Source organism: Rosa rugosa, chromosome 6 (genome assembly GCF_958449725.1).
Source record: "Rosa rugosa chromosome 6, drRosRugo1.1, whole genome shotgun sequence".
Taxonomy (NCBI): Eukaryota; Viridiplantae; Streptophyta; class Magnoliopsida; order Rosales; family Rosaceae; genus Rosa; species Rosa rugosa.
This window is the reverse complement of record NC_084825.1, coordinates 1,278,987-1,339,934: the sequence shown is the minus strand read 5'-3', so window position 1 is coordinate 1,339,934 and position 60,948 is coordinate 1,278,987. Positions and strand designations below refer to the sequence as shown.

The 60,948-nt window shown below is 37.4% G+C and overlaps 10 protein-coding genes across 16 annotated transcripts; 5 read left to right on the top strand and 5 right to left on the bottom strand.

The window, feature by feature from the left end:
* The first annotated feature begins 474 nt into the window (after positions 1-474).
* On the top strand, positions 475-4,031 carry LOC133716070 (zinc finger A20 and AN1 domain-containing stress-associated protein 8-like). Its single transcript, XM_062142807.1, has 2 exons — positions 475-529; positions 3,393-4,031. Exon 2 carries the CDS (start codon positions 3,408-3,410, stop codon positions 3,912-3,914), a length of 507 nt encoding a protein of 168 aa, XP_061998791.1. The 5' UTR covers positions 475-529; positions 3,393-3,407; the 3' UTR covers positions 3,915-4,031.
* A 3,509-nt stretch (positions 4,032-7,540) lies between these two features.
* LOC133718143 (large ribosomal subunit protein eL31) lies at positions 7,541-19,417 on the top strand. Of its 2 annotated transcripts, XM_062144959.1 has the most exons (3): positions 7,541-7,544; positions 18,468-18,564; positions 19,044-19,417. In XM_062144959.1, exons 2-3 carry the CDS (start codon positions 18,479-18,481, stop codon positions 19,321-19,323), a joined length of 366 nt encoding a protein of 121 aa, XP_062000943.1. In that variant the 5' UTR covers positions 7,541-7,544; positions 18,468-18,478; the 3' UTR covers positions 19,324-19,417. The 2 variants fall into 2 exon arrangements, with proteins under 2 accessions (XP_062000943.1, XP_062000942.1); XM_062144958.1 differs by lacking the exon at positions 7,541-7,544 and having other exon boundaries at positions 18,400-18,564.
* LOC133715778 (zinc finger A20 and AN1 domain-containing stress-associated protein 5) lies at positions 9,705-10,793 on the top strand. Its single transcript, XM_062142420.1, has one exon. It carries the CDS (start codon positions 9,955-9,957, stop codon positions 10,486-10,488), a length of 534 nt encoding a protein of 177 aa, XP_061998404.1. The 5' UTR covers positions 9,705-9,954; the 3' UTR covers positions 10,489-10,793.
* LOC133718373 (sm-like protein LSM7) lies at positions 13,872-17,396 on the bottom strand. Of its 2 annotated transcripts, none has more exons than XM_062145206.1 (6): positions 17,266-17,396; positions 16,973-17,015; positions 16,819-16,900; positions 16,369-16,440; positions 16,100-16,152; positions 13,872-14,135 (listed from the first exon to the last, which is right to left on the bottom strand). In XM_062145206.1, exons 2-6 carry the CDS (start codon positions 16,973-16,975, stop codon positions 14,046-14,048), a joined length of 300 nt encoding a protein of 99 aa, XP_062001190.1. In that variant the 5' UTR covers positions 16,976-17,015; positions 17,266-17,396; the 3' UTR covers positions 13,872-14,045. The 2 variants fall into 2 exon arrangements, with proteins under 2 accessions (XP_062001190.1, XP_062001191.1); XM_062145207.1 differs by having other exon boundaries at positions 16,973-17,008; positions 17,267-17,374.
* Positions 19,418-20,480: 1,063 nt separating the features above from the next.
* Positions 20,481-25,555, top strand: LOC133713465 (protein gamma response 1). 2 transcript variants are annotated; one of them, XM_062139505.1, is made up of 5 exons: positions 20,481-20,634; positions 20,719-20,783; positions 20,986-22,093; positions 22,396-23,032; positions 24,716-25,555. In XM_062139505.1, exons 3-5 carry the CDS (start codon positions 20,995-20,997, stop codon positions 24,882-24,884), a joined length of 1,905 nt encoding a protein of 634 aa, XP_061995489.1. In that variant the 5' UTR covers positions 20,481-20,634; positions 20,719-20,783; positions 20,986-20,994; the 3' UTR covers positions 24,885-25,555. The 2 variants fall into 2 exon arrangements, with proteins under 2 accessions (XP_061995489.1, XP_061995488.1); XM_062139504.1 differs by having other exon boundaries at positions 20,710-20,783; positions 24,716-25,554.
* A 1,634-nt stretch (positions 25,556-27,189) lies between these two features.
* On the bottom strand, positions 27,190-28,716 carry LOC133714811 (DNA damage-repair/toleration protein DRT100). The gene has a single exon (XM_062141064.1). The coding sequence runs from the start codon at positions 28,591-28,593 to the stop codon at positions 27,493-27,495; it is 1,101 nt and encodes a 366-aa protein (XP_061997048.1). The 5' UTR covers positions 28,594-28,716; the 3' UTR covers positions 27,190-27,492.
* Positions 28,717-35,932: 7,216 nt separating this feature from the next.
* On the bottom strand, positions 35,933-39,078 carry LOC133714812 (uncharacterized). Its single transcript, XM_062141066.1, has 7 exons — positions 38,862-39,078; positions 38,659-38,759; positions 37,798-37,866; positions 37,634-37,692; positions 37,183-37,243; positions 37,044-37,097; positions 35,933-36,253 (listed from the first exon to the last, which is right to left on the bottom strand). Exons 1-7 carry the CDS (start codon positions 39,022-39,024, stop codon positions 35,975-35,977), a joined length of 786 nt encoding a protein of 261 aa, XP_061997050.1. The 5' UTR covers positions 39,025-39,078; the 3' UTR covers positions 35,933-35,974.
* Positions 39,079-40,856: 1,778 nt separating this feature from the next.
* LOC133714849 (SURP and G-patch domain-containing protein 1-like protein) lies at positions 40,857-45,892 on the top strand. Of its 2 annotated transcripts, none has more exons than XM_062141109.1 (9): positions 40,857-41,017; positions 42,011-42,446; positions 43,274-43,400; positions 43,626-43,732; positions 44,415-44,555; positions 44,883-45,017; positions 45,144-45,326; positions 45,405-45,583; positions 45,686-45,892. In XM_062141109.1, exons 2-9 carry the CDS (start codon positions 42,053-42,055, stop codon positions 45,710-45,712), a joined length of 1,293 nt encoding a protein of 430 aa, XP_061997093.1. In that variant the 5' UTR covers positions 40,857-41,017; positions 42,011-42,052; the 3' UTR covers positions 45,713-45,892. The 2 variants fall into 2 exon arrangements, with proteins under 2 accessions (XP_061997093.1, XP_061997095.1); XM_062141111.1 differs by having other exon boundaries at positions 40,871-41,017; positions 42,028-42,446.
* Positions 45,893-47,993: 2,101 nt separating this feature from the next.
* On the bottom strand, positions 47,994-50,130 carry LOC133714490 (uncharacterized). Its single transcript, XM_062140609.1, has 5 exons — positions 50,107-50,130; positions 49,084-49,464; positions 48,882-48,947; positions 48,582-48,701; positions 47,994-48,220 (listed from the first exon to the last, which is right to left on the bottom strand). Exons 1-5 carry the CDS (start codon positions 50,128-50,130, stop codon positions 48,122-48,124), a joined length of 690 nt encoding a protein of 229 aa, XP_061996593.1. The 3' UTR covers positions 47,994-48,121.
* Positions 50,131-50,133: 3 nt separating this feature from the next.
* On the bottom strand, positions 50,134-53,229 carry LOC133718323 (transcription factor bHLH130-like). 3 transcript variants are annotated; one of them, XM_062145143.1, is made up of 8 exons: positions 53,074-53,229; positions 52,776-52,873; positions 51,926-52,697; positions 51,047-51,399; positions 50,775-50,942; positions 50,615-50,680; positions 50,452-50,520; positions 50,134-50,369 (listed from the first exon to the last, which is right to left on the bottom strand). In XM_062145143.1, the coding sequence occupies exons 3-8, from the start codon at positions 52,503-52,505 to the stop codon at positions 50,313-50,315; spliced, it is 1,293 nt and encodes a 430-aa protein (XP_062001127.1). In that variant the 5' UTR covers positions 52,506-52,697; positions 52,776-52,873; positions 53,074-53,229; the 3' UTR covers positions 50,134-50,312. The 3 variants fall into 3 exon arrangements, with proteins under 3 accessions (XP_062001127.1, XP_062001128.1, XP_062001129.1); XM_062145144.1 differs by having other exon boundaries at positions 52,776-52,921; positions 53,074-53,180; XM_062145145.1 differs by having other exon boundaries at positions 52,776-52,917; positions 53,074-53,158.
* Between the last annotated feature and the right edge of the window lie 7,719 nt (positions 53,230-60,948).

Genomic DNA, 60,948 nt, shown 5'->3' with positions numbered 1-60,948 from the left:
AAAGATACGCTTTAGCGAACCCCGTGCTTTCTCAAGATTTCCCAGTGATTGCTCTGCTCAACCTACAACGTTAAGTATCGATTTTGGTGACCGAAGAGATCACACCCAAAGTCCTTATCCGTAAGGCAAAAGTCCTTTTCCGAAAGGCTAGAGAAGAACCCTGTGACGAGGTTGGTGCTCTCCTCGTCCACAGCGCTTGAAGAAGAAGTCAGGTCAAGGGACTACCCCAACGACTGCACCCCGCGGTGCTGGCACGCCTGCGCAATCACTCGCTCAAAAGAGACAGTTCGCAAGCCAACTGGTTTTGGAGCCAAACAACAACTTTTGGCTTCGACTTCTCCTCCTCTCTCTGACACCTTTTCTCATTTCCTGTTCGCTTAGGGTTCGTATCTCTCTCTCATTCTCTTCTGATTGGGGGTTTGATTTGCATAATTATATATTTAATTTATTTTTTCTTTGTTTATTCTTTTGAAGGGGATTGAATTTCAGCTTCTCTACTCTAAAGAGGTTGGGTCTTCTCTGCGAGCAGGTGAGTCCATAGATTGGCAGCTGTAGCTATTCATTTTCTGGGTTCTGCATCTTTTCATGACACTTGTTTGATAAGAATAAAAGTTGATGGAGTTTAGGATGTTAGTGATATAGATTTTTTTTTTCTTTTTTATTTGATACAGATTTGGAGAATGTTTTATAAAGCTTATAACTTGATGAGTTGGTTAAATTTCTTTTGAATTTAGTATATTGTTTGTTTCATTAGCCATGATGATGATTAGCCAGAGTCGATGATCTTATGTATTTATTATGTGGTAGTTTGCTGATGAGAATGTATCTGTACGCAATTGTATCGTTTGACAATTGCTTAGGTATTGAAGTATATGATAAGTTCCCTATACAGTTTCTTATCATGCACAAGACTCCAACTGTTAACTTTGTTTCTCACATCTATACCCAACACGTATTACATATGATTCAGTATCCATGGATTTTCACTTAAAGTGATTTAATCATTATGTGCATATGATCCTTAAATTCCTAGATAGTTGCAAGAAATTGTCTTCTTCTCGCTGCTTTCAACCATAGAAAGGTTGTCCGTAAAGTTTTATTTTCATCGAGACATGTTAAGTACGTAAAGTGTAATCACCGCTCATTTGCATGTGTAATATTATAGGTTGTTGTGGATATGATCTCCTAATAACTCAATTTCATTGAGATGTTTTGCTGTTTGATTTATTGGTTTGTCCTATCACTTATGAGGCAATGTACCATTTAAAGTGTAGATGAGTTCTTGGGGAAACAATTTCTTGTTGAATAAGACCTGAAAATTTGTATTCAAGTGAATTAAGGTGTTTTGTGATTGTTGGTCTCTAAAACCAAACCTGAATAGCTAAATCCGGTGTTTGGTAATATTATGTTTTTAGTTCTCCTATTTAGACTAGGTGAAAAAGCATTTGGGAGAAATGAGACATGAAACAAAAACTCAAAACCTTTTTATTTTTCCTGATTTTCTTTCATGTGTTCTTCCTCCCTTTTGCCTAATTGCCTTCCTCAATCATTGTCCTCCATCATTTCTCCCACCTTATCCCTCTTTTCTCACAGACTCGCTCCCTATATTTCTATCTCCTTTGCATAAAGAAAAACTAAAAATATAAATCCTACCAAAAGGTCACAAGGCTAGTAAGCGAAGTAAATCCCTATGCTGAGATGACTTGAGTTAAGCTGAATTGAGTCAACAGTTACGATCATATCAGGATGGCAGATGATTGAAGTATAAGTTAGAGTCATCTTCGTTAAACTTGGTACTCTGAGTTGATGATTGCATTCTATTATTCACTTTTGTTTTCTTCTGATGTTTAATTCTCCTTTATAAGGTAGGTATTATAAATTCCATGGTAGAAGGAGAATTTTTTGTTACTTGGCGTATGCTCCAATCACTTAATTGGTGCATGTATACTTTGATTAATAGAGTTATCTTCTCCAATGTTGAGCTAAATGTATGTGCTTGAATCTTCATCATTGTTGTACTGATCGTATTTCTATTATAAAATAATCGCTAATAGGGTATATTTATTTCATTTTATACTGATCATCAACTTTACTGTTTAGCAATGCTTGTTTCATGCGATTTTCCATGAACATGCATAAGCTGCTACACATATCTTGATCGAGGTGCACAACATAGGCAAATGGAGCTAATCTCTACTATTTTATGCAATTAATGTCCACAAATGGAAGGACTGCAAATTTCTCTTTGTTGTTATATGAAATCATCCCTATTTAAATTTGCTTAATGAGGCTGCAGATTTACTTTAAGCTAAACCTCAACTTTCACAAATTATATCTTCTTTAATTTGCTATAGGATTGTACTACTTCTCATTTATTTTTTTACTTCTGTTTGATGAGATATTAGTGTATTTGATATAACTATTATATGCCTATATAAGAGTTTCACTATTTTATTCCATTTCAATTTGCTTAACGTATCCTTCAGCATGTTTTACGTATTATGATGTTTGTTCTGATTTCGAGTGATTTGAGCTACATTTTGGGTTATAGATATATGGTACTCACATCCGTAGATAGTCATAGGAAATGATGTTTCCTAGCTGAGTTCCCTTTTATAAAAAGGTTTTCCATAGAACATGAAATTGCTTGATTGCCATAATGGTTTTAGAGTTATTTGGGACAGCTTAAGTAGGAAAAAGTCTGTGCACTTGCAGTATCTATGTATGTGTATCGAATAATAGGGTGTTGTGGCATATTTTCTTTATTTCTCTCATTCTTTTGTTGCATGTCATGAAAAAAATATGCTAGAACTACAGAGTTCCTTTACTGTCAATGTTGGCATTTATTACCAATGAAGAAAGCAAAGGGTGAACAAGAAATATTCTGTCTATCTTGTGAGCATAGCAATAAGAAAAGCAGTAAAGCCATTTTTCTTTTCATAGTTCTTTGGTTGGGAAAAGGATCATTTCCAAGTCTTTTGTCATTGTTGTTGTCTGTGATTTCATTTTCTACAAAATCGAGTAAACCAACTCAACCCATTTGCTAAAGTTTGAGTTTAGTTTTCTCTTTAGATAAGGCAGTACTTCTCATACATTATTTGTATATTTTCTCCATCTCCTTAATGAAAAAGAAAAACCAAATGGGGGTGTAAAAGCACACAACATAGGCTGAATTGAGTTGAGGGAGCTGAATATAGGTAACTGTTGGTTGATGTTCACCTGGCAGTGTCATAGTTGTAGTTTATAGGTTAGAAAGTCATTTTCTCCTTAGATATCAAGCTATCTCTTGCTCTTTTCTAAAAATTTAACTAACGGTACTATGCGTTAGACTGCTTTAGTTTTAGTTATATTTGTTTCTACCTTTTTGGAAAACTTAGAGGATTTTGGTGCAGGAATATTTCAAGAGGATGGAGCACAGCAAGACAAGATGCCAAGCACTTCCAGAAGCTCCCAAACTTTGTATCAATAACTGTGGATTCTTTGGAAGTGCAACAAGCATGAACTTGTGTTCCAAATGCCACAAGGACTTGGTATTGAAGCAAGAACAAGTCAAAGTCCCTGCAGTATCCATTGAAAGTGATGTGAATGCCAATCCCAATAACTGGGGAAATGAGCTTGCTGTGACTTTAGATGTACAAGCTGGTTCAACATATTTGCCTCTTATCTCAGTTGAGGCATCCAGTACTCTGCCTCCAAACAATGAGGATAAGGTGAAAGCGACTCCAACCCGGTGCAACACTTGCAGGAAACGTGTTGGTCTCACTGGGTTCAATTGCCGCTGTGGACATATCTTCTGTGCAGTTCATCGCTACTCTGATAAACACGACTGTCCATATGACTATCGAGCTGTTGTGCAGGATGCTATAGCAAAAGCCAACCCTGTTGTCAAGGCTGAAAAGCTGGATAAAATATGAACAAGCAGCCTTGGAAGAAGAAGCATTCCTCTTTGATGTATTATTATTGCATACATGCTCTCATTTTCATCTATGTGTCCTCTGCATCTATTAAGTTATCGTTGTTATTTTGTGTTATAGATGATTGGAAGCTGGTTTGGGCATGTTTCATATATAATGACAAGAACAATGTGTGTTATAATCCCTGCTTATAACGAGAGCTGTGAAGCTCTCAGCTTGGCTGTGCTAGGGATAGTTTGTTTGCTTGTTAAGTTTAATGGTTATGTTTTGATTTAAGCACCTTGACTCCCGTATGGTTTGGTTTGCTTCTGATACGAAGCCAGCTCTATTAGCTATTGCGTGACTTGCATCCCAGATCGATTTACTTAACTTATCTGTAACTTTAGTCAAGTTGTCGTACGACACAAAACTGGTCGTAAGGTATAGAGCATTTTGTTCAACCGCTTCCCAGGCCATTCATGTTCAGCTTCTCTGCCATTGCAAATAGGAGTTCAGAGCTTCAAAGATGTTAGATTATGTTCTTCTCAACAAGTTGAAGTTGCATTGCAAATAGTACATAAAACCTTAATTAATTTGTATAATCAAAGGAGTACATATAATACAAGATGAGGGTCCCACATAGACTAAAGGCTCACTAGGTCAGGTAATGGGTGGGCATGGTCATTCGTGACCGATGCTTCTGCCCCCACTTGCCATCTAATCCAACAAAAGTGCGGCTGCCACGCAAGTACACCGTGTAACTTCCAATCTCAGCCGTCCATCTCACTGTGTTTGACTTTCTCGTAACAAGTCATTATCCCTTGGACACGATCAAATGGTGGGACCAACCCCCCACCCCATTTGCTACTGCTTACATAAACAACAACAACAACAGCAGCGGCGACACATTACTATTAAACACCGCGGGCCGTGAAAGGACTTTGAATTTTCATAATTTGGACCTCATTTTCTATGAAAATTAAAAGAAAAGTAAATGGTTCCCCTTAGGACCCATATCTAATCTGAGAATTCTGGTGTTATGACTCTCTACCCATCCGTGGTTATGTCTCTCTCAATCATGTTTCATCATTCTCTTAACAACTGATTAATACTACCATAATCGAAGTTTTGAGAAACTTCAAGTAGGAACATAATGCATTGTCTATTTCACAGGACCGCATGCCAAATAGAGTTTATCCAAACATAAAGAAAATATGTACATAGAATATGAATCTTTTACTGTAAATATAAAATATCATGTTTACATTTACATCAAATTTATGAAGAAAAATAATTCCAACATTGATGGAACACTAATGTGGGTAAGGTGATAGCTAGCTACGGTCGAGGAGCGCCGAGCGTCAAATGACCCATTTGATCTTAGTTTATATGTTAATGATATTGTTTGGCTCCAATTTTGTTGCAGCTGGTCAACAGTCTCTTTTCTGCGCGGGCGTGCCAGCACCGTTCGGGTGCGGTCGTCGGGGGTGTCCCTTGACCTGACTTCTATCAAGCGATTGTAGACGAGGAGAGCACCAACCTCGTCGTGGGATTCTTTATGCCTCGTGGTGAGGACTTTTGCTGAGCTTCTTGAAAATCACAATCGATACTCGATGTTGTAGATCAAGCAGAGCGAGAACCACTGGGAAGTAGAGAGAACTTGCTAAAGCGTGACTTTAGCTTGGCTGGTTTGCGAGGGCGTTACCCTTGCTTGGCTGGTTCCGTAACCGTTGTGGTCGTGGTACTACAATCGGCTCCCGAGGAGACTAGGACCGAAGTACGTTGACAGAGGGTTTGGTGGCACTGAAAGTCGGCTTCTGAGAAGACTAGGACTAGGAGTGTGATCACCGGTAAGAGAAAGAGAAGGAGAGGAGTTGCTCTTAGAGAGGTTGCTCTAGAGAGAACTTAGATTATCTTAGAGATGTTGTTGAATTGTGTTGTCGTTCTTATTGTTACTTGTTGTAGCCTCTATATATAGGCTACCAAGCAACACTATTTGGCCTTAAACAACTCATAATGGGTTAGGTTTTAGCACTTAAACATTAATGGAATGTTAGGTTTAAGCACTTAAAACACTAATGGAATGTTAGGTTTAAGCACTTAAACACTAATGGAATGTTAGGTTTAAGCACTTAAACACTAATGGAATGTTAGGTTTAAGCACTTACTGCTCCAATTTTGCTGCAGCTATATCTCCACCAAGAACTCAAAATGGGCTTTCGACTTCTTCATATCAAATGATCCAAAATGAGTGTAGATCATTGTGGCAAATTTTCAGAGCTTTTGTTCCATGTGGTTGGGCCGGAAATGCTGCTGGACCTCTTACAGGTCCAGTTTTCCAGTTTTGCTACTGCAGAAAATTGGATTGATTGTTTGAAGGCCTTCCACTCAAAACTAGCTCTGGCACTCTTCATAAGAAATGATTCTTGGGCTGTCTAGAATGGATCTGCAGAGTTTCAGCTCATTTCGAGTTCATTTGGTCAGTCTGCCACCCCTCCTTCCTTGTTTAGCTCGGTTTCTCCTAGCCGAAGTAGAAAAATGTGCTAAAGTGGACTTTTCATTTCCATGCTTCCATCATTTCCTTTTCTTGCAGCTCGCATAATCTTCCATAGTAGGCTTTATTTAGCCTCTAAATAATATATTTCGAACTTGTCGACAATATATAGCTTGAGCCACTGACTTTGGCTCAATTTCTCCAAGACACGCATTGTCAGGCCAAAATGCTTATTTTTGGTCCAAACAGATATCCTATATTTTTTGCTTAACATGCTTGTAAAGTTCTTATTGACCTCTCTAACTCTTTCTATTCCTTTCATTTTTCATGATTTTTTTATCTAGTTTTTGAGTAAAACCTCCATGTGAGATTTAAGTCACTCTTATAAGGAAATTAAGATTTTTCTCCTTTTTCTTTCTTTCTTTATTGAGTATAAATTTTTCACTTAAATGTAAACTCTACGTAAAAGTTGAAACTATATTTTTAACCCTTCTTATTACATGTTCTAATCGTGGATTCAAAGAGCTTTCTCTCTCAACGAGAAACCCTACCCCAAACTAGGTTTTTTCCAGATTTCCATCTCGTTGCTCGTCCGGCGGCTCCCGCCCATGGCAAGCCTCTGGCTTCGTCGTTGTGTGGAGAGTGCGGCCGGACGGGACTGTCTTGAGACTATGGCTCTGGTGGTCTGCGAAGTCGCTGCCGCTTCTGCAGGTTTGTTGAGGCAGCGGGGTCTGATTTAGAGCCTCCGATGCGTGGCGGTGGGATGTACAGCGGTGGAGCTTGGAGGTTGTTGGTCGTGGCAGCGTGGTCATTACGGTGTGATGCAGGCGGCGTGGTCGTGGTGTTGATGATCGTGGCGGCGTTGGTGCAGGCGACGTGGGCGTGGGCATTGATGGTCGTGGCGGTGTTGATGATCGTGGCGGCATGGTGCAGGCGACGTGGGCATGGCGGCGTGATGGTCGTGGCGGTGGCCTAGACCGAAGGCAGGGAAGCCTGCTGTATGGGTTGCAAGAACGTGGAGGAGGGGAAGATTTGGGCCGGGTGCTGATCCACCTGCTGGGCTTGAGTTGTGGCTTTTAGTTGGGCTGCCTTTTGGGCTATTCTATTTAGTTAGTTTCTTGCTTTCTAATTAATTTCCTATTGTTTTAGGGCAACTATGAGTTTTTACCTTAGGCTTGCTTATTTACTATGTTATTTCATAGTGTATAGGCTTGCTTTAATAAGTGAGCATGGGTACCGTCAAATGATCGGACCTAATCTATGTATCGCTGTGGTTTACCACAAACTCTTTATCTACCCAGGGATGGTAGAGGGAGGATATGTAATGGTCATTTCTGACCTGAGTATTAATATATCGACATGATATTCTTCAAAAAAAAAAAATTTGTTCTAATCGTGGGTAATTTGTCATGTCTTACGAGTATAACTTTTCATGTACAGAACATATATTATTTAAAACATTCTATTTTTTTAATGTACTTGACAAAGATGGACACTTGCTACAAATATAAGAGAAAATGTGTAGCCCCTAAATTTAGAAGTCAATGCATGCGTAAACGTAAACGTGGGAGAATAGGTGAAAAAGAAAATGATTAGTGTTGCGTCTCAATTGGCGCGTATAGAAACCGGAGGAAGCCGACGCGTGCGACTCACACGTGTACGCCGGACCAGAACGGAAAGCGACTTCCAACGAAAGCGAAAGCGAAAGCGGTCAGATGGGGCGGCTTACATATCTTATATATTGCTGGACCGGGACGGGACGGGACGCGAGAAATTGCCCTTGTCTGTCTCATTTCCCATTTTGCCCTTCCACTTGCCTCTTCCTCTTTCCTTCTAGGATCGCGTACATTTCTCCTCTCTTACCCATGCAATGCAACACGCGCCAACAAAATCAATAAAATAAACTAATATCAGCATCTTGATTCTTAGTGGATGACACCCATGACAGAATAATATCCTTCTCTTTTTATTTTTCCTAATTTGAGATTAATTTCATGATGATCGTAAAAAAGAAAGATTAATTACATCATGTTTCTAGAATTCTAGTTTTAGATGTTTTCAAAAGTTGAAGAAGAAAAAAGGTTAAAGAAATAATTTTTTTTTTTTTCTTTCTTAGTTCTTTTCTTTTTTCTGGTTGGATCAAGAATCTTATAACTTGTACTTTAGGATATAAGTGACAATTAATGGGCAAAAGATATCATGCGAAATTGGCAAGGCATCCAAGAGGCCGCTTTTATTTGAATTTAGGGTAATTCAATTAAAGGAAAAAAAAAAGTGACAAATTGCTTTTAAAGTTTTTCTTTGCCGGTGAGTTATGATCTATTGATAAGTTATAAATTCAATATTGTAAAGGTATGGGTTCGATTCTCACTGACATATGTAAGGGTAAAATGGTTAAAAAAAAATTGCTTTTAAAGCATTCTTTTTGTGTGATAACTTTAGGGTAAATCATAAATCATTAGCATAAATTGTATGGCAGCTTTATGGCAATCGTAACAATGACTATTAGTTTGTTTCTTAATTAGGAATCAAGTGATTATTAGTAATGTTATGTTTAAAGTTTATTAATTTAAGAAATGACATTTGTCTTTTACATCAAATGTAATGAAATATATTAATAAGAGAAAATAGAGATTATAATATGCATTGTAGACATTTGATTAATTATTCTTTTTCAAATTTGAATTAGCCAACTTTATCATCCTACTATATTGTTCAACTAATAATTCAGGACGTGTTATTGGTTATTTAGAAAAATAATATTATAAAAATCACAGTCGGTACAAATTTCACCGACGTTAAGAATGAAAGGAGGGGGGATATTAGATGTATTTGGCCTCCGTAGTCCATACATTACAATCCAAAGAGGGGCACACTGCACATATGGCTGACTAATCAAAGCAAATCTACAAACCGACCATCAAATCGCCAAAATATCTGGCCTAATTTACCCTGATTAAATGTAATAATGTGGGTCCAATCACGCCAATGAGAGCTTCTGCCCAATCGGAGCTGCACGACGGTCGACGGGTATATAAAACCAGCGGCACCACTCGTAGTTTTACTTTTATACCAAACCGCAACCAATGGAATCAATCCGTCTTCTGCATGTGGTAAAAACAAGGGGGTCCCGCGAACCTTAAAATAAAAGCAACCTTTTTCTCAATAATGACGGATTACCACGTCAGAACCAATCTAGAACAAGCAACCAACCAAAACACCAAAGAACAATAAGAATAAGAAAGCAGGAGGAAGGTCATTTCGGTAAAACAACACGCACAAAAAATGGTTTATACGCGTTTCTATGAGGCCCATAATTTTCCATCTCGCCATTACCGACCCTTTCAGAGACCCCTTCATATCCCCCATTTCTGTTGTCCTCCCTCGCCCACCCAGACCCAAACCTTCTCTCGTCCTCTCTTTCTCTCTCTAAATTATTCAACCACAGAGTTTTCTTCTTCTCCACAAAACCTCAACCTCCTCCGGTTTCTCTCTCTCCCTATCGGGAAATTAAGATTAATTCGAGAGAAAAGAGATCGAGCTCATCGGAATCCATATCTGAAACAAATGGCTCAGAGGACGGAGAAGGAAGAGACGGAGTTCAAGGTCCCCGACACCCTAACGCACTGCGTCAACAACTGCGGCGTCACAGGCAATCCCGCCACCAACAACATGTGCCAGAAGTGCTTCAACGCCACCACCGCCGCGTCCACGGCCGCCACCACCGCCGCGTCCACGGCCGCCACCACCGCAACAACATCCTCAACAACGACCGCCGTTTTCAAGTTTTCCGGCGAGAAAGTCCCGAGATCCAGCTCCTTTCGCTTCGACGGTCCCTCCGAAACCATCCGTAAAGCGGCCACGTCGGTGGAGAGCACGAGATCGGAGGAGTCGTCCATGAGGCGCGTGGTCAACCGGTGCTCCGGATGCCGGAGAAAGGTCGGGTTGACCGGGTTCCGGTGCCGGTGCGGGGAGCTGTTCTGCTCAGAGCACCGGTACTCGGATCGGCACGTGTGTAGCTACGACTACAAGGCCGCGGGTCGAGAGGCTATAGCCAGAGAAAACCCCGTGGTCAAAGCGGCCAAGATCGTCAGGGTTTGATTTCATATTTAGAAATTTGTAGAAGTGAAAACATGCACTAAATTTCTAAAATTCCTCAAAAAAAAAAAAAAAAAAATAGAGGAATTCGTGCTCGGTTGTTCGCGGTGTCTCTTCCCCGGAGATCACCGGACGACCGTTTAGAGCAGGAGAGAAAGAGATGGCTTTGGCTTCGATATTGAAAGAAAATCAAAATCTCTCATGATTATTATTACTTTTTTTTTTTTTTAATTTTAATTTTTTGTGTGTTGTTCTTTTGTTTGGAAATGATAAATTATTGTGATTTACGATGATGATATTCGACTTCAGCTTTTTCTCGTTTCGTTTCCCTTCGCTATGAATTTTTTTTTACTTTTTTCTTCGTGGAAATGTGTGGCAGTTGAATGTAAACTCCAGGAAGGGACAGGGTGTTTTCCGTCATTTAGCGATTTGCAACTGGTAAATCGGTTGGACTTTCGGTCCCACGGAATGGGACGTGCCAGGGTTTTTCAATTATTTTGTTTCTCGCGATATGAGGAGACGATAAATTGATTTCTCGGATACGTTAAGTTAGAGCTGCTGGGGGAGGCCGAATAGGAATGTGACACGTGGTTCACGGCATAAAAACAAAAGACTGGAAAAGCTGTAAAAGTGGTGAGAGGTGAGAGGTGAAGGGAACATTTGCGTGAATGATTATGATAGTTAGTTGCTCTTTTCATTATAAAAGGATAGCGGGGCGGGGGATCGGACGGTCGAAATTAAAGTGTTGGTGGGTGCGAGAATAGATGACGTGGATCAGTGCGCCAATGCTTGGGGTGGGGGACCACATTGTGGTAGGTCTCCTGGTTGGTGACCTTTGAGACCTACGAAAAGCTGTCAGAAAGAGAACATATGTAGTACAGTTTACATACTGTTTCCTCGATTACGGACTTCATTCTCTAGAATTTCAATACTTCAGAGTACTATAAAACACTTCACGTATAAATGATAAAAGGAGTTTTCGGTCATAAAATTTGTAATTTACAAGATTTCACTTTTCTAATGTGGGACAAACACGCCACTATCTTATTGCCTTCATACGTGTAATGAATTATTAAACCATATACGTGTTTAAATTATTGAGTGATATGAAACACACGTGTGAGACATTCGTACACTTAACGAAATTTAATAATTTATTATGTAAATATTGAAAATACTCACCCCTATCTCTAGTTGACATTTTATTTCTTATAAATACGCAGATAAGACGGGGAAATCAAGGATTGTCCTACCTATAGCAAATATTAGTTAATTTTACATGAAACTAGGTTTGGTTTAAAGTTTAGGCTTAGGGAACCTGTTTAATCAATGATCATTCATAGTACTTGTTCTTTGTTATCAAATAGGAATAATAATGGAACCTGTTTCTAGTTGTCCTGATCATATATCGAGTTGATGAGTTGAAGTTGCCGACTTCTAACTAGTCTTGTAATTAACCTCTTTTGCTTTTCAATAACGAACATCAGCTACAATGCAAAACCTTGTCATTTCCCTCTTCAAACAATTAGGGTCGCTTATCTGCGTACTTATGTGTATGGCAGTTTCCTCCTTTTCTTTTGATGACGATCTAGTCCAAAATTGTGCATCTTTAGGACTTTAAGAGTCTATTTGGCTAAAAACAAATACATCTCACCTTCTCTCAAACGTTACTTTCACATATGGAAAAATTCTTCCATTCAAAACAAGCATGCTGACTAAACAAAGCTGCATGTTAAACAACGATAAGTGTGGCTTGTGATCCACCATTGTATTGATATTGTCCCAACGTAACTACCCGTTAGGTGTTCGGTTTTTAACACAAAAGGCATCGGTGCAATTAGGTGTGATCAACTCACGTATAAGTTATATTATATTTTTTCACTTTTCTAATGTGGAATATTTTCTCTCCAACACGCTCCCTCACGTGCAATCTAATTCTAGGTATGCACGTGGAATCAATTAACAAGTCTTATATCGGCAACTTGGTCAATATAACAATTCAATCGGAATTTTTCGATGGCAATATAATGAACTCAAATTCGGGCTCATGACAATTGGAGACGCAATTAGAGAAGGACTCGCCCTGATATCATGTTAAACAGCAACAAACGTGGCCCGTGACCCACCATTGTTACTTTTCTAATGTAGGATCCTCGATACAATGGGTGGGCCACGGGCCACGCTTATCGTTGTTTAACAAAAGCCGCTATCTAGTTAATCAAATGAATGAAACTCCAGTCGCCTATGCACGGAGTTGTGGTAGGAGGATCATCAATTAAATGTGGTACAATGGAGCAGCCCTTATCTTGCACATTTTGCTCTTCTTACTAGTAGTTCTATTATTTAAAATGATAGACCTCCGAATTTCTCCGAAAACTTTAACTTTTGATTTATGTGAGGCAACTTTATATATTTCTAGTACAATTCGTGTAGTACTTCAATGGATGTTGTGTACAAAACAAAGTATCGCGTATTTTACTGCGTGATAAACTAAAAAAAAAAAAAACATAAAATGTGAGTTAGAATTAAAATAATCTAAATGTTATGAACTACAAAGTACAAATTACAAACACGGTAATTTGCATAACAATGATAAAAGAACCACTAGATTTGAGAAAGTGAAATCTATGCTCATTCGAGAAAGTGGACATATTTGTATATTGTATTTAATTAGGAGACAACACATCAAAATAGCAATCAACAAAAGTGGGCACCATACAGCTATACACCAGATTTTCAATTGTGCAAAATGGCTGTCAAAGCTATTTGTTCCACAATTTATTGTCATCGATAATACCTTCACACCATAATCAAGAACCATTTAGTGGCTAGCTTTTTGTTGGACAATTACACTGCAACCTAAAACCCCAATTACACTGCAACCTAAACCCCAAAAAAGTGAACAACCATTTTGGTATTTAATCATGAACAATATTCAAGTGCACATTAGTACTATCGACCCCATTCAAGTTTCTTCTTTCTTAAAGTGGAGTGCGAGCAAAATGAGCACATATATTATAAACATCTAAAGTTAATCAGCTTTTCTCTCTTCAAATGAAAAAATACAAGAAAAAACTTTATTGGACCCAAATGATTAATTTTGATTCATTGCATGAGAATCTTTTTAGACCATCAATTTTGCAATTAGTCAGCAACCGCACTGAATTCATGAGTTTACGATGGCTTTATGCCAAATTGCCGAGACATTTATAGGGCAAAGCTACACAAGATGCAAATTTATTGCCCTTTTTTGCGCACAAACGGTTCACACTAGAAGGTTTTCGAAAGGCAAAGGAACCATAACTACGGTTGTATCAAACTCAAAGTCCATTTTACAGAGTGCGCAACTATGGACAGAGGCAGCTGCTCGAACCCCTAGATGACAATGGCCCATAACATGAAAACTATTTTCATAGAATCTAAAGTTAAAAAAAAGTAATAAACATCTTAATGTTTTACATTCGTCAGTATCAAATGAGCATGACAAATTTAAGGCCTAGGAAATCACAAACACCACTATCATGGTTTCTTAAAAACAGTGCAAAGCAAGTTACTCCATTTTAGGCCCCATCTGGCTGGCTAAAGGGGTTAGCAATCTCATCTGTACCATCTGTTGGTGACACGAGCATCACAGCAGTTCCCCTACAAACCTGCACAAAATATCTCGAAAAATTAAATAAATAAGACATGCAGCATCATCTTTCCTTTCTTTCATATCATACTTGCTTTCTCATTCAAAGACCAGTATTTGATGCCAATTACTATTTCCTTACAAATATGCATGATAGTCTAGATTTACAAAAAAGTAGCAAGGCTTTCTAACAAAGTTTGCCAGTCATAGTGAAAACACTAAACCTGCATGATGGAAAATGAATGAGCACCAACGAGGCAACGAATTTCAGGAATTTGGATAGTGCCCAAGAACTTAATTTAACTTAAAAATTAATGAGGGAACTAAAGAGGTTTCTGGTTTTTACAGGAAATGCACAAGGAGGATTACATAATATCAGATATAGTCTGGAGACCTTACTTTGAATAAAAACTGTCCTTCCATGTTGGAAGAGTATTGAAGATTAAGTGCTCTACAGCCAAAGCTGCAGAGAAACTTCTACCAGCTGATTACAAGATGGAGTTGTATAAAAATTCCACTCACTAAACTAAAAGAGGAAGGACTGTGGAGGAGTGCACTTATGAAGTTTCAAGTCACTCTAATTTGGTATTAGGGATGAAAAGGGTGCATTTAGTTGACCTACCAGCTTCTTGATAATATACCCATACACTATGGTGCTTAAAGAAGGTGGTTTCTGGAATGAACCACAGTGCAGTATGAATGAATTCAGCTGTAATTTTCAGTGTTCAGCAAAAATTTGGGGCAAGACATAATACTAATTAAACATGTAGCCAACATGCTGCTAGTATTCGACCAGGTGAGAGAGTGAGATGCTAGAGAGAGGGACACTGTTCCTATGATTGTTCATGATGGAGTGTAAACAGCAGAAGTTGAAACAAAATAAATGTTAGGAAAGCCATATTTGATGAAATGTTATGATGAAGACTGACATTAACATTATTTAGTATTAGAGGAGTCTTGATGAATGTATGATCAAGATTGTCAAATCATCACTTATTCAGAAACAGGAGCTTTGGTCGTATATGATGACAGTCTACAGTTGACTGGACTCGTGTTCTTTGTGGTGGGAAGGTTTGTTCTGTTTCTCTTGATGAGGATACAGCTCTGAATGTTGTTCCAAAAGAGGAGGTTGAATGAGATTCCAGTCACTTAACAGGTGTTTAATTAAACTCACCATGGATTGAAGATGATTATGAGCATCATGGTGCCTATGGATGCATGTTACAATTTGTTGAAAAGGACAGACTTGTATGAAGATGTAGCAAGAATTATCTCAAAGAAGTCACCAAGACACTAAGGATTGCAAGGTGAGTGGAGTTTTCACCCAAGCGAAGTTCAAAATTATGAACAAGAGATGGAGGATTAGGTTCAATTGGTTAAGTAGACTATAAACTACCTGGCAGACCTTCAACAACTTCTGAGAGACTCTAAAGACCAGGTTAGTGATGGTTACTGAGGATTAGCCCACATCTATGGAGAATCCACCTACCAAAAGTCTAGACTCTAAGATCATCTACTATGACAATTTTAAGTATGGATAACTAGATAAGTTAGAAAGTTGTCTATCAGTTGCCACAGCAAAATTTAATATACAAGTTTAGGGTCTGAGACTAGATGCCTCAAACTCCATGCATTTATTTAAAGGACTGATGCAAATAAAAGCCTAGAGAAATGGGAAAGCAACAAACTTAATTCAAGAGTTGGACAAGATCCCCAACTAGAAGTGGAATTTGCTTAAAGAAGCTGATGCAAATAAAAGCCTAGAGAAATGGGAAAGGGACAAACTTAATTCAAGAGTTTGAAAAGATTCCCATCTAGAAGTGGAATTTGCTTGAAGGAGCTGAACCTCTGCAGTCAAATTCTGTTTTAGTTGTATTCAGGGACATTTGGACTCATTTTGATTCCCTAGGTCAGTCAGTTTGTAGGATTTATTTCAATAGCTATCAAATATAGTCCGACTAAAGATGAGCTACGAATACATACAATTAGGCCAAGGCGCCTGGTTTGGTCAGTAGTCTTCAGTGGATCATCAGAATCTGCAACAACAACAACAAAAAAAAAAAATTCACAAATCAATTTATCATCCACAGCCATAGAAAAGTTGCAAACATTATCATCAAAAAACCAGAAAAGACAAACTCCAGAGTCATCTAAGATCGAGGAATGAACTGGTATGGAACCCTGCCTTCTGGTGCTGTAAATTGATAATTCCTGCACAAGGATAGTTAACTCAAGAATAGTATGAAACATACCTCTTAGAAATTCAACTGCTTCATCCAGAACAAGGTTTAACAACTGATCATATCCTTTTAGAGTCCCTGTCACTGTAACCAAATCCACCAAATTGATGGCACAAAATTAGATTCCGCACATACAGTGACCATTATAAAGTTAAGGCACGAATCGTCATTCAATATTCTCCTAAAGAGAGTAAGATGCAAAGCAATGGAGCTAGATTGATATTATATTTGAAGCAAAAGAAGTAGGAACAGCTATTGTTAGCGTCTTTTCAGTACCGCTATACAACCTAAGATACAGTCTTTACTCTACAACCTCCAAAACAGTGTCTGCATCTAGACATTGCATGATTGAGGTCTTAGAATCCATTCTTTCTTGTGAACCAAACTCACAATCCATATTACACAACCCAATACAGTCGAAATTCAACAGATAAAATTACGAGATAAATAAGTTTAACTAACCTTGTCTACCACCAGTGAGCTTGACTTGGACACCTTTGTCCACAAACTTGGCCAAGTCCAACACTGTTTCTTTCCTCCCTGACTGAAATACAACAACAAAATTAGAATCACAAACCCCAAAATAAAATCTTTTTCTTCTGGGTATCAAACTTACCATCTTTCTTGGGTCTTTTCAGTTCCTCTTCAACCCCAAAACCCTAAAAACGCGAAATTTCGAAAAGAAAAAAAAAAAAGAGTTAGACGATTGAATGAGAGATAGAACAGTATTCAAGGAGAATGCTCAGACAAATTTGTATTCAATTGAATGAAAAAATCAACATTATGATGAGTGGGTCAAGTTTGAGCTTACGGACTTGGATCCAAATTTTAGGGTTTGAAAGATTGCGTATGGAATTGGAACCGGCATATATCAAATAGCAGAGAAGAGAAGAGAAGAGAAATGGGTACCTGATCGTCGTCTAGGAGCGGGAGCTTGAAGGTTTTGAGAGTTAGAGACTTCTGCCTCCACTCTATTAAGTTAAAAATAAAAGTGATGGAAGCGGGTTATTAGGGTCGGTTCATGCGCAGCCCCCGGTTGAAGTAGAGTTACAATAATGGACCCGCTCTAATGAACTATTCTATCGGTTAAAACATTACACAATATTGATGCGTTCGCGAAACCGAAAACTAAAAGAAATAGAGTCAAAAACATAATTGAAACAAGAAAAACCGAACTAAAGTGAAATAGTTCGTTTTCGATTTCGGTTTCGGTCTGTTGAAAAGAGAATGGAACCGAATTTAATTGAAGTATCAAAACAATGTCATTTTGACTTTGCCATAAACACTACTACTTTCTGGACATTTTTAGTTTCCTCCTTACCTAGCGCCTCATTGCTTCTCTGGCCTCTCTTTCTTGATTTCTTCTCTGAGTTTTTGATATCAGAATGATTCATTAGGTCACAAGTTAATACTTCACAACCCCCTCAACATCATTTCTACAAATTTTCAACCAAATTGAAAATCATTAACACATTTATAATCATGATTTATCAATTATGAACATGAATGGTTCATATTTGACAGATTTGGTTCGTCGATTGATTTGATCTAGTTTAGTACCTTAACAGTTAACACTTTGGAAGAAAATTTTCAAAAATGGTCCACTCATGCATAATTATACATCTAACGGTTGATTTAATAAAATGTAATCGAAAATTATATCTCACAACTGTTAATTAGAAAGTCTTCATTTTAAAGCTCTTCATTTTTTTTTAGAGATAATTTTAAAGCTCTTCATTATTAAAACCTCTTTGTTATCTAAGTATGTATAAGTAAAATTTCTCAAATAAAACGAAAAAGCAAAATTAATGGAAAGACAAAAGTGACATTAACACGTTTATACAATTGTAAGGGCATTTATGTAGTTCGGCATAAGAGGTAGGGCATTTCAGAAGTAGGCCATCAGTATTTTTTTTTTTTTTTTTTTTTTTAAAACCCCACCCCATTCCCACCCTTGAAGGGGCTCGAACTCCTGACCTCTTATTATATGAGGCCAAAGCCTTACCACCCCACCAAACACACACACCCAAGTAGGCCATCAGTATATGATGACCTAGGGCTTGTTTTAGCAGCCGACGGAGAAAAGTTGATTTGCAGGCAGCTAAACTAAACTAAACTAACAATGGTGGACAAGGCCGGAAAAGGAAGAAAGGAGGAGGTCGTTACCAGGGAGTACTCCATCAATCTCCACAAGCGCTTGCATGGATGGTAAACCCGCATATTTGTTCATCTATATTCTTTTTATTGATTCATTTGGGTCTCAAATTAAATTGCTTTTTCCCTGTGTGGTTTGCATATTGATTTGCACAAATCTAACATTTGTTCTTGTTCTGTGAATGGGAAGTGAACTAAACCCAAGATTGATGTTTCAAATGCATTTTTGTGGTTTTGTACATATGTAGAGGTTCCTTGATGTATTGAGCTGGTTATGCTTCAAAATTTATTGCTACACAATGTGTTGGATTATGGTTTTGTGAATTTTACCTAGTATTGATTATGAATTTGAAGAGCATCTATGAGGATGTAAAGAATGAAAGATCAAGTTGATTTCAGAACCTGTAATAGTTTGCTACTTCAGTTAAAGATGTGTTGGAGACTTCATATCTGCAGTATTTTCTTTCGGCATCGAAATTGTTTATCCTGCATCTCGGTTTAACTTGTATCCCAATTCTCATGCAGTCATGCAGCACCTTTAAAAAGAAGGCCCCAAACGCCATAAAGGAAATCAGGAAGTTTGCTCAAAAGGCCATGGCTACTACTGATGTCAGAGTGGATGTTAAACTCAACAAGCACATTTGGAGCCGTGGGATTCGAAGTGTGCCAAGAAGGGTTCGCGTCCGAATTGCACGAAAGAGAAACGATGAAGAAGATGCCAAGGAAGAGTTCTACTCCCTGGTTACTGTTACAGAGGTTCCGCCAGAGGGATTGAAGGGTTTGGGTACCAAGGTGGTTGACGAAGAAGACTGAACTAGTTTAAATAAATCCCTTTGTTCTAGTTAGGTACTTACCGTTTTGGCTGTAGTTCTATTTACTTAATGATATTTAGTCCAATTTTTGACTATATTGGGAATTCTTTAGCGGAGTGTAGAACTGTTTTTTTTGGAAGAGGGGATCAATTAAGCTGCCCCAAGTTAGCCCAATGGGCATTAAAAAAGAAAACACCTAACCAGTTTGATAGACAGACCCATATAGACAAAAACTAAAAAGGAAAATTAATTTTCTCCTGGGCTCCAAAAGAGCCAGTATCAGAAAATTAATCCTTAAAACAATAAAAGCTAAAACATAGGCCCGATGAGAAGCCCAGCCCACTACCGAAACCCTAGTTGCTGCCGCCCAGTTTGCGCCGCGAGCCACACACAATAGCCGAGGTGCCGCCGGACACAGAACACCCATAAATTTCGTCACACACAGTAGCCGAGTATTGTAGAACTGTTATTTTAATTAAGAACCGTTATCTCTCTGTTCCTACTTATTTCTCATCTTTTCCTCCTCTGATTGCTCTTCCCTGCCTCTGTTTATAATAGGAGAGTAGAAAGGGAATCAGAATTAGAATATCATGCCATAATGGCAGTGTAGATGAAAGTGATCAAATCAGGCGCTTCATTTCAAATTTCTCAAGGATGGATTGATGTTTCGTACCGTAAATCCGAGTCATTCTTACCTTTTTGAAAAGGGGGAATTACTCGGTCTGTATAGGAAGAATTGTGGAAAAAGTATCACCTTTCAGGGAATAGAAGTCGTTCATAGATTCTGAAACTAGATTCGTAATATCTCGAGTTCACACTGGTAATTTACCGGAAAAATCTATGGAACTTATATAGATGCTTGAAAATTCAAAAATAACTTTAGTTAGCACTTTTGATTGAGGTTTCGAGTTATGCAATAACGAGCAACATAACCGCTCATTTGCATGAGATTTTTTTAGAGGCGTACAATATACGTAGAAAGTCGCTCTGATGTTCTCGTTTGAGGTTAAAGAAGGATTTTAAAAAAAATAAATTATAGTAATGTTCAAACTAGCAACAAAAATGGATAGTAATTTTCAGAAAAATTTATCAAAAGAAACTTAAAGCGCCACAGAAAAAAAAAAAAAAAAAAAAGGAGGAATCGTGCCCGCGAAGTTTTTCGAAGTAAAATATAACGTCCCGCCATTAGAGAGTAGAGAGCTGCTGGTCTAGTAATAAAGAAAGAAACTCGCTTCCAGATATGCCCCTCCAACCCTAGAAGAACCCAACCCACACTGACCCAGATCTTCTACCCTCTTCCATTTCTACTCAGGTAATTAACTTCTTCTCTGTTCTCTCTTCCATTTTCCATTCTGCGATTTTCAATTTTGATTTTTGCTGCAATTAGGGGCTTCAGAGAAGACCGGAATCGGAATCGGAATCGGACTATTAGACTTCCGGCGTGCTACCTTTTGAATTCAGGTATGTACTATTTGTTCTCACATTCATCCAAAACAAATCTGGATCCGTGAAATTGTTGATTATGCTATTCATTTGATTCTTGAGCTGTAATTGTAGTTGCTTTGGTTGATTGAGTCGTGTGATTTTGGCTCATTGTGCTGAATTTCATTGATGGAATTGCAAATGTTGCTTTTTGTTTTATGCTTTCAATTTGTTATGTCAGAATTTGGGGATGGAGGAGACTACCAGACAAATTTGTTTCCCTACTGATACTCAATCTCCTGATATCAAGCTTGCTACTCTCCTGCTTGCTACCATTCAGGAAGCTAAAGACCGGATTCAGGAAACCAAACACCGGGTTTACCAGATCGAATATGTCTTCCTTACTCAGCTATACCCCTTATTACAATCCAAGTCCGAAACTCTCCAGAAATTTCAAGATGAGTGGAAATCAAAGGAAGCTAATCTCTTGCTTCAAATTGAAACACTTCGAGCTGAAAACGAACTAATCGTTGAAGAGAACCGCTCACTCAAGCTTGACAGGGAAGAGCTGTTCAGAGAAAAGGAAGACATGATAAACCAACTGCGAGATGAAGTGACAGGCCTACAACTAAGGAGTGATGAGCTGGAACAAATGCTTGACCACAAGTGTAAGGAAGCCGATGAGGGAATGGAATTGCGGAGTAGGTTGCTCGAAGAGGTTGAATTGAAAGACAGTGTCATTGTGAGTAAGGGAAAACAGCTGAAAGAGAGTGAAGAAAGTAGAAATGTGCTTTCTGCGAAAGTGAGTGATCTTGAAAAAAGAGCTGATGAGCTCAAACAAAATCTGTTCAAGAAGATTGAGTTACAAGCTTCTGAGATCGTGAACAATGAAAAGCTTTTGAAGTATCGGGAAGAAGAGAAAAAACTAATGTTGACCAAATTGAAAAATGTGGAAGAAAATGTTAGCCAGCTCCAGAAGGAGCTCCTAACAAAGAATGAAGAAGTGGAAGATTGTGCAAGAGAGAAAAAACTTCTTCTGAGAAAAATGACTGGTTTAGAGGAGAAAGTTAATGAGCTACAAGGGGATCTCAGAGGCAGGGCCGGTGAAGGGGCCAAAAGAAGGGGTTCGACTGAAAATTTACACCAACAGGTTGAATCAATAACCGCAGATTTACTGACCGAGAGGAAGAAGTACGGGGAACTTACTGCTGCTTACAAAAGTCTAAAATCTCAGCACACATATCTCCGCAGCAAATATGGTCTTACCAAGGAGAATATGCTCCCCCATAATAAACTGGAAGATGAAAGTGATTTATTGAGAAATGATCAGAATCCATCAACATTCCATGGTATGTTGTTGTTGCCTTGTCCTTCTTTCCTTATTCCTTTTTGTTTCCCATGATTCCCATACTGAACTACTAAATATAGTTTTCCAGATGATTATGGGTTGGCTTGCTGTTGTCTTTTACTTTTGGATTGAAGTGTGATTCTTAGCTTTTTATATTTCCTGAACTTTTGGTGGTCTCTTAATAGTAACAGGCTGATAGTAGGAATGCATTAACTTAGCCTATGGTTGATTTCTCTGTTGTGAACTTGTGATCTTATTTGTTCATTCCTTCATTTAATCCATTATCTGTTTCCAAAATTGTAGATCTTGAAGATAAAAATCAACATGCTTCTCCAGCTGCTTGTAACATAAAGAAAATGAAGAATGAAATCAGTTTTAACAATAACTTGAATGAGGGCAAAGTACAAAAACCAATTCAAGCAACAAGTCCTTTCTCTTCTACTTCTGTTTCACCCAAATGTCCTTTCACTGTAAAATCTGCTCCAGTAGCTGGTAGAAAGCGGTCTGCATCGTCCTGGATAGACACGAGATCCCGCCAAGGCCAAAATGGGACTGACCCACACGATGATTTTCTTGACACCCCGATTGAGAACGTAAGAGCAAACTTGAATAGATCAACAAAGGAAAAAGTTACTGATCTTCCAGTTCCAGTTCAAAATGACTCAAATTTAGGTAGCTCTGATGATGAAACACAGGATGTGACTGCTGATCATCCTAGGCTACCAAAGCAGCATATGCCAGTTACAGTGGCTGGCAAAAATGGTTTCAAGTATGTGGAACCTGTAAGAAAGAGGGCTGAGCGGGAAAATTTGAAAGGAGTTGAATGCAAACAGTGCAAAAAGTTTTATGATGCTGTTCTTCCAGATGATGGTGGCAAGGACAATGATAATAATAAGCATGATTTCCGCTGTGAGCATCATGAAGGTGTTTCTCGACACAGGTATAGGTATCTTCCCCCTTCAACTCCCGAAGGATTTTGGAATATTGGATTTGAATCTGAAATGTGATATTGGATAATTTGTTATTTATTCATTCTTTGGTAGAGCTATGACTTGTATTGATTTCATATTCCAATTTCACGGTCTTGAAAGACTTGATTAGGTATTATCACCAAAAGTAAGAAAATGAGCCATATCACCAAAGCACAATTCATGTAATTGTCAATTAACTAGACCTTTGTTAAGTGTAGAGAGAATAGTTTCATAGTTTTATATCTTTGCATACATTATTAGAAATTCAAGATCTGAATTTGGGATATAAACTGGACTGTTGAATATTATAGACGGAGAACAGAAGATTACAGATAAGTGTTTGATATGAATGGTTGTCTTTAAAAGAATGTTTTTAGTTGAGTATGCATTTTAGCATGTGTTCCAACAACTTCCTTTAATTGTTGAATTAGATGTTTGGTAAAATAAAAATATACCATTGGAATTGATAAGGGTTCATTTTGTTGCAAAATTTCTTAATATTGTGTTCCTGCACCTCTTCACGCTAGTAGGAGTAATTCATGTGATGGATTTTACTTCTATTGAGGTTACACTGTTTGGTGAAGAGCCCATATAGACATAGCTAGCTATATTAGATACCTGGTCTAACCATTGCGGAGCTGGTGCTCAATACTCCTCATATTGGATCGCTTTTTTTGGATATTCCTACACGTTAGTAAATAGTCCCTCTTTTGGGTAATTGGGATTTCTTATGTGTGGTCTATTGCTATTAAGATGACTTACCGTTGGTGGTTCCAATACTATTACGCTTTTGGGGTAGAGAAACCCAGTAAGTATATAGAGCTTCATTTGATACTTAGCCTAACCTATGTGAGACTAGTGCCCAACAAATTTTAGGTGGCATACAGCACAGGGGTGTAGGGTGGGATGAATTCTTGCACTCCTTGTGTTCTTACTCTCCAATATCTTCATTTTTAAGATTCTGTAGCACAGGGGTGTAGGTTGGGATGAATTTAGGTAGAGATCATTGGTTTGGTTCCCCCTGCAAGGAAAAGGAAGGATAGATGCATTATTTTTTGTATTCATGCTTTATGTTATGCTTGTAAATGAATTCTTGCACCTCCTTGTTTTCTTACTCTTCAATATCTTCACTTTTAAGATTCTATTGCATAATTTCTTTGCTTTGGTCAATACTAGTAATCATGCCCAACTGGTTGTTTGAATAACGGCTCTTCAGTTTCATTATGTCAAGATCCATTTAGTCAGGTTATAATTCCAAACCTCTGGAGTTACTTGCTCAGAATGCAAAATTAGGTGTGGATTTAAACTGTCCTAATATTTTGCTTTATGTATTTCTTATAAGACTGTTTTTAACGCTGCTGTTAGTGTGTGCCTCTAGATATAGCCTTCAAAATACTTAATCATGGGTATGCTCAAGTTAAAAATGAGTCCTTTTCAAATATAATCTTGGCAAACATTTTGTTGTACCCTATAAAGGTTGGCAGTGCTTTAATTGAGAGTTAGGTCCTTTGAAAATTGAAATCTTTGCAGAAACTCTTGCTTACTGTCTAATGAGACTTTGATACAAATAATTATTTAATGATATGAAAGTAATGTGTGATTTGCATTTAAGTACTTTAATAGAAGAAAAATCTTAGACTTGATTAATGCAGGAGCATAGGATCGGGGAAATGTCCCTATTACTGTATTAATGGAGGTTGTCAGCTTTCAGTTTGGTCTCTGGGAATTCAAACTGGTCTTTGGCACCTATGGCCTATGGTCATTGGTGAGTGGAACTCACTTATGCTTGTGAAACCATGTTTATCTTTGCTATTATGCTAGCAAAACCATACATACATTTTTGTTCAAATTCTTAAAAAGTTGGTTGTGCTTCTTTACTATTAGGAGATTGAACCCCATTGTATAAACTCTTTGCTAACTTTCTCCTGAAACTTTGATTAATTCTTAGTGATGTTAAATGGAAAACTCTCAGTACTGGGAGTTTTGGAAGTAATTTATTGCCTCCTTTATAGATTTGAAGAAGAAATATTAGACTGGCAGAAGCATAGGACTGGGGATTGGTCCCTTGGTCCCTACTGGTATATTTAAGGAGGTTGGTCAAGTATAGATTTCGCTGTTAAACTATTGGGATACAAGTTGCTATCAGCTTCATTTTGGTCTCTGATATTAAAGACTGGTCTTGATCCTTATGGGCTGTGGGGGGTGAGTGGAGCTCGCATATGCTAGTAAAATCATGCTTATATTTGCTAATATATACTGACTACCGAGAGAAGTAAGGGTCTGAAGTCTGTGGTGGGGCAGTGTCCCAGACCGTCCCTGTGTGCAGATTAAATGTGAGATAATAAAGGAGGGAGGGATAGCAGTAGGTAGTCTCATAGATCGGTAATGTATTGTTGCGTGAGACTTTGACCTCCAACTTCTGCAATGTTACTTGCTACTACATATATGTGCAGCATAAATGCAATGCTGTGCTATCAAGACAATAATGCAAACGGAAAGAATGGGCTCACCACTCACCATGTCCCCCCGTGATCGTCTAGATTTCAATGTCGAGCCTTACTGGGGAAGAATATGATCTCTTATTTATATCATCTTTCTTTTTTATTTTCTTTTTTCCTTCCTTTCAGTATGTTAAATCTGCTGTATATGATCAAGATGATGTTATTCTAGGATATATGGTTGGGTGTTTTAAGTTCTAGTACTGAAGTTTGGTTTATGTTGGACATATAATTGAATGTGCATGAAAGAGAGTAAGGTAATATGTTTGTTCCAATGTTTGACTGCACTCGTAAATTAGAATTATACAGTGAATGTTAATTTCATATGTGTTGTCAACATAGTTTCTCAGCAGCTTACTTTTCGGAGGGTAGTTTGGAAATTTGAGAGCAAATCACTTTAACTTGGAATATTCAAGTGAAGTTTCCATGTGACTACAGAAATTAATGTAGTTGAAAACATAAGAGGAGTTGATGCCCGACCTACCTTACACTTATTATTGTCTCGATTTGCATTATTGAGTTATGTATTGTATCTAAGTGCCTTGATTTCTGTTCGAAATCTGGCAAATAATTCTGAGTTTGATTTGTTTTCTTCAACTTATATATCAAGAAGAAAAGATATCTTTCTAGTTTCAACCTTGAGATTTATGCACCACCTTTAACTTTCCGAGTGATTTCAACAATATCCAACTTGTGTCATTCCCTGTATCCCTACATCAGCAAACACATACTAGTGGGTGGATGGCAATCGCTTTCGGCCATCTCCTCATGTGTCTGAGAACTTTATGATGTCTTTCACGTGATTGCTAATATTTCTCTTTTATGGACTCGAAAGTAAAGCTAAATCAGTGGACAAGAGGCACAAATTCTTGAAGCTATTTTGTTCTTCATATGATTATCACAAGATTTCAGTTGATACACAAAATTACACATACATTTACTTTGAATAGTTAAATGTTCAAACCGTCTCGCGCACAAGTTTCAGAGCTGCAAATTTTGATGGAAGTTTCTGTCGGTAAAATGTGACAAGCTGGGAACAATATAAAAAATTACAAGTTCAAATTTTACCGACGTCATGGAACAGATAAAGTGAGAATTAGAAAAAAATTTCAATAGAATATAGTCTATTTATTTTAGTATCCAAAATGACTTTGCTAGTCAAAATGATATTGACTTTAAAGTCGATTAAAATCTAGTATGAAATTCTCTAATAAACCTCAATTAATTAATTACTTATTGATTGAGAGAACATTTTCATTTAATGAGCTTTCATTTTTTGTTTTTTTTTTTATCAGAGGTGACGTAGCAAGTCACTTCGGTGACGTTCGCGAGTTAGAACACACTTACCCAGTCATTATTCAGACTAAAGTCCATGAGAGTATCTCAGTGAAGTCAGACTAATCCCCGACCACAAGCGCACGAACCCGAGGCCCCTCAAACATGCTGGCTACAAACTGATAGGAGTTTGGACTCGAACGCTAGAAATGAAGATTTCATGCTAAGCCACTCGACTAACCTTATCACACATTGTGATTAATGGACTCCCATTTGGACATTGTTAAAAAAATAAATGTTCAAAAAGGACTTCCATTTGGGTGTAAGAGATTAGAAAACAAAGAGAAGGTAAGTAGAGTAAATGCTCTTCATAATTGATAAAATTATCATGAGATAATACAATATACAACCTCCACAAATAAAGTAGGCGAATATGTTTGCTCGCTCACTCACTCAATCACTCGGTATGCTATAATTTCACGTGCATGCATCTGATCCTGCCCGATCTGTCTTTCAACTCACGACAGAAATTTACAGAAGCATATATTTAAATTTTGATTCACTGTCACAAACAATAATACACAATTACACAAATCAAACCCACGTCCACGTACATCCCGGAATTTTGGAGCCAAACGGTAACTATTAACTTATCATCAACAAGTCTTCAACGGATTCCCGCAGAGACAATCGTTGTTGGCAAACGACGACTCTTCCATATGATCGAACGGATCACCCACCGGAATGTTCCCGCAAAGGTGATTGTGGCTCAGATCCAGGTGTCCGATATACTTCGCCGACGACAGCGAACCTGGTATCGCTCCCTTCAAATTGTTGTACGACAAATCCAGAGCCATGAAGTAAGAATTTCCGTGAAACACGTCAGGGATGTTGCCTCCAATGCTGTTCCGGCTCAAGTTCAGGATACCCAAACCGTGGTTGCTCAACAACACCGACGGTAACTGACCGGAAATTGAGTTTCCGTCCAAGTTGAGTGTCGACAGAACCCGCATTTTTCCGAGACTGTCTGGTATCGAACCCGAGATCTGGTTCCTCGACAGGTCCAGGTCAGCTAAGCGAGGCATGTTGCCGATGGACTCGGGGATAGATCCGGTGAGTTGGTTCCCGCTCAGCAATACTCGGCTCAACATTTGTAGCTTCGAAAATCCGGCCGGAATTTCGCCTGAGAGTCTGTTGTTGCGGAGGTCCAGGTGCATTAACCCGGCGAGGTTGATCATGCTGGCCGGAATCTCGCCGGAGATCTGGTTGTCGGCAAGGTTGAGGACTCTGAGCATCTTCAGCTTGCCGATATCGGCCGGAATGACGCCGGTGATTTTGTTTCCGATGAGGTCGAGGACTCGGAGGGAAGAGAGGAAGGTGAGGCATTGGGGGATGTCGCCGGTGATTCCCTTCCAGTCGGCGAGGACGAGGGTGGTGAGGCTGTCGAGGTTACAAATCTCGGGGGCAATGGAGCCGGACATGAAGCCGGACTGGCCGGACTTGGAGAGAATGGGGTCCTCGGACTCGCCGCGGAGGTTAATGTCGACGACACGGCGAGTTGAAGGGTCGCAGCTGACGCCGTGCCAGTTGAGGCAGCAGTCGGTGCCGGACCATGTGTTGAAGAGGCCGAGTTTGGATTCGGTGAGTGAGGCCTTGACGGCTTTGAGTGCTGCCAGGTCTGTTGGTAAGCAGGAATCAACAACAGTAGTTGATACAATGGCGCAGAATAGAGCGACGGCGATCAACACTACCCTCATGGTTGCGTCCTTCAGACTCTGTATTGGAACGTTGAGGTCTGTGAATTTGAATGTGTGCGCTACGAGTGAGCTAGCTAGAGTGAAGAAGAGAGAGATGGGTGAGAGGCTATGGAAGTTGATGGGGGGTTGGGGTTGTTTATATACAGAGGTTTGTGGACAAGACTGTGACTGTTGTCGCTGCTCGACTTTGCATGTGATGACAGTCTACGGCACATGCATTGATGGCATTGCAGTTCAACACATGCAGTACATATACAGTGTAGGTCTATTATGAAATAATTATATATATACTGAATCCCATGTAATATATAAGCAAATCATTGTGGTAATTTAGGTTTGTTTGGTGTTTTTATTTGAAACATTTAATGGATATGTCATCGAAAACTCAAATAAAGACTCTATTTACTTTATGCAAGAGTCATATTAGATACCACTTAGGCATAGTTTGGTTCGTGAAATGGAAAGCTCAAGAAGAGAAATTTTATCATTTTTCTGTATTTAGCACGTCCAAGGAAGAAAAAACTTTTCTGCATGAAGGAAAAATAGAAGGGAAAGCAGATCCTCTCACACCCCATGTGATTCATTTTTTCTCATACTTTCTCTGTATCAATTGCAAATTAATTACCTAATATGAAGACCATTTTAAAGGTTATTATTAACAATTTTATTTAAGAAACTTTTGAATCTAATTGTTTATGTTTTGATAATTAGTGCTAGAGACACCAATTTTTTTTTTTTTTTTTTACCAAATTCTAATTCCAAATGATGTGGCAAAATCTGCATGGCCCACATCATTAGTTTTTTTTTTTTTTATCGGGAAGTTAGGTTAGTAACTCACACACCCATGCAGTGGTATCCCAGCACCTGCACCGTCAATGAGGCGAAAGCCAGACTAATCCACTGCACCGCAGACGCACGAACCCAAAGGGTCCCTCAAATTTGCTGGCCACGGGATGGAACTGGGATTCGAACGCTAGACCTGGGGGTTCCAGACTAGGCCGTTCAACCAGCACATCACACCACGTGGTTCACATCATTAGTATGTGTTGATGTAATCGTCAACTAATAAACGAAGTAAATTTCTTTTAAGAAAAAACATTATTACATATTCTCGTTTAGAAAAAAAAATTAATTGCTTTTAATAAAAGAATTGAACAATCACGTCGAATCAATTCCTAAAACGTAAAGCAAAACTCAACATCTCTTTTATGAATTACCATAAATTAATCGGTTTATGCATGTTTGATAGGTTTAGGTCTTTAGGGTTTGATAAAAAAAAAATATACATTTTTGATTAGCAAGCAACTTAGACTATGGATATAATCATAAAAGAATCAAAAGAAACTAAACATCCAGAGAACCACTATGATTTTTTTTTTTTTTTTTATCATTGCAAGTATAAAATGGTTGATGAATTTCTAAGGGAGAAAAAGAAGAGTGACGATGAGATACAATTATGAGATGGCTAGAAGTGGATAAATATTGACTTTAGTTGCAATTTATGTTAATTATTTTGGGGACAGACTGAAAATATGAAATCAAAAGTGATGGTGTGTCATTTGTTATGTCATTTGGGATCCAAAATTTGGTATACAATTTTGTGATCTCAACCGTTTTCCTTTGATAATAAAGATACAATTGGCAAATTGATGTTACCTACTTTTTTTTTTTTTTTTTGAGGGAAACTGTCAACCACTTTATTAATAATAATCATAAGAGAAATTACAACTTATAGATGTAGAAACTACATCAAAATATAAAATAACAAGAACAATACTAGATGCAACAATGCATCGGAGATAAAACCTAACAAGGGCATAAAGGGATGCAATTAAGCATTTGATGAAGCACCGAACATAATCCGGGCTTTGTAAAACGGTACCAATAGTATGGCCGACCATACTTCCACGCAAAGATATACGTCGAATAGAGGGTAACCTTCTATCAAGGTAACCGGCGGTAGTGTGACCGACCTTACCCACTCCACACAAATTAATACGTCGAGTAGAGAGCAATCTTCTACCTAGGTAGCCAAAATTCCAAATTCAGAGTATAGTAGAAAAAGGAATCCGTAAAAAGTCTCCTGGATCCCAAATGCGAATCCAAACAGAAGACAGACCCCAAACAAAGGCCCATCTTGAATAGCCCAAACAAAAAGAAGCCCAGGTCCATATCCACATGTGGGCACCCAAAATCTCTCTGGGCACCCAGATCGGCCTTGTCCTCCACCTCAGCCGTTGCGCCGCCGATCCAACATCCAGACTCCATCGACGACGGCCATCGACTGGCAAGAAGAAATCGACGTTACAGGCCGCGAACCCACAATCTGGTAGTAGCATCGTCAGGTGATCTGGCCGGAGAAAGCCCACTCTGATCGATCCCACCGACGGCAGTCCCCCTGAGCCGCACCCCCGCGCTGCTAACAAGGCTAGGCCTACCCTGGATCTAGGATGCCAAAGGCCGATCCTCCGGGCATCAGGCAATCGCCGCCGAAGATCCGAGGGCGCTGTCTCCGTCCACCGCCGAAGCACTACAGCAGGACCTAGATCATGGATCGCCCCGAACGGAGAGGATCCGAACGCAGTGCTGATAGAACCCGGATCCCAGGTTTGGTTAGGATCCGCCAGATCACGGAGCTGCCCTCCACCACCATCATTGAAACCGATTGCAGCCCTAATAACACGAGCAAAACCCGAAGGGGTTGAATCCCATCGCCAAAACGACGAGAGTAGGTTGCAGCAACCCGAAGGTTGAAGAGGAGAGATTCTCGAGTCCAAGAGACTCGACTGCCAAGGACCACAGACGCCGACGTCGCAATCCAAGAATATCGGACGGCAAAACCCTAGGGTTAGCCGCCGACCATAGGAGAGAGTGAGAGCTCTCATACTTTTTTTAATTACCAGATACTTAGATTGCTTTAATATGTTACCTACTTTTTTATTTATACACAAACCAAACATCAGAAAGGAAAGTAAAACACATTTTCTAATTACTTTTTTGGCGTCCCTAAACATTGGTGGGAAAATTAGTGGGAAATTTATTTTTCCGTGCTCATTGAAAAGATCAAGGAATTGAATTAATTTCTTTTTTGCAAACCAAACGAAGCTTTAGAACTCCATATTTTTTTAGTCTGTTCGTTCTTGTGTTCTCAACCTCTAATCTTAATAATAATGTGTTAAGAGCAACTCCAACAGCTTCCCCATATTTTGATTTTTCTCTATTTTAGAAAAAAATGAACCTCTTTTGCTCCAACAGATTCTCTATAACCATCCCTATTTTAAAGAAAAGGAGGAAAGAGAAAACCAAATTCCCTATATTTACAGCAATCTCTAAAATTTTAAGAAAGAATATGGAGATTTTAGATATTGCTGTAAAATAGGGAATCTGTTGGAGTTGGAGAAGAAAAAGATGCTAAATCTTTTACTTTTGCTTCCCTATTATACAGAAATTATAGGGAAACTGTTGGAGTTGCTCTAAGTAACTTTATAAGAAATGTCAATTGATTGTATCATTTGGGAAGGAAATAAAGGGTGATTGATCATTGAAGTAAGTGGCTTATGATTTTGAAGAGAACTTTTATGTCGGTATCAGAAATTAATGGGTAATCACTAAAGAAAGATTTCTTGTTTAATTGATGATGACGGTGATGATAAAATCAAGGAAGAGACAAAATAAAAATTAGATAGATCAGAAAGATTTGGAATCATTGAAATTGAATTTACAGATCACTGTAGGGACATATGTGAATCATGCTTGCTATAGCTGGATAGTGAAAAACTTACGGTTGTGACTTGAATTGGAAGAAATGAACAAAGCCAACGACAAAGGGTACGAATGCCGATTTGCCCTGTGGTTCATAAATCGACAAAGGGTACGAATGCCGATTTGAGCCAAAGCCTCCCCACTCCCAAGTTAGTGAAATTATGGAGTTGGTTGATGACTTCACACGCGATCTCTTTGTTAGAGAGCAAAGACGGTGAAGGTTTTTTTTTTTTTTTTTGTTAGTTGTGTTTTATGACAGTAATAAGTCCTTAGTCCTTACCTATATAGAGTAGGGTTATGTGGGCTTTAGAATGTGCACTTCATTGCAGACATAAGAGGCGAGCTAGGGTTTGAGATGTTATTTTGATGCTTATCGTTATCTAGGGTTTGGGCACTATGTCCCCTTATTGTATTCTGTATTTTCATTAATCAAGGCTTAAGAGCAACCACATTGGTCTCTTTCTTTTAAAAAAATAAGAGATGAGATAGAACATCTGTTAAAATTGAAATTTGTCAAAAACTCTCATATTTTTGGTAATAACAATTGCAATACCCCGAGTCCCACATTGGTAATGCGTTAGGAAGAACCACCATGGTATCTATAGAAAAGCCTAGAAATCCAAAAATAAGCTAGCACTTTTAGATGAGGCCTTGGGTTCTTACAAATGGTATCAGAGCTTTGACTTGGCCTATTGCCTATGTAGAAGCTTGGACTATGATGTACGATGCGGGAAATTCACCAAAAAAAAAAAAAAAATTACTGCCACCTTTTGAAAAATAATTGTTAAAGATCTATTGTCCTCAAAAGTTTATTATTTTCCGATGTGTTTCACCTTTTTCATGTGACCCCAGCACTAATTCAAATATGAAAATTGATTTTCTCATCATGATCTATATCTTTTATAGTTTAGATTTCATTATTAATCCATATATGGAGAAGATCATATATCTCTCTCTCCAAATTGAGTATCTAGGTAGCTTCTATATGAAGGAAAAATTTATAGTGACGTAGAAATAACAAGTTCACCAAATTGACTCAATTTATAATTTATAAAAGTAGAAGTCTAAAGTATCGAATTAGTGAAAATTAAAAAAAGTGAACGCAAGATTGAAACCTTAATACAAGAAAATTCGTGAATCTTAACATAACTACATAACCAATAATAAGAGTTATACGAGAAATCCCAAACAAGTCTAACCCATTTCAAAGAGGCCAAAAACACCAAAATCCTAATTTAAATTATTGTTGCTTTCTTTTCCGATCCAATGCCAATTATGACACTTACTTGCAACTCTTTTGATTGGTCCAAATGATTTTTACTTTATTTTGGTCCAAATGACTTGATTATGTTTGGCTTAGATTATGAGGGAAAGTTGTATAATGTCAGATAGGATATGGTCGACAATATAAAAGAACAATTCTCGGTTTGATCGCACATGGCTCTAGATTTTTTTATTGAAAACCTCAGTTATGAGCAGAATGATGATCATCATTATCTTGGCTAAAAATACAGGACCCTTCCTGAAATTTTGTAAAATCATTATGTATGTCTATCTCTATTGTTTCCCCATCTTCCTGAAATTTTGCAAATAGAGAGGCCTAGCGCTCTTTGTATGGGTGTCCTGTACCACCCTTTCGGCGTTGCTCTTGAACATAATGAAGATGGGAGAGAATAACATGTCTGGGTCCTTTGGAGAGGTTGTTCCCGGTGGCCAGTGCTAGTACTTCATGGCATGCTGATTCAATGCTTCAATACTTGGCAGATTCAGGGATTTGAGTGTGATGATACACAACATTTTATTTGAAACAAAAACTCTTAATCAAAGCATTTTAGATATAAGTATCCAAAAACATAAAAAGAATTACTTCTTCAAAAATCAACCAAATCAAAAATCATTTCCTCAATGTACAAAACATATATTTTTTGTGATACAAATAGATGATTAAGAGATCTATGAGTACGGTGATTTAGCATAAATGATATTTTAAATAGTGATTAAGAAAATAATTGGTTTCAATCATTACGTTATTGTTGGAGATATTTTAAATTTTATAATTTGGTGTACACCTTTAAAAAATATCAGAAATAATATGTGATCAAAATACACATTGGGCGTGGGGCCCAAACACAATCACCACCTCACTCTTTAATCGTCATTCTCGTAGCCTGGTCTAGAGTTGAACCTCATAGAGCAGAGCCTTTCAAGTTATAGTTCATGACAATGTCAATTCTTGTTTTTGGAATTTGGAATTTGGCATTGTCCAAGTAGTTAATGTATGAGACTGACCCTCTTTTAGGTCTTAATCGGTTTTTGTTGCTATTGAATTTCGGGTCTGATAATTAGACTACAAGACCACCTGGCCGCCACATCGTACTTCTCCTTTGTAGAAGCGTAGAACCACAAGCCTACAAGGGTAAGAAGCGAACACTCGTAATTGATAATTCACGGTCCATCTGCCCTAAGTTGCACCCAATAGGTAAGTGCTTGGCTCTTTTTCGTATTTCTTCCATTTCAGAATCATTTACCTTCCTGTCTGTTTCTGCATCTCCACCACATCCTTCAACCCAAGACATCAACACTCAACTCGTTCAACACCTCCAACTCTTTGCAACAATCTTCAACATCTGAGAGGTAGCACGGTTCTGATTTGCATGACCTTGTCACTCGTCAGCAATATCCTACAGGCTACAGTGCAAGAGTTGCCTGCTTCTGATGGCGCAATTAGTTGGTACTGGTACTAGTGCTAATTCATCAAACTTGATGGCTGTGATGGTAGCTTTATTAGGGCAAGTGCCAAACAGCAATACTAGGAGTGTGAAGCTAATTGCTCGCTGATGATCTGCTCTTGAGAGCTTTGCCATTTCTTATATTCACTTTCAAGTGCACAATGCTTTGGTGGGTACGCTCTTGCAGAACTAGAAACATTCAAGCAGTGCATATATAACTCGTAATCTCTGTGTGCGCGTGTCTATATAGGTTGAAAATGGTCAAGGCTTGGCTTTTAAAGAAAGCGAACCGATATTCGACATAGCATTTGACCCTACTACTATGCAAATGCCCAAGAATTTAAAACTCATAATCATTCCTGGTGACCATTAGCAGAAAGACTGGTAAACAATTAAGACAAACCCCAGTCTGTACTCAGAATTTAAACATTTTTCAATCCCTATGTGAACATATCACTAGTGTAATAGTCAAATATAACTCCCAATCTGAATACTTACTAAAGCCTAGATACTGATAGTGCCAAAGATGCACACATGTTATATCCTCTTTTGTGTTAGAAGCACTAGTTTTTGACAAAGTGAAGAGCCGTCTGTCCGTCTGTTTAAACCTGAATTAATCTACTGGTCCATCCTGACAACTTCACATCTTGTACATTCTCTAGGGAAAGTCTAATCTACATTAACCTATTAGTACATCAATGGTAGACAAGCTCCCTACAACAATAGAATAGTTAGGTGCAGTCATAGACTAGCTTGAAACCAAGCTGACCTAGTCTACCATATGGAGTCGATCTACCTTTGTATAGAGGTGGTCTACTTAATGTAAACCCAATATTCTGTTTCTCAAGTTCTTGTTGCTAGTAAAACATTAACTTCCATTACAATTTGCATTATGCAAAAATGTCCTCTGTGACAATTGATTTTTCACTATCCATACAATTTTCAAGTGGAAATTGAAGCTGCTCATAATTTAACTGTCTCGAAGCTTCATATAAAGCAATGCCAACACTTACAGAGAGATTGAGACATCTTACATACGTTTCAACCATTGGAATCCTAAGTGTTCCACCGCCAAATGTTCCACTCTTGCAGTCTTGGAGGGCTTCAGGTGGTAGGCCGCTTGTTTCTGACCCAAATATGAGAAAATCACCTCTTCTATAAGAAAAATCCTGAAAATAGAACTTTGTTTAGTCATTTTCAAATGCGAGTATGAATAGCCTCTAATATTCTTTCACGCTTCAGTGTGGGAGGGTGAAAACACTTCCGTATGCTAAGAGGGTATAAATACAGCACTAGTGTGAGAGGCTTTATAGTAATCCCATAACAGAATAAATAAAAGAAAAGACTAAGCCTGCATGAAAGTTCATGAATTATTGTCAAAATGAAGCATCATTTTGAGACAATTTCAGCCTACAGTTCATACACTGTAATTCATGATCTCTCTAGCAGAGATATATTATTGTTTGAAAATGCGAGTGAACAGTTCAAAGTTGGTGCATATGAGAAACAAATATTACAGAAATTTGTTTTTGAAGCATGTATAACACCAAAATGACTGCTTATCACAAAAGTGATCTCATGACAGTTAAAGGATTTCAAATGTCTCCATGAATGACTACCAAGCATCATGAAGCCTTGTATCTCTTTCTATGTGCCGGGGCATGACCAAATATTAAGATCAACCAGCCAAATTGCTCATGAGCATATGCTGCATCTCTAGTTTATACGTTAACTCTCCTTCTCCAAGTCTAATGCAATAATAGTCGGATATAAAACACAAAAGAAAAAATTAAGTGTATGTAATGCACTAACAGAAAGATTTCATGACATATTAGATTCACAGCTCAATGCCACAAATAAAAGATAAATAAATAAAATATTCTACGTTGTACAAAGGGTATCTTCGCAGATTTCATTACTGTAAAATCTAATGGAGAGACTAAAGCAACAGGAACTTACTGAATGAAATTTTGTCGCTCTCTTTGTAAATGCAAGCAACCGCTTTTCACCATCCTGTAGACATAAAAGAAAACAGTAAGTCAAAAGCTATGTAAAAAGGCCTCCAAATCTCTTCTTTCAATTTGGAAATCAGACAAACCTGTTGTCTGAAATAGTCTTGAAACTCTGCCCATGAGCTGTGAACTTTGACAACCACATATCTAAAGTTGGAAGTTAATTGTTGAAAACAGACAAGATTTATGTGAAGTTTGAATAATATAAATTCGTTAACTGACTAGCCAAGATTATTTCAGTATTGTCAAGACACAAACACATACTAGCCAAGATCATTTCAGTATTGTTAAGACACAAACACATGCATGCAAAAGCATCATATCTTGCCTTGAACCCTATTTTGGGAGAAAATGGCATGCAACTTTACACTCTTGATATAAAAATTCATATCTTGAATTTCATAAGCAATATGGATGTCTTTGCATAGCTAATTCACAAGTAAATTTATCAATCTGAAACTCCAATATTCAAGAAGTACTCATAAATTTACAGGTGAAACAATAGATCCTAATATAGATTAAAAATTATAAGGATACGGCCAATAGTCCAATCCAGCACGCTTTAATTTTGCATCATCAATCTGAAAGCCCAAGGGCTAATGAAGAACGAAAACATGTTAGTAGAGGACAAACATTCTTTTTCTTGCTCTATAAATGAATAATCTAAAAAGAGAAATGGAGCACAAACTGGCAATATCTACCCCAACCAGATGAAGCCCAACTGCTGATGCTGCACATGTTCTGGCAATGCAACCTGTATTTCCAGGAATCTGCCAAGGACAATAGATATCTCAGAACCAGCCTCGAGAAATTGAGAGATTCATGACCTAATGGAAAAGATACAAAAACAATACTCTCTGAGTCACTAGCTACTACATTCATCAGCACTGAAATTCTCTGTCTTTTTTTGAAAGAAAAGGTACAATGTGGAAGTACCATGTACAACTAGGAGTTCAGCATAAGGTACCTGATGAAATTCTTTTTCTTTTTATGTAAGAGCTTTGAGTTTCAAATATCCTTAGTATTCTTTATTTCTAAAAGGCAAGAATTTTGTAATAATCAGATAGAAAACCATGTGAATTGCATAGCAATGAAATCACTTAGAGAACTATGTCTATTACACCTCCACTGCAAGTGGTTAATCACTCCAAGAAATTTAAGGATGTTAAGCTTATGACTCGTGAAGCAACGACAGCATCTAAAACTGAGGACGACTAAATCCTGGCATATTTAGTCATGCAGTGCATGATTAAACCACCAAGGTTACTGCTTTGCAGGCAAAATGACATACCCACATGAACCGATGATACTCAATCTATCAAGTGTAGTATTGTTTTCAGTTAGACACCAACTTCGAAAGTCAAACACAGACTCATCGCGCCTAACAAATTTGGGTAAACACGCAATTCTTTCACAATTTGATAATGGATATGATAAAAATTAAAATAAAGTAAAAAAAAATCCATAAGAGCAGAACAAAAAGACTGTGTGTAACTAGCAAGTACCAATCGTACGAGAAAAGAAAATGTGAGTAGTTGAAGCAGATTAAAGTTGTTGTTGACCTGAGGAGACACGAGAACGACTTGAAGAATCTTAGTTTGTGAGACTTGCTTGAGTGCCTGCCCTGCCCCATGAGCCAAAGAACACTCTTTGCCCCTCTCAGCTGCAACATCATTCACTTCACGTATTAAAGCAGTTACACACACACACACACATAGAGAGAGAGAGAGAGAGAGAGAGAGAGAGAGAGAGAGAGAGAGAGTACAGAGTGAGCAGCGAGTGGAGGAAAGAGAGAGGCGGGATTTGCGGTTGAGATGAGCCAAGTATAGAGAAGCAAAGAGAGGAGCTCCTCCTCTGGAGCGGAATGGATTTAAAGGAGAGAAAGGGGTTAGGGTTTTCAAGCCGCTGCTGTCCATTGCCGGCAGCATTTTGCCCCCTATTTACTTTATCTCCCTGCCTCACTCACTCTTCTCCAATAATAATCTATATTGCAGCTCCTTGCTTGCCCCCTCTTTTGCTCCCCCTATTTACTTATCAAAAACTTTAAAATGATTTTTTATATGTAAATACTTGTTGTATGCTTAATGTTTTCATATGGTTTGAATGAATTATACTACTAATTATAGTTTATCATTTTAATTTTAGTTATTTATGTGTTCTAAAAAAATAAAGATAAAATAAACATCTTCTTAAGCGCTAGGCTCCTCTTCACTGTCTGCTTATTGTTTAGCGATTTTAAAACTAGACTAAAATGCAACTGAACTCCACTTTAAAGAGTTACTAAAAGCAGGTATGTTCTCTTATTCCTTCAAGATTCAGTTACGTGGTTCGAAACTTGGATACCTTCAAATCATGAGCATTATAGTATGTGGTTTAGTAGTTACCAAAAGCAGCTAAGTTCTCTTATTCCTTGTTCTATTATTTGAACTTCGATACCTTCATGAGTCTACTCCAATCTATCTTAGTATCTTTATCTCAATTTTATATAAGTAAACGCACCTTTTCAAGTTTAAGCAATTATAAGGTTATTTGTATTCGCATAGAGTAGAGTACACATCATTTGCTTATTATTCCCCCACAATAGGGGTTATAGTGATTAAGAATGTGTCTGTATTGGGTTAAGATTTTCAATTTTGTTGAAAATTTGTAGAAATAATCAATTCATAAATATCTAAACATCTAACAATTGATTTGCCAAAATGTGATCAAAAAAGTGAATCTCCAACTGTTGATTAGAAACTCCTCACAAAGTCCTTATTATAATGGTCTTTATTAGAGCCTTGCCCTATATACATATATCTCACAATATCATGCTCAATTTAATAAGCACAGACCAATATCCACCTCCAATTCTCCATGTCCCTAAATTTCCCAATTAGGTTCTCCATCAAAGACCTGCCCCATTGGGAATATTTGGGCAGAACTACCTTATCTCTAAAAAATTGAGGTACCAAATCTAGTCAGGAAAGATTAATGATTATTTTAAGGGCTAATTTTATTTTACCTTCCTGATTTTTACACCTTAAATCAATTGTGCCCATGAACTTCTAATTTTATCACATGTACCTCTGTCATCTGCAATTTTAATCAATCTAGTCCAATCATTAAGCTTTTACTCAAATATTTTTTAAATAGAAACGTGGGGGCAGGAGTGAAGCCATTTGATCCTCTTTTTGATAAAAAAAAAAAAAATAGAAACGTGGCTTTTCATCATGTATAATGATGATTCACTAACATGACATGCAAAATTATATCGTAAGTGACAAAAATTTCAAAATATATTACTTAATAGTTTGCAAAAAAAAAAAAAAGTAAAAGATATGACAAGATTGATTGAAATTGGCAAGTATAAAGACACCCGTGATGAAATTAGAAGTGCATGGGGTAGATATCCAAAAAGTTTATGAGTCCTAGGGCATATCGAAATCATTAAATCATTGTACGTCAAATAACATTAAAAGTGTTGGTTTCAGAAGATGGAATGTCTAATATTTTTTCACCCGGAGAACTAATTGGATTGTTGCGAGTTGAATGAATGGGTCGCGCTTTAGAAGAAGCATTTTGCTACTGAGTCATACTATTAGGAATAACGAAAGCATCTCTAAATACTCGAAATTTCATATTTGACGCAAGTTTTCAAGAAACGGCTGGAAAGTGACTCCGGATGTAAATGTGAGGAGGTAAAATAAAATTTATTCTAATTTTAATGTCAAAAAAGAAAAGGGAAAAAAAAAAATTTATAAATGTAAACTTCCCCGTGTAAACCGACCCTACTCAAAAAACCAAAAGCGGTCTTCGCTTTCTCGTCCTCAAAACACAGAGAGAGAGAGAGAGACAGAGATAGAGAGACGGTATCGGATTACAATCCCTAATTAGTTTCCCAATATCTCCAATCCACCAACATCAATAATTTTACTTCTGGTTAGTTTCCCATTGGTTACTTCATTATCAATTTCTCTGCGTTTCGACTTTTGCGATTCTTGATTTTCGTTTGATTTGTGGCGATGCTCATCGTTTGGATGATGCGATTTGGTGGCCAAATTAGGATCTGAGATTTGTGTTTTGGATACATATCAATTGGTTTCAAATTGTTCAATTTGATTGGGGTATTAGGTTTGTGTTTGACTATTTCAGTTTCTTTGTCTAGCAGAATTTATTTCATGATTCTTTTCCTGTTTTCTGGAATTTTGTTAATTCTTGTTTTCGATGATAAAAGAAATAATATTTTGTGTTTATGTTATGGATTACAGAAGATTTTCTCATGGTACCACAAATTGAATCCTTTCTATGTTTTCTAAGATGAACTTTTATAATCTTCCTTTTAAATTTCTTATGTGATTATAGCTGATAAAAAAATGTCATCTGAATATCGTAATGTTTTCAACTAATCTAATCAAAATAGTTTAAGTTTAGTTCTGAATGGTGTCATTGGAGTCCCATCTGCTCATAATTAATTGGGAATTATATATCAAAATGCCATCTTTTCATGAAATATGGGGAGTTGCCCCTCGATTTTCGTAAAGACCACACTGAGTATATACATTTATTTTATTATGTAAATCCAGTAATGTATATTAATTGTAACCACTGGGCACTCTTTTTAACTAAATCTTATGGAGTATTCTCTGTTTTTAAACTAAATTCAGATGTGTAAAGCTGTGTGGATGTACATGAGATGTAATCATCCTGGAAAACAAGGGCCATCCACACCATTTCACAAATACATGAGATTCTTTCTCTTTTTAATTTTAGGTGATAAGTTTTTCTGTCAACAGAAAAATTATCTCAATAATGGTGCATATTGAAAAAGAAACATTTTTACATGGTGCATTTTGAAAAAGAAACATTTTTACAAAGATCAGATTTAAGTGTCACTTCAATGTCTAAATAGCTTGAAAGCTGCTTGTCAAACAGTGGATTCCTGTAAACAGCTTAAGCAAACTTGACACTTTGCAAATGGACAAAGGAGTGACTCCTAGCCTCTTTGTTAATGATGGTTCATTCCTGGAAAGGTTCAAACAACTTCAACAAGAGAAGGAAAATGAGAGGGGCGCTGCAGTAGAGGATTCTAAGCTAGGTAAAGCTGTTTCAGGGAACCTTACCATTGGTAAAACCAGTACTGAATCGAAGGCTAATGATACACGCAAGACCACGCATGCTGCTTCGGGTGGTAAACTTGCTTTCAGCTTGAAACAGAAGTCAAAGATTGTGGCCCCTCCTGTTAAGTTAGGAGCAGATGAGGATGAAGATGGAGCAGATATTGTAAATGTTTCTGGTGATGCAACAACTAAACGACAAAAGTTGGGTCAGCCAGATGCGGCAGAGGAATCTTCTGGACAAGTGGATGTTGGTAATTACCGCTTTTATGCTTATCCTCTAGTCTGGTTGAGTCACAATGAAGTTCTTTGTTTCAATAGTAAAATATTCTGCATTAACATTATGCATGCGATAATTAATTTTCTTTTATGTCATATGATGATGCTGAAACAGAAATTTATATGTCCACTCTTGCTGTTTTAACTCTTGAATTTGTCTCGGTTTATCATTCAATTCTTCCTCTTTTTTTGTTTTATTTAAACTTTTACATCCTCATAAATATTTGTTATATTCTGCATTTCTTATCTTAAATGTTTTTGGATTCTTCAATTAATTTTCTACACACTTCCCCAGGAAGAGATTTTGATTTATGTTTCTCACATATGTAAGGCAAGTTGGAGTCTAGCTAAAGTTCTTAGTTCAATGAATTTCTACATATCCAGATAGAGTTCTTTCTTCATATGTGGTTTCTGGAGCCGCAGTTGCCACCCTTTTTTGTTTCTTAGTTACTTAGTTACTTAGTTGAGAAAGGGAGGTCTTAGATGTGAGTTCCTACCTTTGGCCAAAATAATAACAGCTAAAGTAACCTGAAACTGGCCCCTTTCATTAGGATGCTGTTATTGAGAAAATCGTCTCAGTAATTGTCTTCTCTACTGATGAAGTAGTCTGGCTGAAGAGGACAAAACATTCTTGAATATTTCTCATCTCATGAATGCAGCTTATTCCTTAAGTTCCTATCAACATTGGTGGAAAGAGATGTTCAATGAAAGAATTGGCATATTTGGCACGCCTGCTACAAGAGTAATTTGCATTCCCTAGTTCATGCTCTCGGTATTAATCAGTTTTATAAGTGATATGCAGCACCACCTTCCCCAAGTGATTCTACAGTGAAGATAGTTGCTGACAAACTAGCAAGTTTTGTGGCTAAACATGGAAGGCAATTTGAGCATATTACACGACAAAAAAATCCAGGAGATAACCCCTTCAAGTAAGTAGTCTATGAAGTTTTGACTTATTATTCATGTCTTTTGCCGTCTCAAATCTATCTGTTGGCATTTATAGACTAGCATTTTTAAAACCTAAGGGAATAATTTGGAGCATGTAGCAACTTTGTTGTTACATTGCTTAAGTTCCCTATTGCCTGGTTCTGTTTTCCCTGTTACCTAATGCTGGCTCATAAGCACTTTGTTCTGCCATTGTGATTCGTTTGCAGATTTTTATTTGATGAGAGCTGTGCTGATTACAAGTATTATGAATATCGGCTTGCTGATGAGGAGAAAGCCCTCAGACAGACCAGGGAGTTTGAATCATCACGTAATGGTATATTTAAAAAATATTTTCTAGTTTACTTATATTAAATCATGTTCGTTCAAATATGTATGCATCTGCTTAAGTAGGTTGAAGCATCAAAATTTGGTGTTCTAAGTATTTGTGTGTGTGAGAGAGATAGAAAATACAAGTACTTGTTTCTCTTCTATGTCCTGCCTGGTCGAGAGGGTATCTTACACACTTTTTGTGAATTGCTGAACAGTAGTCTTAAAGTTGTAACTACAATAAATAGTGATGAACCAAAAGTTTGAGATCGTATATTATTTTTTTGCTGACTGAAATTGATTGTTTAAAGTTTTTTTTTTTTTTTTATCGGAAATTCTTAAGAGTTTCCTTGATTAGGCAACACAAGTGACTTTCCACTGATGAAAAGTTATATATGTTGTGTGAAACTTCCCATTTTGTTTTGTTCTTCTTTTTTTGTGTGCCCTTGGCTAGGATTCAGTTCCTTGGGGTGGTGGTCGTCTTTGAGGCCTCTTTTGTGCTAGGACTCGTGATATTCTCCAATACTGCAGTTTTATGCGTATTTTGGTGATTCATGATATATAAAACTGCAGCAAAAAGCTTGATACATTAACAACAACAAAGATTGTCATTGTCATCTTTTCCTGAAAGTTTGCCTCTGTTTTCTTTTTGCGAGACTGAGTTTTTTTTTGGGGTGTCATTTGTGTAGGAGGTTCAAGCATGTCAACTTCTAAATCCACAAGTGGTTCCCAAAGGTCTACTTTGAAGCATCCAAGTTATCAAACTCCTGCCTCTGCATTGTATGAAGCCACCGAGGATCCAACATATGGGACTTCATTGGGAAGGACAGGTGTGTGGTGTAACATTTTCTGTTGCTTTAGCCAGATTCTTCGTTGGAGACATAAATTATGCCGTTGGGGGCATATTGCTCCTGTAATGTACTTCAATAAACCTTAATTTCTGCCTGTGTGTTTTTGTGCTGCTTGCAAGGCTTCTCTTTTATTGCTTGCCATACCTAATAACTTCAGGCTCTATCAGTAGTGTCAGTAGCTGTGTTCATTTGTGTTGGTACCTTCATTTATCTTGATGTTTTGGAGGCTTTATTGAGTACACTCTGCTTTTGCTTTTTTTCCCCCCTTGATTTTCCTGAACTTATGGTTTATATTTCCATTTATAGGTGAGTCTAGTGGGCCAACAGGTGCAGATCCTATTGCCATGATGGAATTCTATGTGAAAAAGGCAGCACAAGAAGAGAGGAAGAGACAACCTAAACAGTCAAAAGATGAAATGCCCCCACCTGCATCTCTTCAAGGTTGATATATACTAGTGATTGACACCAGAAGTTTGCCTATTGTTATCAGAAACATGTTCCATTTCTGGTCCGTTGATATTGGTTTCTTTTATAATAAATATCTTTTATCTTGAATTTTTGGCACAGCGCCTTCGCTTAAAAAAGGTCACCACATGGGCGATTACATCCCACAAGAAGAGCTGGAGAAGTTCATGGCTGCTTGTAATGATGCAGCTGCGCAGAAAGCTGCCAAAGAAGCTGCAGATAGGGCCAAAATACAGGCTGATAATGTGGGTCATAAACTCTTGTCTAAAATGGGTTGGAAAGAAGGTAAATCACATTGCATTGGTTTAGTTGCTGTAGTGTCCTTCCATAAGGAGAAACCTGATGGATGAATGTGGACTTCAGGTGAGGGTCTGGGAAGCTCCAGAAGAGGAATTTCAGATCCCATTATGGCAGGTAATGTCAAGAAGGACAATTTGGGGGTTGGTGCTCAACAACCTGGAGAGGTGACTCCTGAAGATGATATATACGAGCAGTACAAGAAGCGGATGATGCTTGGTTACCGTCACAGACCTAATCCTCTGGTATTACCCTTTTTAGTTTTCTCATTCTCCTTTTGTTTGTGATTTTTATTTTTATCGATTTGTGTTTCATATGACCTTCTGACATGATATTTTGGGTTGCAGAACAATCCGCGTAAAGCATACTATTGAATGCTGATTACACTGTTCAAGCCATATATTTCTGATGGGTTTAGAAGTTCATTGGGAGTTGAACCTATGGAGTAAAAGGAAATTGGATTGGTAAATTAGTGACGGAACAAATTTGTATTTGAAGTCAAACGTTTTGTGAAGTTGAGTGTTAATCAAAAGAAAGTCTGATTATTTTTCTTTTGGGTAATGTTTTATTATTCTTTTTGTGAATACGTTTCTTCAGAACTACAAGTTGAGTTGTGCATATCGTGTAATTGCCTAGACTTCCACTATGGATTCCGCCGACTGTTTCATCGCACTAGAACGGTTATACATTAGGCACCTACATGAGTGAAAATGGGAATTTGCATTGCCCTCTTTGCAATTTGGCCCAGGCTAATTACTGCTGTTCATATGTTGCAAGTTTTGGATTACCTCAGAATAGACAGAATTACCATATGGGAAGGTAATACCACTTAAAGAGGGCACGAAGTGACGAAACATCGGGCAGCAGAGAACTCTATTACTATCCGTACCAAGTTTTGTGAGGTAAACATGAGGAATGCCTATGAATCTCGTTTGGTTTGCGGAAAGTAGACATCGGAAAATGAAAGTTGTTCATTTCTTGCGTTTGAGATGCAAAAACAAAAGAAATGCTTTTCTGAAGCAAAGGAAAATAAGAGGAAAAATGGTTCCTTTCATACTCTAATGCCACGTTTGGTTCACGTCGTTCCTTTCTTGCATTTGGGATGCAAAAGAAAAGGAAATGATTTTCTGAAGCAAAGGAAAATAGAGTGGAAAATGGTTCCTTACATACTTCAAATGAATAACTTTCTTCATTCATTTCCTTGCATTTATTACTCACAACACATTATTATATTGCGTTAATTACAAACTTTTTAACAACTTTCTGGATAACTTTCTTTATGTTACCAAACATTGGAATGGAAAGTTCTTCGGAAATTTCATTTCACTTTCTATGGGAAAGACAAATGAATTATTTTCCTTTCCGCAAACTAAACGAGGCCTAAAAAAATACGTTCCCCCATTCTTTCATTGCATTTATTACTCACAACACATTATTTTATTGCATTAAATACAAACATTTTAACAACTTTCTTTATGTTACCAAACATCAGAATGGAAAATTCTTCAGAAATTTCATTTCCTTTCCAATAGGAAAGACAAAGGAATTACTTTTCTTTCCGAGAATCAAATGAGGCCGCAAAGTATAGGGCAAAGTTTGGCGACTTGCGTGGCGATATGGACAACAACAATTTTCCAAACTCATACGGACAACAACAGTGTCCCTAACTCGATTAAACATTAAACTCGAGTGCTTATTCTGCCAAATGTTCCATGGCGCATCATCGGTTTATGGTTTTTTACAACCTAAACCCTAAATCTCTAAATGAGGACTTGTAATTCATTTTTTTTTTTTGGCAAGAAGGACTTGTTCCGTGATTTACATATTAAATGGCTCAGAGTTCAGATATTGTCAGTTCTCACATGAATAGAAATACTGATTTTTTTGAGCTGTCAAATTGGGTTATCTAAAAGGACAAAAAAAAAAAAAAAACAAATTTGAGCCAGAAAATCTGCTTCCCGAGTTTCATGTAGTGAAAGATTTTTATGAAGCCTCCCATAACTAATTTTGTTTTTTGTCTCTACCTCGCTCTAGTCAGGCGAGCTAACTGGTCACGGCTCACCGCCAACCCACCTAAATCCCCATACGAGTACTTTGATTATTCTTTTTTCTTTTAAAAAAAAAACCCTTAGCCCACTGTCCACCCCACTCTTACATATGCCAGTGAGAATCGAATCCATGACCTTTCCAATGTTGGAATTATAACTTACCAACATGTCACAGCTCACCGGCAGTATTTTGATTATTTAATGAAATTCATTTTTTTTTTTATCAAATAAGAACTTCAATAAATAAGGAAAAAAGCAAATTACCACTAACTACACTTTTTATCCAATATTTACCATTAACAGGCATTTTTTAAATATTTCCCTTGCGGTACTGTTCATGACCCATGCGCAAGGCCCATATCCCGTGAGGCCATTTTCCTACCAATTTTTTGAATTGATATGTTAATGAGAAATTACAAAAATAACCTCAACTGATTTCTAATGGTAGCACTGACCCTCAGTAGTGTACTGACCTAAATATATTTCAGAGATCGCATTATGAAAAAAGAATATCTCTACATTCCATATTTGTTTTTCTTAGAAACAACTCATTTATTTAATAATTCCAAAAACTATTTGTACATATTACAATATGAAACTTGGACAATATCATTTATCTCTGGCTTTGCTGCTTCCGCATACAAGCAGTAGTGTACTGAGGATTAGTAGTATGTCACCCCCAGCAGTATACTAGCCCCAGTAGTATACTGACCCCCAGTAGTGTACTGATCCGCATTAGTGTACTGATCCGCAGTAGTGTATTGGCCCCCAGTAGTATACTAGCCTGGCCTTCTCGCGTTTGCTCACTTCAACATTGCTTTCATTAGCTCCATCCTAATCCAATAAGAAAGTACCATAAACACAAAACTAAAGCAATACACAACACCACCAATCCAATAAGAAAGTACCATAAACACAAAACTAAAGCTACTGACCCTCAATACAAAACTGAGAATCCACCAAATACAGGGAAAAAAAATTGAAATTCAATTTTATTCAGCACCAATTATTTGGTCATACTTTCAGATCTGGTCCAATTATCTGTCTAGTTTTCACATAGTAGGAACACTCTCTTTCACCCTGTAATTTTGAAAAATAATACATTGATGGCAAGACCTTCCCTCAGTCATGAAACAGGAATACTAATATGACAAACAATTAGAAAAAATCAAAGTTATGATCAAGAAACACAAACCAGTCGTAATGGGTATCCATAGTAATTTAGTGATACATGGGCCGCAGAGCCTCCTCCCTGCTTAGGATGGTGATACTTACAAGTGGCGCCAAATTTGGACATCCCCGTCCTCATATAGTACTGTAATTAACGAAGCAAAGCACAATCAAACAAGCTAAATTCATAATTTCCCAGCAATAACAAACAAACAAACAAAAGCATGAAATGATCCACATTAGACATTACTCCACCCAATACATGTGATCTGCCTTCTATCACCCTAAACCTCAAGCATCAAATTCAGTTACACAAACCAAATACCTGGCACACAGGCTGGCCCAGTCGCTCGGGGTACTCCACCGCCCCAGCTCTCAGAGCTCCGGTAACCTGAGAAACGTAAATCCGACTAGTAAAATAGAAAACAAAACAACAAAATAGGACCAGATCTGAAAATTTTCAACCGGAAAGTACTGAAAGCTACTTTAACAAATAAGGAAAATAAAGGAAATATTCGGCTAATTACCTCATCCTCGCCCTCGCCGTCGTCGTCATCTCCCTCGCCGTCGTCGTCGTCGTCATCGCCTCCTTCAGCGTCTTCCTCGTCTTCTTCGTCGTCCTCATCGTCTATTGACTGAACCGGAGGGCCACCGGAGGACTGTGCGACCTCCTGGACATCGTCGTCGTCATCTTCATCCTCATCGTCATCGTCGTCATCTTCCTCGTCTTCGAGGCCGTCGTCGGAGTCAGAGTCGGAGGACTCCGAAATGGACTTGTACTGCTCCAATTCCTCGGCAGTCAAAGGCTTCACTTCTCCGCCTGGGTCTCGCGCTTCCTCGCCGGATTCGTAGCCTCCCTTCGCCGCCTCGATCCGCCAGCTGCTTCGTCCCCTACCTTCGTCGGAGCCCTAGATTGATTTAGGGAGGATTTGGATTTTGGGATGGTTTCAATTTTGGAACCGTTCTGATTTTGGGAGAAATGGGTTATGTGAGTCTCAGTGGCATGTTTCGTAATTTTCTTAATATTTGAGTGTTTTTTCTAAAAATGGGCTGACAACCTGTTTCAATTATTGACCGCATGGGCTATTGGTTTTGGAGTCTGCTATTGGTAAATAATAGTGTTATTTTGTAGTTATTGGTAAAAAGCTCTAAGGAAAAATCCAAATTGCTAAGTTCCTAGTAAATAAATGTGTAATTATTTTGATGCAAATCCTTGAAATCCTACATTAAGGCCACGTTTGGTTAGCAGAAAAGAAGCATCAGGAAAGGAAACTTGTTCCTTTCCTGCGTTTGGAATGCAAAAGGAAAGGAAATCGTTTCCTGAATGAAGGGAAAATAAGGGGGAAAGTGGTTCATTCCAAATCTCAAAGGAATCACTTTCCCCTATTATTTCCTTGCATTTATTACTCACAACATATTATTTTATTACATTATTGACAAACTTTTAATAACTTTCCTTACGTTACCAAACATCGGAATGGAAAGTTGTTGAGAAATTTCATTTCCCTTCCCATGAGAAAGACAAAGGAATTACTTTCCTTTCCGTGAACCAAACGAGGCCTAACTGAAGCCATATGGATCAAGCTAACTCGAAATAGATTGAAATTTCCACACCCACACTAACATATATGCTACCGTTCTCCTATTATGTCGTCACTGAAATAGCAAAGGAATTTACAAAACAAAAAGAACTTGAAGCCTTTCCCATTTTCCTACTGCTAGCTTTACATGAACAAGTCAGGGAGAAGGATTTGAATTAATTGTGTTTCTGTTTACTTGAACAACTGCACTTCGCCTTTGTATCCCTGAGTGTCTGCACCAAAAATTGAAGACATTTTAGAGGAAAGATATAGGTGGTTGGCTTTCATGTGGATTGCATTCAAGTTCATTTATACCTTAACCTGTTTCTGCAGGTCTTTAATGTGCTCAACTGCCAACTCCAACATTTCGGCTGTGTTTATTTGCTGCCAGGGATTCAACATTCAAAATGTAAAGTCACCCATTCAAGAAAACATGCACTTACTACAGTTGTGGTTAATGTGGAAAAAATTTTCCTACCTTGTCCATGTTTGGGAAAAGATCTTGCAGTTTCCTCATTCTTTCACTGATCCGCGTTCTTCTCATCTGAAATGCGATATCGATGGTCAAGGATTGATACAACAGTCTGGCTAATACAATAATGTAATGCTAATGAAGCAATGTGATCAAAGAGATTTACCCTCTCTGCAATGCTTCGTGGGTGAGTCGCGAAGCCTCTTTTGGCACGAATTTTACATGGAATGGAATCTTGAAAATGTAGAAGCTTATCCATAGCAGGCATCTCAAAATGTTTAGGCAAGCTCAAATGATGAGTAAGAGCGTAACTGCGGTGTCCAAAATCCACATTCTGTTGGAAAAAAAAAAAAGCACTAACGTGAATAACAGATTGCCAAGCAAGAGGATTAAAGTAGTAGGTTCACGGGGAGTGAAGAAAAAAAGTTCAAAACTTACCTGGGTGTCCAATGCAGTCGTAGTAGAAAACTTGTTCCCATCATTATCTCTGCCTCTTTTGAGGTCATGAAATGCAGAATTGTCCCACGTATCATTTGAATAGTCAGGTATGTAATGTGAACTGCTACCATTAGTAGCATTTCCTAAGCTTTGATCCGGTTCACTAACCTCTCCTATGTTTCCATTCCCAATTTCAGCAATTCGAGGCAAACGTCTGGACTCTCTTGAGTAGGGAGGTGATGCAGCAGAGGAGAAACTAAATTGGGTATTCAACCTAGAAGCTGATGGACTAGCTTCTCCATTTGTACCATTGCCTACTCCAAAACTTGAAGCATCTTTCATCAGATTGAAGCCTGTTTGTCATTGTGTAGGAATGATATTTAATTAGCAAACAAACAGAAGATATTTCCAAGAGATTTCAGTGACAATAACTATCCAAATTGAACCTTTTAATGACCCATCAACTTAACCCTACTGTTTCCTCACACATGCGCTCTGCAATATCTTTTGGTGTGACTAGATACGCAATTAGAAAATGGAAAGTGGGAAATATTGGAAAGGGTAAGCCATATATAAAGATTAGTACTGAAAAGGGAATATAAAAAGGAAAAACCAAACAAAACAGAACTCATGTGATAGACAATCAATTCCACTTTCCAGCTAAGAAAAGATGGTTTTGGAGGTAAAAGGTTTTTAACCATTTACAAATTGAGTAAACACTGCTAGATTTAGTTGAAGCCTAAATGAATTTGCAGCCAAGTTTACACAAGTTGGGAACCAAAGCAGCATAGATCACAATTTTCTCAACTTGTTAAATGCTTTAAAAGTTGAAAGTCATGTGAGCAAGCAATAAAGAAATAAGCAATAAAAAGTTCATACCATTGTCAACGTTTAAGTTGGGGAAGAATCCAGCTGGAGAGCTACTTTGCCTAACAAGATTAGAGTGATTTCCAACACCCATTTTCGATTCCATTGTGTTCTCCAAGACGGTAGATTTGAAAGCACCAAAGGAGGAGGCATTATCCAAAGGATGAACTTGTTGAGTGTGGTACATCATCTGAGGAGAATTTGAGTAACCGCTCTGTTTCGAAACAGAGTCCCCTGCTTCTTGCTTCACAGGCCTTTCTTGGAACAGATGGTGCGTACTATTATTGGAACCATTGTCAGTATCAGGTGCATTACATGAGGAAATGAACCTTGCCAAGACGGTTTCCACTTCGGGGCTGGAAGGTCGAGGATATCGAAGATCTCGAAAATCCTCACATCCAGCACCGCCATTGTTGTCAACAAGGTCCAGCAAAAGTGAGCTCGGAGCAGACCGATACCGCATTAGGCCAGAGCTCTGTTGCTGTGACTGTAGTTGTTGGAAACCATTTGATGAATCCAAGAATTCTCCGTGGTTCTTCCTCAACTCTGCTTCGGAAGACTTAAAGTTTGGACTGTACAAAAGGCTACTCATAGTATTTTGCAGATTCTGAACAGCACCCACAATTTCTTCTTTCCTTGCTTCAAGCTTAATCTCTCGAAAACTCAAAGACAGTATAACAATTGGGTGGTCGGCTTCAGCTTCATATGCTTGGGAACAAGATCTTGATTTTGAGAAAGGCCCAGATAAGATCTAGTAGTCGTTTGAGCTAAATTGACACCAAATCTGCATGAAAACAATAAGAGATAAGCAAGAGGATTCCAAATGAAAAAGCTTCAAACCTGAAAACTTGACATTACATACCAGAGTTTAACTGTGTAGATGGGAACAAGCTCTGAGGTCTTAGTGAATGGAGAGGCCAAATGAGCAGAGTTGCACTGCAGAGCAAAATGAAACCAGGTCTGGTAGAACAGTGAGAAGTCAGAATCTTTGTGGAGTTTTGGTCCTATCTATGCAATGAAACTAGCTTCGATCAAGACAAAAGATTCCTCTTTGAGAAACAAAAACAACATGAATTGTACAACAATAGCTAATTAGCTATTAAAGGAAAAACACCCATTTTGAGCTCTAAAAGATTGAGTTTCAATAATTGTTCAAGTACCTCCTTTCCTTTTTCTTGGTCTGAATCTGAGTCAGCAACCAACAGTCTCCTTTGGTAAAGAAAGCTTGGAGTAACAGCAAAATATTGTGCAGTGTGTCGATCGATGTGCGTAGTGTGATATATGTACTAGAATGCTCCATCACTGCCCCCCATTTCTGATTTTATTACCCTAATGCCATTGACCCATGATGGCATCCACAGCGCGTCAGCACAGGAGTTGACCAAACTAACCCTCTCTCCTCTCGAACTGGGATTTTGTTTGCTGTGGAAGAAACACGCAGATGTTTTTGTTCTTCTTTATTATGTGATTGTTTCTTTTTTCTTCTTTTCTTTCTTGTTTATCTTTTTGATGGGATAGATGTAGATAGAGTTTTGTTTTCTTTATTTCTGCATGAAAACAACTTTTTTGAGAAGATAATGGTATAGGGTGCTTTGCTTATGGACCAAGCGACTCTCGAGTCTGGACAAGGCTAGTCCACTCTCTAAAGCTAGCTGCTTATGATTGGAGTAAAACTAAAACTAAAACTAAAACTAAAACTAAATGCGGCTTCTGTTTAGAAACCAGAAAATGGTTTTGGTATTTGGTTGAAGGGAAGAGACACTGATAGGTGCATGCATATTCTCTTGCTTAGCCAAGCACTAACGATAACAACAACCATTTAAGAAGATATTAATTAATTCCTTTGATGCATGCACTTTTGGGTGCCAGAAAGTAGCTGCTCAAATTTCATTTGTAAAAATGAGTTTCAGATAGGAATACGAATCAAAAGAACATATATATATATGCTATCGCCGTAAATATTCCCATGCCAGTTATAATCGAATGATTGGAAAGGTGGATCACTAAGTTACAAGATACTCAAAATTTTTAGAGTTTATCTCTTAGTATATATATATATATGGATTGAACATAGCTCCAATTATAGAGTATTTACCACACTCACGTACCTTCAACCTCCCTCGTAACACACCACCTATCCCATAAGTTCCATGGTAGATGGAACAATTTATATATGGAACACCTGTTGGTTAATTTACTGATAATATATTCTCTCAAAAAAAAAAAATTTACTGATAATATATATTATAGTATAACATTATTACTGTGTCACATGATCACGAAGACATTAATGATTGAAGATCATGAAACGCCACTGTGGCCGCATTAGTTTGGAGGCATGAGGAAAAAGGCTCTGACCGAGGAACATGAAGTTGACCTTTTATTGACATATTCAAGTATATATGAATGCATACATAAACGTCCAAAGACCAAGACCTTCATTATCAGTATGTCCCCAATAGCGAACGAAACTGTTACCTCACTTGCACACAGCAATGGGAGAAAAAGAAGGCTAGTGTCGAGACTATCGACTAGTTATAAATCTCGTCAAAGATTCTTAGGTATGGCAGTCATGTCACGTGGCGGCATGCTCAGTCAATCAGTATATATGCATGAGATGTTTTGGATATTTCACTTTAATTATACATGGGTAGTTTAGGAATGTAATTAAAAAATAGAGAAACATGATTGGCTGGCACGTTTGCCCTACCTAAGAACTATAGTTAACTTTCATTTTCTAGTGATTAGTGACATTTGGGTTGACATTATAACCTTGAAATATTTAGAACTTAATGCACATTAATGAAAACAACCACCCCCCCCCAAGAAAGTCGTCATTATCTTGGACCTATATATTCATGTGTGACCGGATCAAGTATACCGCTAAATTCTAAAATTATAAAGAAAAAAAACAACTAAATATCAAATTTATGTTCAACAACTTGGACCTATATATCCATGTGTGACCGGAACAAGTATACCGCTAAATTCTAAAATCATGAAGAAGAAAAAAAAACAACTAAATATCAAATTTATGTTCAACAATTATTTATCTTTCGAATTTTCATATAAGAATGTACATGATGCTTGTTAAGTTAAATTCATGTAAAAAGGTAGACGTCTGGTGACATAAACAAAGCTAGAAGCGTAGAAGCTTCGTCATCGATCCCACGTCCATAGGAAAAATATTTTGAACGATGATTAATTGAAGGGGACCAAGAAGAATAGGACCAGAAATGAGGTAGGTTGTTGGTCAAAGAACCCAGCTGTGTAAACCCTAATCCCAACAAAGAGATGATCCTAGCCATCCGATGAACAAAAAATGTTGACCAGTGGTCGCTGAAACTAATCGAGGATTAATTAGTTAAAAAAAAACTAATGAATTAGAGATCGATGGGTGTTCGTTGGTTTGTTGCTGTTGGTGAAAGCAATGGATGTACTTTGTTCACTTAAACAAATTCATCACGTGTTGCTCGTGAATCCAAGTCAAATATGTGTCCCATTGTCGAATCAATTGACTTGATTACAAAAGTCAATCCTCTTTATCCAACTCAACAAAGTCATAATTGTGTTGATTTGGTAAAACCCCTTGACCATCCTTGCAAGAAATTAGGTTTTACTGATAAAAATATATATATATATATATATATATATATATATATATATATATATATATATATATATATTTGTTTCGACCTTTGATAAGGGACAAAAAACTCTTGTTTCAACGTACATTTATTCCGGAAACAAGAGTGTCTTGTTTTCACATTACCTAACCATCTTTGCTTTTCAATTCAAAGGGAATTTATGTTTACCAATTTTTCACTTGTAAAGATTTTGTTGAAATTGTTCGTTTGAAAATTTCCTGATTGAAAAAAAAAAAAAAAAAAAAATTTCTTACTTTGATATTGATTTTTAGAAGAAATTATATATCTTGTTTTCACATTACTCAACTTTTTTTTTTTATATGTAATGTAGGTTGGCTAATTGATGTAGGACGACAATAAGACTGGTTTAACATGAAAATGATAAAAGTAAAGAAGCGGCGTAGAATCAAGATAAATGATTAGAAAATAGGTAACTCATGCTTGAGTCTTATAGATCTCGTCGTTCCCATTATAGTGAGTTTTGGCGTAGAATCAAGAAGAATGATTGGAAAATAAGTAAAGAAGCCGCTAGAATATTTAGGAAGATGTGGTTTTGTACAAAATGTCAAATTCTGAATTGTGAATCGGATTGGAACAACTTTCAGAATTTTCATTTGAGACATATGATACATTTTCTAAATGGAAATGAAGAGATCTATAAGACTCAATATCATGAGCCCTATCAAATTTAGGCAAAAAAATGTTGTATGAATAGTCTGATTCAAGATTTAATATTTTTTTCGGTAAGTTTTACATTCTTTTTATTTTTAGGATCTTAGTTTCATTTTTAATTTGGATTTTTTTAGAATTCCTTGTTAGATTATGACTAGAACTTGGATACCTATATAAGCACCATCATGCTTTGTATGAGGAACAATTTTCATATCAAATATTATAAAAATCAGATATTTTTCTTTATTTCACTTGTGGACTCTAGAACTATGTCTTTTAGGATTTATCACTTATAAACCCAGGTTACTCCAGATTTAGGCAAAAAAAAAAAAAATGTTGTCTGAATAATCTGATTCACAATTCAAAACCTGACTTTTCGCACGAGCAACTCGAAAAGTTTAAAACCACATCTTCCTGAATATTCTTGCAGCTTGTAACCTCATAGACGTCAAATTTATTTGTTCCTTACAGGCCCTAAAAAACTATTATGAGCAGCTTTGCTAGTGTAGATATCATAATTTTGGTATAATTCTTTTTTCTTTTTCTTTTTTTCAATTTAAAATTGGACAAATTCTAATGTAAAAATTGATCGTTTTATAATAATTTAAATATGATTGATTTTTAGTGGTTTATGATATTTCTCGACATCACAAATATTTTTGGTAAATGATGTCTTTTATTTTCTCACAAAGGGATCTTGAAATTGAATCCGGATTCTCTCCTTGGCTAATTTCACCCTTGCTTATCCTTGCCTAAACGATGAGATTAGAAGTCTCGATAATCAAGGCTGAAATTAGCCAAGAAGAGGATTGGGATCGCTCGAAATTTCAAGTTCGGCGGCCTTGTACATTTGGAGAGCAAGTTATGGTCACATGGAAATTTACATTTAAAATAGAAAGCTAATCATCGATTGACCAAGAAGAACTAATAGTAGACTGTAGACGGATTGAAGAAAATTTAACCATCTGCAGCTAACGTGATCCGACGGTTACTATAATTGGAAAAGTAAAATCAACAGAAGCCACAATAAAGTCATCATGCTAGCTACACCATTCAACACAATGATCATATTATTCAAACCCGATTAAGTTAAGCCAACTGTATACAACTCCCCAAATTAATTCATTAATTAATAACTAGGAGTTTTAGTTAATTACCACTTGCATTAATTAATCTTATCGAGACTGTCTTTATTACATTGGGCACACAAATGACCTTTCAAATTTCGAATGATGAATGATGCTATGCTGTCTACGAAGAGAAATTTTTAGGTATGTCAGAGGTACAAGCCACGTGATACGTCCGGTTAATCATGTTTCTTTATTTTTTAATTATATTTCGAAACTACTCATGTTTAATTAAAATAAAATACCCAAAACACCTCCATACATAAACACTGATTGGCTAGGCGTACCGCCACGTGGCACGCCTGCCTTATCTAAGAATCTCTCACCCCATAATTGTTCGCTCAACACAGGAGATGGTTCGTTCGTTCGTTTTATAATTAATTAAAGCATATATGTGGACAATCGTGAGTCGTGATTTGTTGATTGTTTAAATTATTTAAAATAGAAAAGTACATAATAACATCGGACAATAGTTGGAAAAATAGAAAAATCAATTTATGTAAGTTTCATACAAATCAGGATACAGTGCTTAGAGCAACTCCAACAGCTTTCCTATAATTTCTGTATAATAGAGAAGCAAAAGTTAAAACTTTAGCATATTTTTCTTCTCCAACTCCAACAGATTCTCTATTTTACAGCAATCTCTAAAATCTCCATATTCTTCCTTAAAATTTTAGAGATTGCTGTAAATATAGGGAATTTGATTTTCTCTTTCCTCACTTTCCCTAAAATAGAGAAAGTTATAGGGAATCTGTTGGAGCAAAAAAGGCTATTTTTCCCTAAAGTGGAGAAAAATCAAAATATGGAGAAGCTGTTGGAGTTGCTCTTAGGCCCAAAGAGAATGGAGTAGGCATAATCCTTCATCTATCATGTGCAATTATGAATTAAAACATTTTTTTGTTAAAATTATCGAGATGCCACTATAGCAAAACCAAAATCGAGAAAAACCACTTCATCTCCCACCCGCAAATCCAATGACATTGGTGCACCAAGTGCGCCTTGGATTGAGTTGATGACAGTGACAGAGTGGTCATGGTGGTGCAAAGCTATGCAGTAAACCCCAATCAACCTCATTCGGTCAGAGGCCCCATCCCAACACCACCAAACCCCCACACGCCGTCGTCTAATCCCAGGCTCCAGATTTCTATCGAGAACGAGAACCGCCTCCTCCTCCTCAAGTTTAGGGTGGATTATGCCGTTGTCAGAGTCGGAGATTAGGTGGTTGTAGAGGATGGTCTTGTCGTGGTAGACGTGGGCGAGGATGCAGATGTTTCAGAGCAGTAACAACTAACCTTCAATATTATCTCGATCTTTAAGCAGTAGAAAATTTTTGCCATTTCTTCTCCATCCTCAAAGCAGTAGCAAAGCTCCCATCTCGAAGTAGTATTAGTAGGGGTCGTCAACGGGCCGGGCCTTGCTATATTTTTAAATAATGGCGGGCCGGGCCAGGCTTTATTAAAAATCGAAGGATCCAAGACCGTCCATATAAAGCGGGCCTTGCGGGCTTTTTCGGGCCGGGCCGGGCTTGGCCTTGCGGGCTTTTTTGGGCCGGGACTTGCGGGCTTTATTTATAAATAAATATTTAAAGACACAAATATTTTTTTTTTAATCAAGCTTTGGAAATTCATTGGATAATGATCAAATACAACCAAAGATAACAGATCTATATTGTACCAAAAAAAATCTATATTTATATATAGATACTAATTTATTGATAAATAAATTTTTAAAGACACTAATTTTTATAAATCTATATTTATACATCATACACTCCAAAGAGCAACATATAGCAATTCAAAGAAAATGAGAAAACCGACCGTTGGATGTGATTATTACAATAAATTATACGTGTGGTTAAAAATTTAGTCAATTTCACCGTAGTTTCGAACCCGATCGGATTGGCCAACCGTAGTCACTTGCATGTTTTCTTGGTTGACTGATGGCGTGATGACCGCAAAACTTGCTTATTTTTTTACATCACGTTTGTAAATATTTCATCGATGGATGTGCGTGGACATAAGATAAAAAAAATTCAATTTTAATTACAAATACATTGACCTATACCAATTTGCCTCTTAAAGTTGTATGACTTGGTACATTGCATTTAAATTGTTGAAGTTCATTCTAAAGCAAACATGAAGTGGAAAATGAATTTGGAAAAACCAACCGTTTGATAGAGAGATTGTAATATTTTATGGCGGTTGTAAAAAATCCAGCCAATTTGGTTCTCATTTCAAATTCGATCAACTAGGTCAAACCTAGTTACTCTTATAAACCTATATTTATATATCACACACTCCAAAGAGCAACCTCTATCAATTCAAAGAAAATGGGAAAACCGACCGTTGGATGTGATTATTACAATAAATTATGAGTGTGGTTAAAAATTTAGGCAATTTCACCATAGTTTCGAACCCGATCGGATTGGTCAACTGTAGTCACTTGCATGTTTTCTTGGTTGACCGATGACGTGATGACCGCAAAACTTGCTTATTTTTTTACATCACGTTTGTAAATATTTCATCGATGGATGTGCGTAGATATAAGATACAAATTTCAATTTTAATTACAAATACATTGACCTATACCAATTTGCCTCTTAAAGTTGTATGACTTATACATTGCATTTAAATTGTTGAGGTTCATTCTAAAGCAACCATGAAGTGGAAAATGAATTTGGAAAAACCAACTGTTTGATTGAGAGATTGTAATATTTTATGGTGGTTGTAAAAATTCCAGCCAATTTGGTTCTCATTTCAAATTCGATCAACTAGGTCAAACTTAGTTACTCTTACAAACCTATATTTATATATCACACACTCCAAAGAGCAACCTCTACCAATTCAAAGAAAATGAGAAAACCGACCGTTGGATGTGATTATTACAATAAATTATGAGTGGTTAAAAATTTAGTCAATTTCACCATAGTTTCGAACCCGATCGGATTGGTCAACCGTAATCGCTTGCATGTTTTCTTGATTGACCGATGGCGTGATGACCACAAAACTTACTTATTTTTTTACATCACGTTTGTAAATATTTCATCAATAGATGTACATGGACATAAGATAAATATGTGTGTGTGTGTGTGTCTATATGAATACGTAAACACACACACATATATATCTATATATATATGTACATATATTATATCTATATATATATATATATAAACACACACATATTTCTATATATATATATATATATATATATATATATATAGAAATATGCATGCAGACACACAAACAAATATATGTAAACACACACATATTTCTATATATATATATATATATAAATAAACACACACATGTATATATATCTATAAACACACCCAGTCACACACATATATATCTATATAAACCTAAATATATAAACACACACACACACATACATATATATATATATATAATAGTTTACCGGCTTTTACGGGCCGGGCCGGGTTTCAAACCCCTAAACCAAGCCCGGCTCTCTACCCACCGGGCCGGGCCTATGGCGGGACGGGCCGGGCTTTTGGCCCTCCGGGTCGGCGGGCCTCCATCGGCCTACTTGGCCCGCGGGCTTTTTGATGAGGCCTAAGTATTAGCTAACC

What these genes read in the sequence shown, in the direction of transcription:
- LOC133715778 (XM_062142420.1), top strand. Translation starts at nt 9,955, where the DNA reads ATGGCTCAGAGGACGGAGAAGGAAGAGACGGAGTTCAAGGTCCCCGAC.
- LOC133713465 (XM_062139505.1), top strand. Translation starts at nt 20,995, where the DNA reads ATGGAGGAGACTACCAGACAAATTTGTTTCCCTACTGATACTCAATCT. An exon ending in GAATCCATCAACATTCCATG is followed by an intron (nt 22,094 to 22,395) that starts GTATGTTGTTGT and finishes CCAAAATTGTAG; the next exon opens with ATCTTGAAGATAAAAATCAA. An exon ending in GAAGGTGTTTCTCGACACAG is followed by an intron (nt 23,033 to 24,715) that starts GTATAGGTATCT and finishes TGATTAATGCAG; the next exon opens with GAGCATAGGATCGGGGAAAT.
- LOC133716070 (XM_062142807.1), top strand. Translation starts at nt 3,408, where the DNA reads ATGGAGCACAGCAAGACAAGATGCCAAGCACTTCCAGAAGCTCCCAAA.
- LOC133718373 (XM_062145206.1), bottom strand. An exon ending in GCTCACTGGTGGTAGACAAG is followed by an intron (nt 16,441 to 16,818) that starts GTTAGTTAAACT and finishes ATTTGGTTACAG; the next exon opens with TGACAGGGACTCTAAAAGGA. An exon ending in CCAGGCGCCTTGGCCTAATT is followed by an intron (nt 14,136 to 16,099) that starts GTATGTATTCGT and finishes TATTTTGTGCAG; the next exon opens with GTTTGTAGGGGAACTGCTGT.
- LOC133714490 (XM_062140609.1), bottom strand. Translation starts at nt 50,130, where the DNA reads ATGGCTTCAGTTAGGCCTCGTTTG. An exon ending in CTTCAGTTAGGCCTCGTTTG is followed by an intron (nt 49,465 to 50,106) that starts GTTCACGGAAAG and finishes AAATCAATCTAG; the next exon opens with GGCTCCGACGAAGGTAGGGG. An exon ending in TGGGCCAGCCTGTGTGCCAG is followed by an intron (nt 48,702 to 48,881) that starts GTATTTGGTTTG and finishes CGTTAATTACAG; the next exon opens with TACTATATGAGGACGGGGAT.
- LOC133718323 (XM_062145143.1), bottom strand. Translation starts at nt 52,505, where the DNA reads ATGAGTAGCCTTTTGTACAGTCCAAACTTTAAGTCTTCCGAAGCAGAG. An exon ending in CAACTTAAACGTTGACAATG is followed by an intron (nt 51,400 to 51,925) that starts GTATGAACTTTT and finishes AATGACAAACAG; the next exon opens with GCTTCAATCTGATGAAAGAT. An exon ending in CGACTGCATTGGACACCCAG is followed by an intron (nt 50,943 to 51,046) that starts GTAAGTTTTGAA and finishes TTTTTCCAACAG; the next exon opens with AATGTGGATTTTGGACACCG.
- LOC133718143 (XM_062144959.1), top strand. Translation starts at nt 18,479, where the DNA reads ATGGTGGACAAGGCCGGAAAAGGAAGAAAGGAGGAGGTCGTTACCAGG. An exon ending in CACAAGCGCTTGCATGGATG is followed by an intron (nt 18,565 to 19,043) that starts GTAAACCCGCAT and finishes GCAGTCATGCAG; the next exon opens with CACCTTTAAAAAGAAGGCCC.
- LOC133714812 (XM_062141066.1), bottom strand. Translation starts at nt 39,024, where the DNA reads ATGCTGCCGGCAATGGACAGCAGCGGCTTGAAAACCCTAACCCCTTTC. An exon ending in CTCCACTCGCTGCTCACTCT is followed by an intron (nt 38,760 to 38,861) that starts GTACTCTCTCTC and finishes ATGATGTTGCAG; the next exon opens with CTGAGAGGGGCAAAGAGTGT. An exon ending in TTGGGCTTCATCTGGTTGGG is followed by an intron (nt 37,693 to 37,797) that starts GTAGATATTGCC and finishes GTTCTTCATTAG; the next exon opens with CCCTTGGGCTTTCAGATTGA.
- LOC133714811 (XM_062141064.1), bottom strand. Translation starts at nt 28,593, where the DNA reads ATGAGGGTAGTGTTGATCGCCGTCGCTCTATTCTGCGCCATTGTATCA.
- LOC133714849 (XM_062141109.1), top strand. Translation starts at nt 42,053, where the DNA reads ATGGACAAAGGAGTGACTCCTAGCCTCTTTGTTAATGATGGTTCATTC. An exon ending in CCAGGAGATAACCCCTTCAA is followed by an intron (nt 43,401 to 43,625) that starts GTAAGTAGTCTA and finishes ATTCGTTTGCAG; the next exon opens with ATTTTTATTTGATGAGAGCT. An exon ending in GTTTGAATCATCACGTAATG is followed by an intron (nt 43,733 to 44,414) that starts GTATATTTAAAA and finishes TCATTTGTGTAG; the next exon opens with GAGGTTCAAGCATGTCAACT.